Source organism: Panulirus ornatus, chromosome 22 (assembly GCF_036320965.1).
Source record: "Panulirus ornatus isolate Po-2019 chromosome 22, ASM3632096v1, whole genome shotgun sequence".
NCBI lineage: Eukaryota > Metazoa > Arthropoda > Malacostraca > Decapoda > Palinuridae > Panulirus > Panulirus ornatus.
In genome coordinates, this window is record NC_092245.1 from 2704272 (window position 1) to 2776360 (window position 72089).

Consider the following 72089-nt stretch of genomic DNA (forward strand, 5'->3'; position numbering starts at 1 on the left):
TATATATATATATATATATATATATATATATATATATATGGCAAATGTTATGGCAAGACTGTCCAATGATAAATCAAGATTGCTCAATGAATTACCTAGAATAGTAATGACATGGTTGGAAAGACCCAAGTTCTCCAGAACATGAGGAAGGTTGACGTTAAGATCTCTCCTATAAAGGTTCTCGAGCGATAAGATGAACACAATCTCAGGTCGAAATTCAAGCTGATAACAAACACTCTGTAACTAGAGTCTCCTCTTGCCACACTCGTTCATCTGATGCCAACATGCGCCCCACATTATGAGATAGCAGGGAAGGCCGTCCCTCCCACATTACATTCTTTTTCGTAATGAAAAAGACAACAGATTTTTCATCTTCAAAAGAGCAGATTTGATTGTTCTTTGGGCTTTAATCCTATCAGATGCCAGGGTCATTAAGGCCGTCAACGTCAAGCGCTACTTCCAAGGACCCAAAAAAAGCTAGATCCAACAACCGAAAAATCTTTACCGCCTTCTTCATGTGTTAAGGATACTTCTAAGACCACAAATACTCTCACTCTGTATATGATCCTTGTCTTTGCAAAGTGCAAACAGTAGACGACTTATTGCACTGAATAGTTTAGAACAGGTCATTTGGACCCAGCTGTAGCAACGTCCCTGTGTGTGAAGCAAAGATGGTACAGAGAACCACAAGGCTCATTTGTGATCGAACATTTTCCTCAAGTCGACTCTCATCTTTCATTATCTTTGACCAATAAATTGGTAAATAAGCATCATTATTCCCTTTGCAAGCAAGGGTTTGGCAGCTGGCTTGTGGGAGAAAATGTGAAGGTCATTTTGCAGGCGATGCTTATTGCTTCTTTGAGAAATGTTTTCAAGAAGTTTTGGATTTTTTTTCTTGAGTTTGGTGGCTGAAATGCCGGGTTGTTTCAATACTTCCCGTCTTAGGAGGCTATGACTAGATTTAGAAGTCTTTCTTGAGCGACCCGGGTTTTAGTAGTGGGATGACTTTGTCAGGGAGGCCACAAACTCTTGGAGCAGCCACCTGATCGTGCGTTCTGAACCCCTAGTGCGGCAAAAAATCTCACGTGTGCCCACGTTTTCTTGCTTCCAGGCGAAGGTAAAAGCCATATATAAAAGAAATACATCACACTGAAGAGAAATCCTCAAAATGAAGTGGCATCCATGAGTCAAGAGAGAATATCCTTCCCTAAAGATAGCCTGAGGCAAATTAAGGCGAATTGCTGGTGCTCCAACCGTTTGAAACACAATGCTCAGCGACCAGATGCACGAATGATTTCACCCTGAGAGCGTCATATGCTTTTACCCACAATAAACCTTATCCATGTATCGCCTTTGAATACATATAGGGGCGGACAAGGCTGTTTGCGCATGCATATTATTAGTACGATATTATGTGGAAGGTTCCACGGTTATGAGAAAAAATAAGAACAATATAAAGATGTCGACATTTTATTCAAATAACTCGTCGTGCACAAGAAAAGAACATAAAGACAGCTTAGAGAAAAGAAACAACAAATGCGTATTGAGGGCTGATCGTCTTCGCCAGCCTGCCAGGCACATCCTGATATATACAGAACACATGCACACATAAGTATTATACAACGTAGTCTATTGCTATGCCACTGTTGCGGCAATGTTCAGGGCCGCGGGATGCGAGGCAGTACGTCCTTGGTGGTTCTTTCAACATCTGTAGGTGAACGCCCAGGACTTCCTCCATCTATCTCACAACCTTAATCAATGACGTGTGGAAATTCTGGGTATATCACTTGTCATCTTTGAGGAGCACTCACAAGTATCCAGTGTCGGCGCTAAAGTGCTCCAGCGCGCAGCTGGGTTTTGATGGAGTAAGGCTAGATACAGTTGAGGTTCGGGAGACTCATCGTGAGGTTGGAGGTGTTTGCTGTCATTCATACCCAAAGGCACCGCGAGACTTTGCTCTAGCCTGCCTCTGGAACTACTTTGAAATTCCATGGAACATGGTTGGAGAAGGATAGGACGCAATGGAAGAGAGAACATCATTCCTCAAGCTTGCAAGGAATTAGCACTGTATAAGAACAAAATAATGCTTGCCTCAGTGGCTCTCGTCAGTATGAGTGGCTTTTCCCTAAACACCGCTTCTTTGTCTTTGCTGCAACCGACCAGTTCTGTCCCTGGAGCGGGCGTTACACCACAAAGCTACGTAGAAACAAAGGCCACACAGACCCCCAGGGTCCAAGCAATTACGATGGGAGGAGAGAGAGAGAGAGAGAGAGAGAGAGAGAGAGAGAGACCAAAGGCATATCCACTTCACCCTTTCACTGCGACCTTTAGCCGTATCCAAACAGATCATTTTTCCCACTTGTTTACAACAATTGGGTTCACCCCATATTTGTCCTGTGCATTTCAAAACACCGTTTCCCGTTAGTGTGAGATTATCCGACACCATTATAGAAAGCAATCGGGAGTCACTTGCTTTTATTTTGTCTCACAACCTTTTATGCGTTGCATATGCAGGAAAACTTTGGTGCAATGGAAACTGATTCTGTTAAGAAGATACTATATAACTTTCTTTTCTATAAAGAAGATAAATTCATGCTGTATTGTGTGTGATTTCAAAGTCTTTCTATTACCATGTGAGTAAACATTATAAAGTTAGTAAACAGAAATATATAACAGGAAGGAACTTTCCTTTTCAGCTACTGATTGGCTATTTGAAATGCCTCTCTCCTCTCCATCCAAAAATAGAAAACGAATTACGTATGGTCAACCGAGTTAAGTACATTGAATGGTCGACACATGATCACGGGCGAGTGGCTGACTAGCGAGCAAATATGGGAGGATCATGCGGGGAGGTGGTTGGCCTGCCTCCATCAAAGGCTTGGATTTTAATTACAGCCATGCCAGCCTCATGGACTGGAGTTGTACAATTGTTCCTGAAGTCTGTGTTACAAGGGTGTACGTGTACATTGTTTGTTGACATGATCGTGACTCATCCCTGGGAAGTTGTTTATATATAACTTCCCATCAGGGATGCCACAAGAGAGAAATAAAAGTCAGTTGATATACATCGAAGAGACGAAGCTAGGACGCCATTTGGTAAACATGTGATTGGACATGTGATATATATATATATTTTTTTTTTTTTTTTGCTTTGTCGCTGTCTCCCGCGGGTGCGAGGTAGCGCAAGGAAACAGACGAAAGAAATGGCCCAACCCACCCCCATACACATGTATATACATACGTCCACACACGCAAATATACATACCTACACAGCTTTCCATGGTTTACCCCAGACGCTTCACATGCCTTGATTCAATCCACTGACAGCACGTCGACCCCGGGATACCACATCGCTCCAATTCACTCTATTCCTTGCACTCCTTTCACCCTCCTGCATGTTCAGGCCCCGATCACACAAAATCTTTTTCACTCCATCTTTCCACCTCCAATTTGGTCTCCCTCTTCTCGTTCCCTCCACCTCCGACACATATATCCTCTTGGTCAATCTTTCCTCACTCATTCTCTCCATGTGCCCAAACCATTTCAAAACACCCTCTTCTGCTCTCTCAACCACGCTCTTTTTATTTCCACACATCTCTCTTACCCTTACGTTACTTACTCGATCAAACCACCTCACACCACACATTGTCCTCAAACATCTCATTTCCAGCACATCCATCCTCCTGCGCACAACTCTATCCATAGCCCACGCCTCGCAACCATACAACATTGTTGGAACCACTATTCCTTCAAACATACCCATTTTTATCGAGGATGTAAGGCATGTGTACGTGTAGGAAGAGAGGAAAGTGATTGGTTCCCAGTGAATGTAGGTTTGCGGCAGGGGTGTGATGTCTCCATGGTTGTTTAATTTGTTTATGGATGGGGTTGTTAGGGAGGTAATTGCAAGAGTTTTGGAAAGAGGGGCAAGTATGAAGTCTGTTGGGGATGAGAGAGCTTGGGAAGTGAGTCAGTTGTTGTTCGCTGATGATACAGCGCTGGTGGCTGATTCATGTGAGAAACTGCAGAAGCTGGTGACTGAGTTTGGTAAAGTGTGTGGAAGAAGAAAGTTAAGAGTAAATGTGAATAAGAGCAAGGTTATTAGGTACAGTAGGGTTGAGGGTCAAGTCAATTGGGAGGTGAGTTTGAATGGAGAAAAACTGGAGGAAGTGAAGTGTTTTAGATATCTGGGAGTGGATCTGGCAGCGGATGGAACCATGGAAGCAGAAGTGGATCATAGGGTGGGGGAGGGGGCGAAAATTCTGGGGGCCTTGAAGAATGTGTGGAAGTCGAGAACATTATCTCGGAAAGCAAAAATGGGTATGTTTGAAGGAATAGTGGTTCCAACAATGTTGTATGGTTGCGAGGCGTGGGCTATGGATAGAGTTGTGCGCAGGAGGATGGATGTGCTGGAAATGAGATGTTTGAGGACAATGTGTGGTGTGAGGTGGTTTGATCGAGTGAGTAACGTAAGGGTAAGAGAGATGTGTGGAAATAAAAAGAGCGTGGTTGAGAGAGCAGAAGAGGGTGTTTTGAAGTGGTTTGGGCACATGGAGAGGATGAGTGAGGAAAGATTGACCAAGAGGATATATGTGTCGGAGGTGGAGGGAGCAAGGAGAAGAGGGAGACCAAATTGGAGGTGGAAAGATGGAGTGAAAAAGATTTTGTGTGATCGGGGCCTGAACATGCAGGAGGGTGAAAGGAGGGCAAGGAATAGAGTGAATTGGAGCGATGTGGTATACCAGGGTTGACGTGCTGTCAGTGGATTGAATCAAGGCATGTGAAGCGTCTGGGGTAAACCATGGAAAGCTGTGTAGGTATGTATATTTGCGTGTGTGGACGTATGTATATACATGTGTATGGGGGGGGTTGGGCCATTTCTTTCGTCTGTTTCCTTGCGCTACCTCGCAAACGCGGGAGACAGCGAAAAAAAAAAAAAAAAAAATATATATATATATATATATATATATGCCCTCTTTTTCACCTCTTGCACCTTTCTCTTGACCTCCTGTCTCTTTCTTTTATACATCTCCCACTCATTTGCATTTTTTCCCTGCAAAAATCGTCCAAATGCCTCTCTCTTCTCTTTCACTAATAATCTTACTTCTTCATCCCACCACTCACTACCCTTTCTAATCAACCCACCTCCCACGCTTCCCATGCCACAAGCATCTTTTGCGCAAGCCATCACTGCTTCCCTAAATACATCCCATTCCTCCCCCACTCCCCTTACCTCCTTTGTTCTCACCTTTTTCCATTCTGTACCCAGTCTCTCCTGGTACTTCCTCACACAAGTCTCCTTCCCAAGCTCACTTACTCTCACCACCCTCTTCACCCCAAAATTCTCCCTTCTTTTCTGAAAAACCATACAAATCTTCACCTTCGCCTCCACAAGATAATGATCAGACATCCCTCCAGTTGCACCTCTCATTAAATCTAAGGGAGAATAAAAAGATGTTCTGGAAGGAGGTAAATAAACTGCGTAAGACAAGAGAGCAAATGGGAACTTCAGTGAAGGGGTCTAATGGGGAGGTGATAACAAGTAGTGGTGATGTGAGAAGGAGATGGAGTGAGTATTTTGAAGGTTTTTTGATGTGTTTGATGATAGAGTGGCAGATATAGGGTGTTTTGGTCGAGGTGGTGTGCAAAGTGAGAGGGTTAGGGAAAATGATTTGGTAAACAGAGAAGAGGTAGTAAAAGCTTTGCGGAAGATGAAAGCCGGCAAGGCAGCAGGTTTGGATGGTATTGCAGTGGAATTTATTGAAAAAGGGGGTGACTGTATTATTTACTGGTTGGTAAGGTTATTTAATGTATGTATGATTCATGGTGAGGTGCCTGAGGATTGGCGGAATGCTTGCATAGTGCCATTGTACAAAGGCAAAGGGGATAAGAGTGAGTGCTCAAATCACAGAGGTATAAGTTTGTTGAGTATTCCTGGGAAATCATATGGGAGGGTGTTGATTGAGAGGGTGAAGGCATGTACAGAGCAACAGATTGGGGAAGAGCAGTGTGGTTTCAGAAGTGGTAGAGGATGTGTGGATCAGATGTTTGCTTTGAAGAATGTATGTGAGAAATACTTAGAAAAGCAAATGGATTTGTATGTAGCATTTATGGATCTGGAGAAGGCATATGATAGAGTTGATAGAGATGCTCTGTGGAAGGTTCTAAGAATATATGGTGTGAGAGGCAAGTTGTTAGAAGCAGTGAAAAGTTTTTATCGAGGATGTAAGGCATGTGTACGTGCAGGAAGAGAGGAAGGTGATTGGTTCTCAGTGAATGTAGGTTTGCGGCAGGGGTGTGTGATGTCTCCATGATTGTTTAATTTGTTTATGGATGGGGTTGTTAGGGAGGTGACTACAAGAGTTTGGAAAGAGGGGCAAGTATGCAGTCTGTTGGGGATGAGAGAGCTTGGGAAGTGAGTCAGTTGTTCGCTGATGATACAGCGCTGGTGGCTGATGCATGTGAGAAACTGTAGAAGCTGGTGACTGAGTTTGGTAAAGTGTGTGAAAGAAGAAAGTTAAGAGTAAATGTGAATAAGAGCAAGGTTATTAGGTACAGTAGGGTTGGGGGTCAAGTCAATTGGGAGGTAAGTTTGAATGTAGAAAAACTGGAGGAAGTAAAGTCTTTTAGATATCTGGGAGTGGATCTGGCAGCGGATGGAACCATGGAAGCGGAAGTGAATCATAAGGAGGGGGAGGGGGCGATAATCCTGGGAGCCTTGAAGAATGTGTGGAAGTCGAGAACATTATCTCGGAAAGCAAAAATGGGTACGTTTGAAGGAATAGTGGTTCCAACAATGTTGTATGGTTGCGAGGCGTGGGCTATGGATAGAGTTGTACGCAGGAGGGTGGATGTGCTGGAAATGAGATGTTTGAGGATAATATATGGTGTGAGGTGGTTTCATTTGTAATTAATGTAAGGGTAAGAGAGATGTTTGGAAATAAAAAGAGCGTGGTTGAGAGAGCAGAAAGGGGTGTTTTGAAATGGTTTGGTCACATGGAGAGAATGAGTAAGGAAAGATTGACCAAGAGGATATATGTGTCGGAGGTGGAGGGAACGAGGAGAAATGGGAGACCAAATTGGAGGTGGAAAGATGGAGTGAAAAAGATTTTGAGTCATCGGGGCCTGAACATGCAGGAGGGTGAAAGGCGGGCAAGGAATAGAGTGAATTGGATCGATGTGGTATACCGGGGTTGACGTGCTGTCAATGGATTGAATCAGGGCATGTGAAGCGTCTGGGATAAACCATGGAAAGTTCTGTGGGGCCTGGATGTGGAAAGGGAGCTGTGGTTTCGGGCATTATTGCATGACAGCTGGAGACTGAGTGTGAGGGAATGGGGCCTTTGTTGTCTTTTCCTGGCGCTGCCTCGCGCACATGAGGGGGGAGGGGGATGTTATTCTGTGGGTGGCGGGGTGGCGATGGGGGTGAGTAGGGGCAGACAGTGTGAATTGTGTGCATGTGTGTATATGTGTGTGTCTGACTGTGTATATTTGTGTGTACGTTGGGATGTGTTGGTGTGTATGTTTCCGTGTGTGGACGTGTGTGTGTGTGTGCATGTGTGTGGGGGTGTGCTGGGCCATTTCTTTCGTCTGTTTCCTTGCGCTACCTCGCAGGCGCGGGAGACAGCGATAAAGCAAAATAAATAATAAAAAATAATATATATATATCATAGAACATACAAACCTCCGACAGCCAGGATCGAACCCGGGACCCCTGTGCAAGAGGCATGCATGCTAACCGCTAGGCTATGGGCCTGGCTAATAGGAAACAACTATTCGAATACTAAGTACTCGAATACCCTTCGTCTCACAATGGTGAGCAACGGGGTCTATACCGGTTATTTCCCAACAGGCGCACATAGCCAGCTGATAGCGTTTTACCGAACCTAACTGTACAACGGGAAGGTATATGAATACGAATAAAGTGCATATGAACACGCACCTTCATAGAACATACAAACCTCCGACAACCAGGATCGAACCCGGAACCTCTGTGCAAGAGGCAGGCATCCTAACCGCTAGGCTAGGATAGGGAGAATAAAAAGATGTTCTGGAAGGAGGTAAATAAAGTGCGTAAGACAAGGGAGCAAATGGGAACTTCAGTGAAGGGCGCAAATGGGGAGGTTATAGCAAGTAGTGGTGATGTGAGAAGGAGATGGAGTGAGTATTTTGAAGGTTTGTTGAAGGTGTTTGATGATAGAGTGGCAGATATAGGGAGTTTTGGTCGAGGTGGTGTTCAAAGTGACAGGGTTAGGGAAAATGATTTGGTAAACAGAGAAGAGGTAGTAAAAGCTTTGCGGAAGATGAAAGCCGGCAAGGCAGCGGGTTTGGATGGTATTGCAGTGGAATTTATTAAAAAAGGGGGTGACTGTGTTATTGACTGGTTGGTAAGGTTATTTAATGTATGTATGTCTCATGGTGAGGTGCCTGAGGATTGGCGGAATGCGTGCATAGTGCCATTGTACAAAGGCAAAGGGGATAAGAGTGAGTGCTCAAATTACAGAGGTATAAGTTTGTTGAGTATTCCTGGTAAATTATATGGGAGGGTATTGATTGAGAGGGTGAAGGCATGTACAGAGCATCAGATTGGGGAAGAGCAGTGTGGTTTCAGAAGTGGTAGAGGATGTGTGGATCAGGTGTTTGCTTTGAAGAATGTATGTGAGAAATACTTAGAAAAGCAAATGGATTTGTATGTAGCATTTATGGATCTGGAGAAGGCATATGATAGAGTTGATAGAGATGCTCTGTGGAAGGTATTAAGAATATATGGTGTGGGAGGCAAGTTGTTAGAAGCAGTGAAAAGTTTTTATCGAGGATGTAAGGCATGTGTACGTGTAGGAAGAGAGGAAATTGATTGGTTCTCAGTGAAGGTAGGTTTGCGACAGGGGTGTGTGATGTCTCCATGGTTGTTTAATTTGTTTATGGATAGGGTTGTTAGGGAGGTAAATGCAAGAGTTTTGGAAAGAGGGGCAAGTATGAAGTCTGTTGGGGTTGAGAGAGCTTGGGAAGTGAGTCAGTTGTTGTTCGCTGATGATACAGCGCTGGTGGCTGATTCATGTGAGAAACTGCAGAAGCTGGTGACTGAGTTTGGTAAAGTGTGTGAAAGAAGAAAGTTAAGAGTAAATGTGAATAAGAGCAAGGTTATTAGGTACAGTAGGGTTGAGGGTCAAGTCAATTGGGAGGTAAGTTTGAATGGAGAGAAACTGGAGGAAGTAAAGTCTTTTAGATATCTGGGAGTGGATCTGGCAGCGGATGGAACCATGGAAGCGGAAGTGGATCATAGGGTGGGGGAGGGGGCAAAAATCCTGGGAGCCTTGAAGAATGTGTGGAAGTCCAGAACATTATCTCGGAAAGCAAAAATGGGTATGTTTGAAGGAATAGTTATTCCAACAATGTTGTATGGTTGCGAGGCGTGGGCTATGGATGGAGTTGTGCGCAGGAGGATGGATGTGCTGGAAATGAGATGTTTGAGGACAATGTGTGGTGTGGGGTGGTTTGATCGAGTAAGTAACGTAAGGGTAAGAGAGATGTGTGGAAATAAAAAGAGCGTGGTTGAGAGAGTAGAAGAGGGTGTTTTGAAATGGTTTGGGCACATGGAGAGAATGAGTGAGGAAAGATTGACCAAGAGGATATATGTTTCGGAGGTGGAGGGAACGAGGAGAAGTGGGAGACCAAATTGGAGGTGAAAAGATGGAGTGAAAAAGATTTTGTGTGATCGGGGCCTGAACATGCAGGAGGGTGAAAGGAGGGCAAGGAATAGAGTGAATTGGATCGATGTTGTATACCGAGGTAGACGTGCTGTCAGTGGATTGAATCAGGGCATGTGAAGCGTCTGGGGTAAACCATGGAATGCTGTGTAGGTATGTATATTTGCGTGTGTGGACGTATGTATATACATGTGTATCTGGGTGGGTTGGGCCATTTCGTTTGTCTGTTTCCTTGCGCTACCTCGCAAACGCGGGAGACAGCGACAAAGCAAAAGAAAAAAAATATATATATATATACATATACAAGAGGTTATAATGCCATGAACGTGAACTTTCATAGAACACATGATGCTCTTCGACAGCGAGGATTCGAACTGCTATTTGTGTGGGAGCTGGCGGCATAGCTACTCAGCTAGGCTAATGTGCTGCATATCCTAGTCGTTATCTACCAGCTCCCACACAATTGGTAGCGGTTGTTATCCTTGCTACAGGAACGCATTATGTGATATATATATATATATATATATATATATATATATATATATATATATATATATATATATATATATATATATATATACATATATATATATATATATATATATATATATATATATATATATATATATATATATATATATATATATATATTATCCCTGGGGATAGGGGATTAAGAATACTTCCCACGTATTCCCTGCGTGTCGTAGAAGGCGACTAAAAGGGGAGGGAGCGGGGGGCTGGAAATCCTCCCCTCTCGGTTTTTTTTTAATTTTCCAAAAGAAGGAACAGAGAATTGGGCCAGGTGAGGGTATTCCCTCAAAGGCCCAGTCCTCTGTTCTTAACACTACCTCGCTAATGCGGGAAATGGCGAATAGTTTGAAAGTAAGAAAAGATATATATATATATATATATATATATATATATATATATATATATATATATATATATATATATATATATATATACATATATATATGTATATATATATATATATATATATATATATATATATATATATATATATATATATATATATATATATATATATTATATCTTTTTTATTATACTTTGTTGCTGTCTCCCGCGTTAGTGAGGTAGCGCAAGAAAACAGATGAAAGAATGGCCCAACTCACCCACATACACATGTATATACATACACATCCACACAGACACATATACATACCTATTCATCTCAACGTATATATATATATATATATATATATATATATATATATATATATATATATATATATATATATATATATTTTTTTTTTTTTTTTTTTTGCTTTGTCGCTGTCTCCCGCGGGTGCGAGGTAGCGCAAGGAAACAGACGAAAGAAATGGCCCAATCCACCCCCATACACATATATATACATACGTCCACACACGCAAATATACATACCTACACAGCTTTCCATGGTTTACCCCAGACGCTTCACAAGCCCTGATTCAATCCACTGACAGCACGTCAACCCCGGTATACAACATCGATCCAATTCACTCTATTCCTTGCCCTCCTTTCACCCTCCTGCATGTTCAGGCCCCGATCACACAAAATCTTTTTCACTCCATCTTTTCACCTCCAATTTGGTCTCCCACTTCTCGTTCCCTCCACCTCTGACACATACATCCTCTTGGTCAATCTTTCCTCACTCATTCTCTCCATGTGCCCAAACCATTTCAAAACACCCTCTTCTGCTCTCTCAACCACGCTCTTTTTATTTCCACACATCTCTCTTACCCTTACGTTACTTACTCGATCAAACCACCTCACACCACACATTGTCCTCAAACATCTCATTTCCAGCACATCCATCCTCCTGCGCACAACTCTATCCATAGCCCACGCCTCGCAACCATACAACATTGTTGGAAGCACTATTCCTTCAAACATACCCATTTTTGCTTTCCGAGATAATGTTCTCGACTTCCACACATTCTTCAAGGCTCCCAGAATTTTCGCCCCCTCCCCCACCCTATGATCCACTTCCGCTTCCATGGTTCCATCCGCTGCCAGATCCACTCCCAGATATCTAAAACACTTTACTTCCTCCAGTTTTTCTACCTTCAAACTTACCTCCCAATTGACTTGACCCTCAACCCTACTTTACCTAATAACCTTGCTCTTATTCACATTTACTCTTAACTTTCTTCTTTCACACACTTTACCAAACTCAGTCACCAGCTTCTGCAGTTTCTCACATGAATCAGCCACCAGCGCTGTATCATCAGCGAACAACAACTGACTCACTTCCCAAGCTCTCTCATCCCCAACAGACTGCATACTTGCCCCTCTTTCCAAAACTCTTGCATTCACCTCCCTAACAACCCCATCCATAAACAAATTAAACAACCATGGAGACATCACACACCCCTGCCGCAAACCTACATTCACTGAGAACCAATCACTTTCCTCTCTTCCTACACGTGCACATGCCTTACATCCTCGATAAAAACTTTTCACTGCTTCTAACAACTTGCCTCCCACACCATATATTCTTAATACCTTCCACAGAGCATCTCTATCAACTCTATCATATGCCTTCTCCAGATCCATAAATGCTACATACAAATCCATTTGCTTTTCTAAGTATTTCTCACATACATTCTTCAAAGTAAACACCTGATCCACACATCCTCTACCACTTCTGAAACCATATATATATATATATATATATATATATATATATATATATATATATATATATATATATATATATATATATATTTCTCCCTGGGGATAGGGGATTAAGAATACTTCCCACGTATTCCCTGCGTGTCGTAGAAGGCGACTAAAAGGGAAGGGAGCGGGGGGCTGGAAATCCTCCCCTCTCTTTTTTTTTTTAATTTTCCAAAAGAAGGAACAGAGGGGGCCAGGTGAGGATATTCCAAAAAAGGCCCAGTCCTCTGTTCTTAACGCTACCTCGCTAACGCGGGAAATGGCGAATAGTTTGATAGTTTGATATATATATATATATATATATATATATTTCATACTATTCGCCATTTCTTGCGTTAGCAGGGTAGCGTTAAGAACAGAGGACTGAGCTTTTAAGGGAATATTCTCACTTGGCCCCCTCCTCTGTTCCTTCTTTGAGAAAAGTAAAAACGAAAGGGGAGGATTTCCAGCACCCCCCCCCCCCCCCCCCCCCTCGCTCTCATCCCTTTTAGTCGCCTTCTACGACACGCAGGGAATACGTGGGAAGTATTTTTTGTCCCCCTAACCCCAGGGATAATTTTTTTTCATACTATTCTCCATTTCCCGCGTTAGCGAGGTAGCGTTAAGAACATAGGACTGAGCCTTTGAGGGAATATCCTCACTTGGCCCCCTCCTCTGTTCCTTCATTAGGAAAACTGAAAACGAGAGAGGAGGATTTCCAGCCCTCCGCTCCCTTCCCTTTTAGTCGCCTTCTACGACACGCATGGAATATGTGGGAAGTATTCTTTCTCCCCTATCCCCAGGGAGCAGGGGGCCAAGTGAGGATTTCCTTCAAAGGCTCAGACCTCTGTTCTTAACGCTACCTCACTAACGTGGGAAATGGCGAACAGTATGAAAAAAGTATATATATATATATATATATATATGATATAGCATACAAACCTCCAACATCCAGAATCGAACCCGGGACCCCTGTGCAACAGGCGGAAGCGTTACCACTGTGCTATGATCGCGATCATAACCTAGCGGTAACGCTCCTGCCTGCTGCACAGGAGTCCCGGGTTTGATCCTGGCTGTTGGAGGTTTGTATGTTCTATGAAGGTGCGCGTTCATATGCACTTTGTGCGTATGTATATATATATATGTATATATATTTTCTTTTTCTTTCAAACTATTCGCCATTTCCCGCATTAGCGAGGTAGCGTTAAGAACAGAGGACTGGGCCTTTGAGGGAATACCCTCACCTGGCCCAATTCTCTGTTCCTTCTTTTGGAAAATTGAAAAAAGAAAAAAAAAATATATAATATATAACACTATATATATATATATATATATATATATATATATATATATATATATATATATATATTCTTTTCTTTTAAACTATTCGCCATTTCCCGCGTTAGCGAGGTAGCGTTAAGAACAGAGGACTGGGCCTTTGTGGAATATCCTCACCTGGCCCCCCCTCTGTTCCTTCTTTTGGAAAATTAAAAAAAAAACGAGAGGGGAGGATTTCCAGCCTCCCGCTCCCTCCCCTTTTAGTCGCCTTCTACGACACGCAGGGAATACGTGGGAAGTATTCTTAATCCCCTACCCCCAGGGATATATATATATATATTTTTTTTTTTTTTTTATACTTTGTCGCTGTCTCCCGCGTTTGCGAGGTAGCGCAAGGAAACAGACGAAAGAAATGGCCCAACCCCCCCCCCATACACATGTATATACATACGCCCACACACGCAAATATACATACCTACACAGCTTTCCATGGTTTACCCCAGACGCTTCACATGCCTTGATTCAATCCACTGACAGCACGTCAACCCCGGTATACCACATCGCTCCAATTCACTCTATTCCTTGCCCTCCTTTCACCCTCCTGCATGTTCAGGCCCCGATCACACAAAATCTTTTTCACTCCATCTTTCCACCTCCAATTTGGTCTCCCTCTTCTCCTTGCTCCCTCCACCTCCGACACATATATCCTCTTGGTCAATCTTTCCTCACTCATCCTCTCCATGTGCCCAAACCACTTCAAAACACCCTCTTCTGCTCTCTCAACCACGCTCTTTTTATTTCCACACATCTCTCTTACCCTTACGTTACTCACTCGATCAAACCACCTCACACCACACATTGTCCTCAAACATCTCATTTCCAGCACATCCATCCTCCTGCGCACAACTCTATCCATAGCCCACGCCTCGCAACCATACAACATTGTTGGAACCACTATTCCTTCAAACATACCCATTTCTGCTTTCCGAGATAATGTTCTCGACTTCCACACATTCTTCAAGGCCCCCAGAATTCTCGCCCCCTCCCCCACCCTATGATCCACTTCCGCTTCCATGGTTCCATCCGCTGCCAGATCCACTCCCAGATATCTAAAACACTTCACTTCCTCCAGTTTTTCTCCATTCAAACTCACCTCCCAATTGACTTGACCCTCAACCCTACTGTACCTAATAACCTTGCTCTTATTCACATTTACTCTTAACTTTCTTCTTCCACACACTTTACCAAACTCAGTCACCAGCTTCTGCAGTTTCTCACATGAATCAGCCACCAGCGCTGTATCATCAGCGAACAACAACTGACTCACTTCCCAAGCTCTCTCATCCCCAACAGACTTCATACTTGCCCCTCTTTCCAAAACTCTTGCATTTACCTCCCTAACAACCCCATCCATAAACAAATTAAACAACCATGGAGACATCACACACCCCTGCCGCAAACCTACATTCACTGAGAACCAATCACTTTCCTCTCTTCCTACACGTACACATGCCTTACATCCTCGATAAAAACTTTTCACTGCTTCTAACAACTTTCCTCCCACACCATATATTCTTAATACCTTCCACAGAGCATCTCTATCAACTCTATCATATGCCTTCTCCAGATCCATAAATGCTACATACAAATCCATTTGCTTTTCTAATTATTTCTCACATACATTCTTCAAAGCAAACACCTGATCCACACATCCTCTACCACTTCTGAAACCACACTGCTCTTCCCCAATCTGATGCTCTGTACATGCCTTCACCCTCTCAATCAATACCCTCCCATATAATTTACCAGGAATACTCAACAAACTTATACCTCTGTAATTTGAGCACTCACTCTTATCCCCTTTGCCTTTGTACAATGGCACTATGCACGCATTCCGCCAATCCTCAGGCACCTCACCATGAGTCATACATACATTAAATAACCTTACCAACCAGTCAACAATACAGTCACCCCCTTTTTTTAATAAATTCCACTGCAATACCATCCAAACCTGCTGCCTTGCCGGCTTTCATCTTCCGCAAAGCTTTCACTACCTCTTCTCTGTTTATATATATATATATATATATATATATATATATATATATATATATATATATATATATATATATACATAATCTTTCATAGTCATTTGCCATTCCCTGCGTTAGCAAAGTAGCACCAGGAACAGAGAAAAGGCCTCATTTGTTCACATACATTCTCTAGTTGTCATGCATAATGCACTGAAACTCCAACCCCCTATCTACAACCAAGCCCCACGAAAGTTTTCCTGATTTCCCTTGGACGCTTTTAATGCCTTACTTCAGTCCACTACAAGACTCTGCCTACCTAAGGTTACACCCCAAGAGAGAAGGCATCTTTGGCAAGGCTGTATAAGTTATCTCACTTTAAAGGAATCCACCCTGTCCCTGGTCCTGAGTGCAGCACAGCCTCGAAACTGCAGAATCCTTTACGTGGGAGGTTCTGAAGTAGCAAAATCACTACACATGCATGTATGTATATAAAGGTGAAATATATACAGGTTTATAGCTGTCACTAAACTCCAGCTTCTAGTTACACCATGAAGAAAAAACATTTGCAAAGCTGTATCACCTCAGTCTTGTCAAGGAATGTCTCTCCAAAGGAGCTCAGAATTTCCCTGTTTCTGATTGTTGCACAGCCTTGAAGCCACACACACACACACACACACACACACACACACACACACACACACACACACACACACACACACACACACTAATTGCTGCAAAATCATGGTTAAGGTTTATAAGAAGTAAAAACAAATACTTGTATGCTAGTAAAATCATACATAAACTTGTAGTGACAACTACAAGCAGATGAATTTAGCCCAACAAATTATTCTTTCCTTTCAAGAGAACTTTGTACCATATATTCCTATATTTTCCTTGGAAGTAATCCTAAAACACAGTAATTGACTACCTTTCGAATGACTTACATGTATTGAAGTATGTATCCTTGTACCTGAGAAGCAGCATGTTATTAGAGTTATGAAGAATGGTATTAATCTCGAGGAACACCAACAAAAACTTTTACAAAATTATATCAATAAATCAATGAGCAATAATTCTGACTTTAGACCATTTTTACTGAGTGAAGCTTTAAAAATTTTGCTTAAAATTTAGCCAGATACATAAATGTGAGATCAATACATACCAAGATGGTCCTCAAAATCATGTTCTCTATATTTACATTGTCTAGACAGTTTCATTTTTGCACTGTTTATAATTTCCTAATTCCCCCTTGCCCCACTGTGGAACACTACCCACTCAAGGGAACAGAGATGCCTATTTTTTACATGACTAAGATCCTTGACAGCAAATTATCTACTTCACAGAGGTATTATCACTGCCTGTTCTACAGGAAGTTACACCTGAAACACTTATACACAAAAATCCAACAAGTTATATGTGAGCTGTGATACGAAGAATAAGAACTCTCTGAGTTTTGAAATACTTTAAGAGATCTTTTTTTGTTATTCTAGATCCCTATAATATATTACTGTTTGTGTTTATATTTCAAGCAGATTTATGACTGCTTCTATTTGCATATGAATATCAATATACATGCATGTCAGACAGTTATGTTTTGATATCGTATTTTGTATTACTTCATGCATGTGTGTATGCATGTACATCAGTCTATCATAAGGTGAAAAAGCAATATGTTCTGATACATATTCATCGATATTGTACTGCACCAAATAACCGTCACACGATCATTTGTTTCCTTTTATCACAATATTTAAGAATGAGGTGAAATGTAAGAGTATTAGAGAAATCTAAATCACGATAAATTACTAGCACAAACCAAAGAGAGGATCAGGATATATATATATATATATATAATCAACAATCGATGTCAGCACTAGCAAAGAAAAAAAAGATATATGGTTCTTGAACCATGGAGAAAATTTTGTGTAATTCAACTAAACGTCAGTTTATATTAAGTTTTATCATTGCTAAAGCAAAACATAACATTTATACTGCAAAAAGTAGAATAAAGATGGCATTACTGCAAGCATCACAAAAATTAGTATGTCAGCGTCTTAAATTGCGCTTGTTTGTTTATGTTTCTCACTGAGCACGGCCGCCATTTGTAGTCTTCCCAGTCGCGCACCAGCTACTGACGTGTGCGGAGCTGCTGTCGTCTTTCAGAGCTAGGTTGTAGCTATTTCCCCCTGCGTTGTCGCTACCCTAACTTTGTTTTGAAGGTAATTTTTCTAAAGCTATTGTTCATCAATATCTTTATAAGGTTTTCTGTGCAAAATTGATATTTTATTGACGAGTGTCCGTAAAACCGCCTGGCCTTGTGCAACCACCTCAACCCCGAAAATTTTTCTGCATAGAACAATAGCCTGATTTTTTTTTTTTGAGGGGGGTAGCTAGTTTTTTTTCCCACTTTGGGGTTAGGTCCCTAGGATGGACCCGGGTAAGCCATCCACTGCCCCCCTAGGGGGTAGTGGGGTCGGACCTTCGATCAAAAATAAAAACGCTGATTATATTTTGGCTCATGCGACCGGAGCAACGACCCTCGCCTCCCTCAGTCCCTTCCAAATCAGGAAGATCATTGATGGATGGTCTGGGCCTGTTGGAACGGTAAGGAAACTGGCTAGTGGTAATTTATTGGTAAAAGTGAAATCAACGAATCAGGTGGCGGAACTACTTAAGTTGACCAAATTCCATACTCATGATGTTGTGGTCTCTATACCCGTTTCCATGACTTCATGCAGGGGAGTCATCTACTGCACTGATGTCATGGATATGTCAGAGGACGACATTGTGAAGGAACTGGCAAACGAGGACGTTATCGCTGCCAGGTTCATCACTAAATTCATCAATGGCGAACGACGTAGAACTCCCCTGATAACCCTAACTTTCGGAAAATCTCGTTTACCTGAAAATATCTCTATTGGTTACATGCGTTGCCAAGTTCGTCCATATATTCCAAATCCCCTACGTTGCTATAGATGCCAGAAATTTGGTCACCCTTCAAAGTCTTGCACTCTTTCTGCAAGGTGCGGGAAGTGTGCTGAGGAGGGTCATACTGCGGAGATTGTACGAGTAACAGGATGTTGTGTGTCAACTGTAATGGCAACCACCCAAGCTCGGACCAGGCCTGTCCCCGGTTCCAGTTTGAGAAAGAAGTGTGCACAACTAAGACTCAGAACAACATTTCATATGGCGAGGCTAGGAGGAAGGTTAAGGAGTCTCATGAGACTCCTAAACCTAATGAATCCTGCGCGTCGGCTCTGAAATGTAAGCCGGTTATGCGTACGATCTCTACGCAAACTCCTTGTGACACACCGACCACCACTGCCAAGAACCCAGTTCCACCTAATCCTATACCAATTTCTCCATCCAAAGGCCACAAAAAATCCTATGCCAACACCACATCCTCATCCAACCATAAAGATAAGAAAGAGAACAAGACAAATGTATCCCTAAACTTAACTAACTAGAAAAAACTACGTGGCACGTCATCGTACCAGTACCTCCACCAAAGAGGTCTGTGATTCACAAGTTCTCTTCGTTGGAGGACATAGAAGTGATGGAAGCCAGAACATCCACTTCCAGGGACCGATCATGTTCTCCTAGGGACTCACCCAAGTCCCGACATAAACGGGCTAAGAATACTGGTCGGTTACATAACTCTTAAACTAACACGTTCAACATCATCCAGTGGAATTGTAGAGGCCTTAGGCATAAGCAAGCATAATTACAACTGTTGCTTGCACTGTATAGGCCAGCCGTGATATGTCTACAGGAGACCCTTCTAAACGACACAGTCGAAGACTGTTCCGCTTTAGATAGCTATCACTCGTATAGAAGAGACGAGGATCGTGGGGTAGCTATCTATGTACACCAAAATTTACCTCACACAGGAGTGACTTTAAATTCTACTCTAGACGCTGTCGCACGTAGAGTGAAATTTAATAACACATACCTGGTCATTTGCTCAATATATTGCTTCCAATGCACTTCATAAAAAAAATGATGAGTTAAACTTGCTTGTTAACCAGTTGCCCCACCGTAAAGTAGTTTTAGGAGACTTCAATGCTCATCATTATCAGTGTGGAAGCATCAACGCAGACACCAGGGGAGAACAAATGGCTGATTTTATGATAAACGCCAACCTTGCTCTTCTAAACGATGGTAGTGGAAGTCGTGTAGATGATCGAACTGGCAACATCTCTGCAATTGATTTATCCTTTTCATCGCCGGATATACTGAACGACATCACTTGGAGTATTTATGACGACTCCCTAGGAAGTGACCATTTCCCGATCTGTCTTTCTTATTCATGCGACATTATTACCAACTCGTCTCCAACTTGATTTTAACTATAAGAAAGCAGACTGGGTGTCATTTACAAGGCAAGCCGTCCTTGATATATCCGGTGGTGACATTGATGCAAAAGTCCTCAAGGTTACCTCCACCATACTGAGGGCTGCTGAGAACTCTATACCTAAGGTTTCTACAATTTCCACAAATCATAGAGTTCCTCGGTGGACACCAGATTGCCGAAATGCACTGCGTGAACGCAATAGGAGATACAGGATGGTCGACAACGAGCCTTCAGATAATAACTTTGTTGCATACAAACGTGCGAGGGCTCAGGCGAGAAGAACTATCAAACAAACCATAAGAGACTCCTGGCGCGGCTTTGTCTCTACCGTGAACAAGGGACACACCAGTAAGTCAGGTTTGGCCCACAATTGATAAGATAAAGAGAAAATGCAAGCCACCACTTCCTCCTCAAATCCTCCACCAAGATCGAATAATCGACGACCCGGTGGTGGACATTGCCAACACACTCACCAGGAGATTCTCAGAAACAAGCAGCTCAGCCAGTTACGACCCGCGCTTCCTACACCACAAGCGACAGGCCGAGCGACAGTTACCAGACTTTGCCACAGAAGATACTTTTGATTACAACCAAACGTTCACCATGACAGAATTGCTTCTTGCCCTGAAATCGTGTAAAGGTTCGAGCCCGGGACCCAGCGGGATCACTTACGGGATGATCCAGCACCTTAGTCAGGCTAACCTGACTAAGTTGTCAGCATTGTACAATGAGATTTGGACGTCTCGAACGTTTCCAAACTCATGGCACTTTGCGCACGTCATCCCCATCCCAAAAGGTTCCGGACGCCTTACGAATACAAATTCGTTTCGACCTATTGCGCTCACGGGCTGCATTTGTAAGGTCATGGAGAGAATGGTCAACAGAAGGCTACTCTTTTTGTTAGAATCAAAGGGTTTATTAAATGATCAACAGTGTGCTTTCCGTCGTAACAGAGGCACATTGGATCATTTAATACACCTAGAACATTCTATCCTAGAGTCAATCAGTAAAGTGCGTTTTTTGGTTGCCGTATTTTTAGATTTAGAAAAAGCCTTTCGACATGACATGGCGAAACGGAATTTTGAGCAAACTTTATGCTTTAGGTTTAAGAGGTTATTTACCCATATTTATTAAAACTTTTTATACAATAGAACTTTTGCTGTGAAACTTGCAGCACTCGGTGTCACTTCGGACACATTTGTCCAAGAGAATGGGGAGCCGCAAGGCAGCGTTCTTAGCCCAACATTATTTGATATTATGATTAATGATATTCTGTCTCCAACTTCCGTCCCGCGAGATCTTAAATACTCGCTTTATGCTGATGATTGTGCGCTATGGCACATCTTCGCTTAGTGCACAATTTTCGGCTGAGCGGGTTCAAGTTGCACTTGAGTCCGTTCATCGTTGGGCGCTACACTGGGGATTTAAGTTCTCACCCAACAAAAGTATCGCGGTTGTCTTCACCGAAAAATTGATATCCCGAATTTGCATTTAACTTTAGACAACAACCCGATCCCATTTCGAAATACAGCTAAATTCCTCGGCTTAAATTTTGATAAAAGGCTAAATTGGAAAAGTCATGTCGACTATCTAGTAACAAATTGCAGTGAAAGACTAAATGTTCTTAAATGCCCTTCGGGTTCCTTCTGGGGAGCCGGCAGAAAATCTTTATTAATGATTTATAAGTCCTTAATTAGATCTAAATTAGACTATGGCTCTCAGGTGTATGCTTCGGCGAGCGAGTATACCCTGAGGAGGTTGGATGTGATACAGAATAAATTTTTGCGAATGTGCCTCGGAGCCCTAACCTGTACCAGAGTTCCACGATTGGAAGTTGAGGCCCATGTACCTCCTCTCCGACTACGACGTGAGATCCTGTCGTGGCAAAGCGGTATTCTGATGGCCAGAAGGAACAACACAACTGCTTGTCGCCTCATTCTGGAATGTTATCAGCTCGTCAACAGAGGCGTCAGGCCCCTGGCCGTCAGAATACACTTCCTCAGAGAGAACTCCGGTATTAAAGTGAATGAAGTGGACTCGCTGCTTAAGAATTCCCTACCCCCTTGGATGGGTTCCAAAATTAACATCAAGACGAGCTGGCTACCAACCAAAAAAGCAAACACATCGGAGGGCGAGGTACACCAGCGTTTTCGTCAGGTCATCACTGATCACTCATCGTATGTTTACTTCTACACTGATGGCTCCAAGACGGATGAATGTGTGGGTGCAAGTGTATGGTCGATGGAGTGTGCACTCAGATACCGCTTGCCGAACCATACATCTGTATTTTGCGCTGAATTGTTTGCCATTGATCGAGCCATAGACTATATAATTAATTCAAATTATAGTAAAGCCGTAATTTTTTCTGATTCTCTTTCCACTCTTAAAGCAATAGGCTGTGAATATACAGAGTCCTGTGAATTACAAGGCAATATCATTAATAAACTAAATTCATGTAAAAAAAGATATCATCTTGATCTGGCCCAGTGCCTGGCTGGTCATTGCAATATATACGGCAATGAGCAGGCAGACAGCTTGGCTAAGTCGACCTCAGAACTCGAGGAGATCGTTCGGATCCCTCGGAAGCTGGGGTCCTGCCTTTCCTTGGGGAAGAGATCAATCCATCTTCTGTGGCAGAGTCAGTGGACCAACTTGACCATCAACAAGAAATACAAGCAAGAAGTGGCGGACTGGCCCACCTCGTACCGCAAGAACAGAAGAGAAGAGGTCGTACTGGCCCACCTCAGAATGAACTGTACCTACACCACCCACCTGCAGCCATACACTACCAGAAGTTTTCCATCCGTGTGCCAACAGTGTAAACAAAACCTCTACAATAGAACACCTACTGCTAAAATGCAAGAAACGTGAACTACATAGAAGGAAATTTTTTCGCTATCACTCCAACCAAAACACTTCCTTCAACATCACTAATGTACTCGGGGATAACCCGAGTACTATTGACAAATTGATGGTCTTCCTCAGAGAAACAGAATTAATCAAGATGATGTAAGGTGGTTCGCGGAGTCTCCTCTGTGGCGGAGTCGGCTTGGTGTGCGGCTCCTCCTACCTGGGCTGGTCGCATGGTGGGTGGACATGTCCATTCATTAGGCGGTCGGCCTCGGAGGGAGGTGGTCATCCTCCGGGTCGGCTGCGCCATGGTGTTGAGTCGGCGGACCTCCGATTACCTATCTGTGTGCATGTCATGGTGGAAGCCTGTCCCTAACCTGTCGTATCTTCTCGCATTCTTGGGTAAAGTGCAACCGTGGATACTGTGCCGACTGGGTAAGGTATTTGCCGCCACGTCGGCCCAATACCCACAAATCTTTTATTTCCACTACTTGTGTTTATTATTATTTATATTTATTATCATTACACCAAAATTACACTTTTTTTCTTTCTTTTTTAATAGGTATTTAAGAATGATGACCTCAGTCATACACTAAATAGGGTTGCAGGTCCTGATGACCTTCCTCATAGGTCGATGGCCGTAAAACCCAACAAACAAGTCTTCTCTGTGTCGCCTCCCAAGACGTATGTGCTCTTACTCTCTGTATTTCAAGTCTGTGTTGCCTGATGTCGTAGTGTCTACTCGTCTTTTTGGTAAGTCAGACTTTGCTTAGCACTATGGCAATGTTTCTGCATTTTCCTTGACAAGTGGGGCTTCCTCGAGGTTTTATTCCGCGTATCAATACGTAGGAAGGATTGCACTGCTCCTAGCTAGGATACCAGTTTGGTTTCGTTTAGAATGCCACGATCAACTCTCTTCTTTCAGCTTTCCTATCTTCCGTTAGCCTTCCTTGCTTTCTTTGGATTATTTACTTATATTCAAATTTGGTGTCGTGTGTCTATTAAACATATGTGAAGTGCTGCGTCTGGTAGACTTGCATGTTTATTGTCTTTTAAGTATGGAGCAGAGCTTATATGGGCGTTTTTCACTCAGTAAAGTGTCTGCAAGGAAGTGTTTTTTAAACTTAGTGCAATGCGTTATGTTTTTGTGTGCTCAGGGCTGGGATCAAAGTAAAGTGTATTACCTTCGGTGGTTCACTCTGAATATTGTTAGTGAGACTAGCCCCGCAGCAGTAGCACAGAAGCGGACACCGTTGCATCGTTGCCAGCGAACTTCATTGGTTCGTGGGTTCGGAACCTTAGTTCTACCGTTCTGATTTGCCTTTCGAAGGGGCCAAAGTTGGCAGCCAGCCACTTGAGAGCCCGAACCACAAGCTCTTTTCATGTTGTGGGCCAGTAACCAGTGTTAAGCGGCAGTGTTTCCTCTAGTGCGTCTGCCTAGTTCATAGTTTAGACAAAGCTAAATGAGATTCGCTGACCCTTGCGTTCTGCTTGGCTTTCAAGCCTTAGAATTCGGTTTCGCAAATTCTGGTAAATGTTGGGTCCTTTGCTGTTCTATGATTTGCCAATTTTAGGTGCTTGGAGGCCTTAGTTGTGTAAAACGCTTCAGTTCTCTAAGACTTTTTCAAAACGGCAAGTTTTGAACATTATTAAGGCCAATAAAACATCGTTATATTCGTCTCTGATATAACCTTGCATATATGGAGTTTAGCTAAAAGAAAATAAGAATTCCGAAGAATCAACATGCTCAAAGACGTCAGTTAGGCAAGCCCTCATTGCTCCTAGCGGTGATAGCCATAACTACATGCGCAGCGACATTGCGCAGGGCATTGTGCAGTCGTTGCTGTCCGACACAGTCGCGTGTCAGCTACTGACATGTTCGGGGCTGTTGCCATTCTTTCAGAGCTAGTTGTTACTGCTCCTCCTTGCGTTGTCGTCACCCTTGCTTTGTTTTGAAGGGTTTTTGAAAGTTATTGTTCTTCAATATATTTCATAAGGTTGTTTTATGCAGAATAGATCTTTTATTGACGGGTGTCCGCAGGAGAACTCCGCCTGGCCTTCGTGCGACCGGTTCCACCCTGAAAACTTTCTGTATAAAACAATTGCCTCGTCCTTTTTTGGGGGAGGTAGTTAGTTTTCCCCCATTATCTTGGGTGGTTTGCCACTCGAGATTTTGAGGCTAGACCCCTATAGGATGGACCCGGGTAAGCCATCCACTGACCCTGTAGGTGGTAGTGGTGACGGATCATCCATAAAAAGTAGCAAAGCTGATTTTGTTTTGGCCCATGCGACCGGAGCAACGACTCTTGCTTCCCTCAGTCCCTTCCTAATCAGGAAGGTCTTTGATGGTTGGTCTGGGCCTCTTGAAACTGAAAGAAAACTGGTTAGTGGCGATTTGCTGATAAATGTGAAGTCGACGAAACAGGTGGCGGAAGTATTAAAGTTGACGAAGTTCCATATTCATGAAGTCGTGGTCTCGATACCCATTGCCATGTATTTCATGCAGGGAGTCATCCACTGCACTGATGTCATGGATATGTCAGAGGACGACAATGCCAAGCAACTAGCAAACGAGGACGTTATCACTGCCAGGCTCATCACCATATTTGTCAATGGCGAACGGCGTAGAACTCCCCTGTTTAACCTAACCTTCGGGAAAGCTCGGCTACCGGACAGTATTGGTTACACGCGATGTAAAGTTCATCCCTACATTCCGAATCCCTTACGTTGTTTTAAATGCCAGAAATTAAGCCACTCCTTAAAGTCTTGCACTCTTTCTTCTGAATGGGGGAGGGAAGTGTGCTGCGGAGGGTCATACGACTGAGGTCTGTACGGGTAATAGGATGTTGTGTGTTAACTCCGATGGCAGCCACCCAAACTCAGATCGGGCCAGTCCACAGTTCCAGTTTGAGAAGCAAGTCTGTGCAGTCAAGACACAAAATAACATCTCATATAGCGAAGCTAGGAGGAGGGTGAAGGAGTCTCATGAGATCCCTAAACCTAATGAATCCTACGCGTCGCCTTTGAAATGTAAGTCGGTTATGCGAACAATCTCGACACAGCCTCCTTATGACACGCCGACCGTCAGTTCCAAACACCCAGCTCCAGCCAACCCTACACCTACACCTAATCCTCCTACCACAGCCCATAACAAATCTTATGCCAATACCACATCCTCTGTCCGACCTATAGAAAGAGAACAAAACTAATGTATCTTTACACTTGATTGAACTTGAAAAAATTACGTCGCACTTCATTGTTTTAGTACCTCCGACAAGGAGGCCTGCGGTTTACAGGTCCTTTTCGTTGGAGAACATAGAATTGATGAATGCGAGACAATGCACATCCAGGGACCGTTCATATTCCCCATGGGGACTCTCCCAAGGCACGACATAAACGCACTAAGAAAGCTGGTCGGTTAAATAACTCTTAAACCAGCACGTTCAATATTATTCTGGGGACTTGTAGAGGTCATAGGCATCAGCAAGCACGACAAATGTTGCTTGCACTGTATAGGCCAGCCGAGATCTGTTTACAAGAGACCCTTCTATATGGCACAGTCGAAGACTGTTCCGTTGTAGATAACTATCACTCGTATAGAGGAGACGAGAATCATGAAGTTGCTAGCTATGTGCACCAAAGTATACCTCATACACTAGTGACTAAATTCTACTCTAGACGCTGTCGCACGTAGAGTAGAATTTAATATCGCATACCTGACCATCTGTTTGATGTAATGCTCCGGTTCCAATGCACTTGATAATGAGTTAGATCTGTTTGTTGATTATCTCACGTAAAATACTTTTGGGAGACTTCAATGTTCATCAGTATCAGTTGGGAAGTATCCGGGCAGACGCCAGAGGGGAACAAATGGTTAATATTATGATCAATGCTAACCTCACTCTTCCGAACGATGGTAGTGGAAATCGTGTAGATGACCAGACTGGCAATATCTCGGCAATTGATTTATCCTTGCCATCATCGGATATACTTAATATAGTATTACAAGAAAAACATGTTTTAACATTGTCAATGTACTCTGGGACAACTCGAGTACTATTGACAAATTGATGGTCTTCCTCAGAGAAACAATTAATGAAGATGATGTAAGGTGGTTCGTGGGTTGTTCTCTGTGGAGGGGTTGACTTCGGTGTGAGGCTCCTCCTACTTGGGCTAGTCGCATGGTGGGTGGATATGTTCACTCAGGCGGTCGGCCTTGAGGGGAGGTGGTGATCCTCCGGGGCAGCTGCGCCATGAGGTTGAGCCGGTGGACTTCCGAATGAATTATCATCTATGTGCATGACGTGGTGGAGGACTATCTCTAGTTTATCTTCTCGCACATCTTGGGTAAACTGCAACTGTGGCTGCTGTACTGACTGGACGGCGTTTTCCGCCACGGTGGCTCAATATCCCCAAAATCTTTTCTTTCCATTATTTTTGAATGATAATTTATATCATAGTAGAATTCTACCATTTCTAGTTTTTCTGTGTTTTCTATTTTTTATTAGAATAGGTATTTAGGGATGATTTCAATCACATTGAATCTAACGATGTATGCTAATAGAAAAATATGCCTCACTGTATTCAAATTGAAATAGAAATTAAACACCGTTCATCTACACAGTTCCAGTCAAACAACGGGTTGGATATCATGACCTTCCGTCCACCGTCGAGGATCACGTCACCCTCAGTCGCCTGTTGACGTCAGAAGAGGGAGGGAGGAAGCCGTCATGAGATCACTCAAATGTCTTGCGTCAAGGAAAGTGGTAACTCCTTCACGTGTAAGTTTGATAAAGGACATAAACCTTTGTCGAGTCAAGGAGGGTAAACCTTCGTGGAGTCGAGGCGTGAACCACCGACATAAGGAAGTGATTCACATGACGGTATGTGGCAGACTGGGACCCTCTTTCCGTCTTGTGTCAGTGTATTGAGCGTTGGTTCCTCACGGAGCGCTATGCTCTCAGGGCATTAGCCAGGAGGCTATAGTTTCTCATCAGGAAGAGAGTTGCCGTAGCATCCCAGGGAGGGAGAAGGGAGTAAACCCAACGCGTGGCAGTGAGTAAGACACTGTTGTGTGTCAGGGAATGAATGGCTTGGATGTGTCAGGCGTCTTCGTCTGTCTTGCAGTGACCTGCCGTATTTCATCAAGAAGGGATGTGCCAGTGCGCCAGGATGTGAGGTGCAGACGCATATCAGTTGATGAGACGGTCGTTTGAAAGTGAGCAGCTTTCATGTTAGGACGAGTCGGGCGTTGTTTATCAGGATTGGGGAGAACCTCTCGTGTGCCAGAGAACAGCCGCCATAGCATACTATCGCACATCGGGGCATAAGCCCAGGACGTGTGGTCGAAGCAATGCCACTTATGTTTATTAGGGAGAAAGAAGCGTTTTTTCGCCGTCAGACAGGAAGCCGCCCTCGTGTGCCAGGGAGTTAGTGGGAATAGTGTGCCCTAGAGTGAGGTGCTGACGTGTGCTAGAGACAGTGTGTTAGGAAGTGAGCAGCGGTTTTCTGTCGCCAACGTAGTAGTGTCAGACAGGAAGCCAGTCTTGTGTATCAGGAAGTTTGTCATGTATTGTGTCATGGTGTGAACTACCGATGCATGTTACAGACGAAGCCACCGACGTTCATGTAGGGAATAATCACCGTGTTTTGCCTCTGAAGTGTGTGGGGCAGGTAATCATCGTTACGGAGTTAGGCAATGTAGTGTATCTTGGAGTGAGCTACCGATGTGTATCAGACACGAAGCCACCGACGTCTGTCAGGGAGTGAGCCGTGTTTTTAGTGTGTTAGGTAGGAAGCCACCGTTATGTCTCAGAGATAATCGAATTTGTTTGCCATGAAGTGAGCTACCGACACGTATCTTACAGACGAAGCCATCGATGACTGTTGGAGTGAGCAGAGTTTTCTTTTTGAGTTCGTCGAAGTAATGTATGGTGAAGTAAGCTACCAACATGTATCAGAGACTGAGCCAACGACGCCTGTCGAGAGTGAGTAACGCTTTCTTTTCACATTTGTATTGTGTAGGGCAGGAAGCCGCAATGTACGTATAAACGAATTAGGCGAAATATATTGTCGAGGAATGAACCAACGACACCAAACTAAAGCGTCCCTTTAGGACATTTGTACTAGATGATGCCATACGATTATTTTCCACTTGCATGGTTTATGGGTCGTTAAAGTAAAGCTTTATATTCAGTCTTTTATTTAGGCTAATGGTAGACGGTTTTATAAAGGTTTTGTGGGACACATATGTGGGTTGTCGAATTAAAGTTTTACTTTAGGTATTTTCCTCTGGCTAACACTTGTGCGTGCTACATGGGTCATCAAAGAAAAGCTGCACGTTGGTGACTGTACTCTGGCTTCGCCAGACGATTTCATTTTGCTGTTGAGGGCACCACAGATAATCAAAGTCAAGCCTTACTGTGAGTTTATGCTGAACAATGCCAAACGATATTTTGCAGCTCTATCGAGCTCCACAGGTCAAAATGAGCTTCACTTTGGGAATTATATATCTTTGGTCCATGACTGGCGATTATGTTCAGCTCTTAGGGAGTGATATGAGCTTAAGGTATTAGCCGGGAGGTTGTGTGTTAGGGAGCGAGTTGCCGTAGTCTCCCAGGGTGAGAGCCACTGCAGGGAGTAAAGCACCGTCGCGTGGTGGTGGCTGACACACACTGCTGTCAGGGAGTGAATCGCCGGCATGTGTCGGGCTTCATTGTCAGTCTTGGAGTGCGCTGACGTCCTGTGTCAGCAGGAAACGGACCAGCACGCGCCAGGCTGTGAGGTGCTGACGTATGTCAGCTGGTGAGACATCATCGGAAAAAGCGGCTCTGATGCTACAGTTGTTCTTGTTTGACAAGGAGAGAATACTTTACGTTTCTCAGAGAACAAGCCGTCGTAGTGCACTGTCGTACGTCAAGACGCACGTATCTATATATATATATATATATATATATATATATATATATATATATATATTTTTTTTTTTTTTTTTTTTTTTTTTTATACTTTGTCGCTGTCTCCCGCGTTTGCGAGGTAGCGCAAGGAAACAGACGAAAGAAATGGCCCAACCCCCCCATACACATGTACATACACACGTCCACACACACAAATATACATACCTACACAGCTTTCCATGCCTTGATTCAATCCACTGACAGCACGTCAACCCCTGTATACCACATCTCTCCAATTCACTCTATTCCTTGCCCTCCTTTCACCCTCCTGCATGTTCAGGCCCCGATCACACAAAATCTTTTTCACTCCATCTTTCCACCTCCAATTTGGTCTCCCTCTTCTCCTCGTTCCCTCCACCTCCGACACATATATCCTCTTGGTCAATCTTTCCTCACTCATTCTCTCCATGTGCCCAAACCATTTTAAAACACCCTCTTCTGCTCTCTCAACCACGCTCTTTTTATTTCCACACATCTCTCTTACCCTTACGTTACTTACTCGATCAAACCACCTCACACCACACATTGTCCTCAAACATCTCATTTCCAGCACATCCATCCTCCTGCGCACAACTCTATCCATAGCCCACGCCTCGCAACCATACAACATTGTTGGAACTACTATTCCTTCAAACATACCCATTTTTGCTTTCCGGGATAATGTTCTCGACTTCCACACATTTTTCAAGGCTCCCAAAATTTTCGCCCCCTCCCCCACCCTATGATCCACTTCCGCTTCCATGGTTCCATCCGCTGACAGATCCACTCCCAGATATCTAAAACACTTCACTTCCTCCAGTTTTTCACCATTCAAACTCACCTCCCAATTGACTTGACCCTCAACCCTACTGTACCTAATAACCTTGCTCTTATTCACATTTACTCTTAACTTTCTTCTTCCACACACTTTACCAAACTCCGTCACCAGCTTCTGCAGTTTCTCACATGAATCCGCCACCAGCGCTGTATCATCAGCGAACAACAACTGACTCACTTCCCAAGCTCTCTCATCCCCAACAGACTTCATACTTGCCCCTCTTTCCAAGACTCTTGCATTTACCTCCCTAACAACCCCATCCATAAACAAATTAAACAACCATGGAGACATCACACACCCCTGCCGCAAACCTACATTCACTGAGAACCAATCACTTTCCTCTCTTCCTACACGTACACATGCCTTACATCCTCGATAAAAACTTTTCACTGCTTCTAACAACTTGCCTCCCACACCATATATCCTTAATACCTTCCACAGAGCATCTCTATCAACTCTATCATATGCCTTCTCCAGATCCATAAATGCTACATACAAATCCATTTGCTTTTCTAAGTATTTCTCACATACATTCTTCAAAGCAAACACCTGATCCACACATCCTCTACCACTTCTGAAACCACACTGCTCTTCCCCAATCTGATGCTCTGTACATGCCTTCACCCTCTCAATCAATACCCTTCCATATAATTTACCAGGAATACTCAACAAACTTATACCTCTGTAATTTGAGCACTCACTCTTATCCCCTTTGCCTTTGTACAATGGCACTATGCACGCATTCCGCCAATCCTCAGGCACCTCACCATGAGTCATACATACATTAAATAACCTTACCAACCAGTCAACAATACAGTCACCCCCTTTTTTAATAAATTCCACAGCAATACCATCCAAACCTGCTGCCTTGCCGGCTTTCATCTTCCGCAAAGCTTTTACTACCTCTTCTCTGTTTACCAAATCATTTTCCCTAACCCTCTCACTTTGCACACCACCTCGACCCAAACACCCTATATCTGCCACTCTGTCATCAGACACATTCAACAAACCTTCAAAATACTCATTCCATCTCCTTCTCACATCACCACTACTTGTTATCACCTCCCCATTTGCGCCCTTCACTGAAGTTCCCATTTGCTCCCTTGTCTTACGCACCCTATTTACCTCCTTCCAGAACATCTTTTTATTCTCCCTAAAATTTACTGATAGTCTCTCACCCCAACTCTCATTTGCCCTTTTTTTCACCTCTTGCACCTTTCTCTTGACCTCCTGTCTCTTTCTTTTATACTTCTCCCACTCAATTGCATTTTTTCCCTGCAAAAATCGTCCAAATGCCTCTCTCTTCTCTTTCACTAATACTCTTACTTCTTCATCCCACCACTCACTACCCTTTCTAAACAGCCCACCTCCCACTCTTCTCATGCCACAAGCATCTTTTGCGCAATCCATCACTGATTCCCTAAATACATCCCATTCCTCCCCCACTCCCCTTACTTATATATATATATATATATATATATATATATATATATATATATATATATATATATATATATATATATATATATATATACTCGTTTACAAGATGCATTGATTAGGGCATTCAGGTGCCCCTGCTGCTTCGGACACCGTAGAAAAAGTAAATTGCTCACAACAGTTCGTATACGTGTCTTAGAAATTCCCGTCGACAAAGGTTGTTTTGTGAAATACCACATTAAAAGCAGGACGAGCATATTCCTCATGTTTTAGTCTGGTCTGTTGACACTCTTCTGTGATTCTCTGTCCACTTATCATTACACGTTAGGGAAGTACTATAAATACATATGGTGTCATTGAAAACCATCGGCGAAATTCCATTTTCTATGGTGAGTGTGGTAAATGGTGATATAGGTTGGTAGAGGTGATAGAGTTGATAGAGATGCTCTGTGGAAGGTATTAAGAATATATGGTGTGGGAGGCAAGTTGTTAGAAGCAGTGAAAAGTTTATATCGAGGATGTAAGGCATGTGTACGTGTAGGAAGAGAGGAAAGTGATTGGTTCTCAGTGAATGTAGATTTGCGGCAGGGGTGTGCGGTGTCTCCATGGTTGTTAAATTTGTTTATGGATGGGGTTGTTAGTGAGGTGAATGCAAGAGTTTTGGAAAGAGGGGCAAGTATGCAGTCTGTTGTGGATGAAAGAGCTTGGGAAGTGAGTCAATTGTTGTTCGCTGATGATACAGCGCTGGTAGGTGATGCATATGAGAAACTGCAGAAGCTAGTGACTGAGTTTGGTAAAGTGTGTGAAAGAAGAAAGCTGAGAGTAAATGTGAATAAGAGCAAGGTTATTAGGTACAGTAAGGTTGAGGGTCAAGTCAATTGGGAGGTAAGTTTGAATGGAGAAAAACTGGAGGCAGTGAGTTGTTTTAGATATCTGAGAGTGGATTTGGCAGCGGATGGAACCATGGAAGCGGAAGTGAATCATAGGGTGGGGGAGGGGGCGAAAATTCTGAGAGCATTGAAGAATGTGTGGAAGTCGAGAACATTATCTCGGAAATCAAAAATGGGTATGTTTGAAGGAATAGTGGTTCCAACAATGTTATATGGCTGCGAGGCGTAGGCTATGGATAGAGTTGTACGCAGGAGGGTGGATGTGCTGGAAATGAGATGCTTGAGGACAATATGTGGTGTGAGGTGGTTTGATCGAGTAAGTAATAACAGGGTCAGAGAAATGTGTGGTAATAAAAAGAGTGTGGTTGAGAGAGCAGAGGAGGGTGTTTTGAAATGGTTTGGTCACATGGAGAGAATGAGTGAGGAAAGATTGACCAAGAGGATATATGTGTCGGAGGTGGAGGGAACGAGGAGAAGTGGGAGACCAAATTGGAGGTGGAAAGATGGAGTGAAAAAGATCTTGAGTGATCGGGGCCTGAACATGCAGGAGGGTGAAAGGCGTGCAAGGAATAGAGTGAATTGGAACGATGTGGTATACCGGGGTCGACGTGCTGTCAATGGCTTGAACCAGGGCATGTGAAGCGTCTAGGGTAAACCATGGAAAGTTTTATGGGGCCTTGATGTGGAAAGGGAGGTGTGGTTTCGGTGCATTATTACATGATAGCTAGAGACTGAGTGTGAACGAATGTGGCCTTTGTTGTCTTTTCCTAGTGCTACCTCGCACACATGAGGAGGGAGGGGGTTGTTATTTCATGTGTGGCGAGATAGCGATGGGAATGAATAAAGACAGACAGTATGAAATATGTACATGTGTATATATGTATTTGTCTGTGTATATATATATGTATACGTTGAGATGCATAGTTATGTATACTTGCGTGTGTGGACGTGTATGTGTATATACATGTGTATGTGGGTGGGTGGGCCATTCTTTCGTCTGTTTCCTTGCGCTTCCTCGCTAACGCGGGAGACAGCGACAAAGAAAAATAAATAAAAAATAAATAGGTTGGTAGTCCTGGCTACGGCCGTCCTCGGAGATGTACTATCTATAATCGCGATAAGAATGTATTTCCATCGTCGAGGACAAAATGTATTCTTAATTTCACATTTTGTCTCAGTCGTGGTTTATCGTAAAAAGACAAACAAGTAAAACGTTGTTTAGAAATTGACTGACGTCAGAAGAGTCGGAATACATTATAAACGTGGACGACGTCTGAATCCGAATTGTTACATTGATTCTGACTTGAACGGACTCACTTTCAAAATATATACTTTATTACAGAACAAAAGTAATTTTCCTACATAACCTTTTAGTAACATACGCATGTAGCACAAGTAGATGGAATATTAGTCTGTATATAGTCAAAAACGAATGTTACGAAACGATAAAAGGCCATGCAAGTCATTTCACTGGATTGAGACAGCGCCTTGCCATACAAAAAGCCCCGCTTCTGCTTCGAGATGACAGACGAGCGCAGTCATTCCAAAACCGAAGACTACTATGTTTCTGGTTCATACGTTCATTTCCTGGGTTGTTGTGTTGAGTGACAGAATCGCGTTAAGGGTTCCGGGAAGTGCAGTAGTGGAGGAGGCTTCAGGGGACTAGAGAAGAGGTAAGGTACTGGTCACTGAGATACTCGGGGTAAAACCCAATTTGCTGACAAAAGTCTTGTGGTGATGGAAAGGTTAAGATATGTGGCCACAGATGACAGGTCGCCGGCTCGATAACTGCCAGCTAGCTGGCTTCGTGCTCCCGGCTCGGAGTTGAATGATGTTTGCATAAACAAAGGCCTTATTTCTAGCCAGGTATGAGTAACATTTGGAGATTAATGGTTTTAACCAATGTAGAGTGAGTTGTGAACTATAGTTAGGTGTACTTAATATAATTACACAGAAAATGTAGAAAACCTATGAACTCGGTAGACTGACACTTCGAAGTATATTATTATTCACTCAGATGACAGCTTATGATTATTCGTCCTGTAATGTGTAACCCGCCATTCACGTTATTACAGTTAACATGGTTTTGTTAAATTGGTGGTTTAGCTCATTTGAAAAACTTTTTTTTTCTTTATTTTTTTTTAGATTTCCAACATACAAACAGTAACAGACCACCGGGTCCGTTTGAAGCTTCATGTTTCCAGTGAAAGAAATTAGAAATTGCTGTAAGAGTTCGCCCCACTGCCAAATATCCCTTATACGTGGCTACTTCATGCGTTCTCACACCAGCAAACCACAAAAATAATGGTACATTTTCATTATAATCATGTACTTCTGAGAATGTTAGGTAAGATTTTCATAAGCTACGGTCGGCTGGGCGGGGAGCTACTGCACTGGGTCGCAGTGAGGTGGGCGGGTGAGTGGTGGCTTCTGTACTGGATCATGGTCACGTTGGGTAGGTTCCGTCAGCCGCGAAGCGGTGGCTACCATACTGGATCACGGTGAGGTGGCCCAGAAATGGGCGATGAGAGTTGTTGCTACTGTACTGAGTTATGGTGAGGTAGGCTAGGGTCGGCTGGCCGGGGAGTGGCAGCTCGTCTACTGGTTCGCGTTGAGGTAGGCTAGGGTCGGCTGGCCAGGGAGCGGCAGCTTGTCTACTGGATCGCGGTGAGGTAGGCTAGGGTGAATGTTTTCTCCATCCGGGGCATCGCACATGAAGTTGCCCTGTCCTCAAATACTGTGGAGTGGAATAGAAGATGGGTGGAGAGCGGTAACCTTAACGACTGAATGTAAGTTATAAGTGTGTGTGAAAAGGAGTGGGACATGGCAGCAATAATGAAGGATGCATAGAGAATGAGATATCTGCATCAGAGTTTATTAGCAGCGTCTCTGTTCGCGGGTGACTATATAAGGGTATGGCTAAGTTCTGACAACATTGAAGTAGGTAATATATCTGGAAATATAATAATCATTATTGTAACCACATTTTCATATTAAAGATATGTATATTATGTAAAAGCCATGAAATTAGGATTATAACTCTAAATTTGATAATTGAAATTGAAATTTTCAGTTTAGGCAATCGAGAGTGTCCATTCCTTGTGAACATGGGTATGTTTCATTGTTGGCAGAGAGAACATGAGCGACAGAGGCAAACCCCCTCCAGCGAACGTGATGGGCATAAGACGTCTCCCCGTTTAGCGGCAAGCGAATTTTGCACAAGGGAACACACCATCCTCATCCTCGCCTGGGCCGCCAGCGTCGCCGTGTTCCTGCTGGAACTGCCCAGACATCGCTGCTCTCGTCGCTAAGAGCCAGGCACTGTTGGAGCCGTTCAGGCACCGCTGCTCTCGCCGCTAAGAGCCAGGCACTGCTGGAGATTCTCAGACACCGCTGCTCTCGCCGCTAAGAGCCAGGCACTGCTGGAGCTGTTCAGGCACCGCAGCTCTCGCCGCTAAGAACCAGGCACAGCTGGAGCTGCTACGGCATAGTTGTGTTGATGCTAAGAGCCAGACACTGGTAGTGTTGCTCAGGCATCACTGTTCTTACCGTAAGAAGGCAGGCACTACTGTACCAGCACCAGTGCTGATAGGATCCCCACATTATTAAAACTGTTTAGGTCATTTTTCTCTCATCGCCAGGTGGGGTTGCTCAGGTACCAGTGCTCTTGCCTTTGCCACCAGCGAGAGGGAGGGCTTAGGTAGTAGTGTAATGGCCCCTCCCATGACCCCCTGCAGATTGAAGGCACACTACCCTGTCTATATTTCATTATGTGACTCTGCCACCAGTGAGAGGGAGAGCTTAGGTGGTAGTGTATTGGCCCCTCCCAGTACCCCAGCTGACTCAAGAATTATCCCGTTGAGACATTCGCATTTCTCTGATATCTAAGACACTATTACACTCATATACCAAGCACTATTCATTGCTTACACACCATTGCTTTTATGCTTGGCGTGTCAAACATTGTTCCTCCACAGACCACCGGGAAATATAGGACTCTGGTGGTAGGTCACATATCCTGGACTTAGTAATAATCAATAATCAGCACAAAACGCTCGTATGTCGGTCCACAAGTGTGTTACAACGTCCTGGTCCTTTCTTTAAGTCAGGATTTCCATACTGTTACATTCCAGCACGAGTTACAACTTTCAGCAGTCAGTATAATAAACAACTGCAGATTATAATCTTGAGAAAATATATGTGAATCAACGACAGCACATTTTGCAGTCTAATCTTATAGAATTAGGCTTACAGTGGTTATACTTGAATATTCTTGTGTTCTATATTTCAATGTTTAAGTCAACTATGTATATGCTTGAGAAGGTTTTAATAGAATCAGTATGACCATGAAAATTTAACTAAGGTTGGTGTGTAGGATATCATAATAGCAGACACAGAGATGTACTGGAATACCACTGTAATGTTCAGAAGCTGTGATGAATGGTGGGTGGGCAGACCAAGCCAAAGAAATGAGGAACTTGGCTAGTACACTAACATGGGTTTGTTCCCCTATACACTGATTAAGGTGAGCTGGTCAGTAAACAAAGAGTAGTGGGTCACCCTCTGCACAGGTAAGGGTGGGCTGGTCAGTACACTAAGAGCAGTGAGCCATCCTCTACACAGGTGAGGATAGGCTGGTCAGTAAACAAGCCTGAATGGATTAACCACAACACAGAAAGTGACTTCCCTTGACCACTCCGACTGTCACTAAGTGAAGGCCACTTTGTTCAATTCACTTTAGTTTAATGTAAAGCACATTATTCTCCTGTTGGGAGAAATATTGTCATAATACACTGTGGTGATTGTACTTTAGATAAATATCAGCACTTATTTCTAGGTAAATAAACAGGTAAATCAGTAAGTCAGGATGTACTCGTCTCTGTAAGAACATTTTGTTTTTCTGTAGATTATCCAAGGGCCTAATATCCTGAGCGGCTCAGATAATGAGATGATCCGACTTTCCTTGAATTGTATTTCCTTTATGATTTCATGGTTGTCATTCATACTAGGTATTTGAAAGTGTTCAAAGCTTGTGTAGTTACATTGAAAAATAAATACTGTGTATATAAAACATAGTTTCTTTGTATCCTTCAAAGAACCCAAGAAAGGTGGGAACAAGAATATTTTGGCCTCGGGCTCCTACAATCCTTAATACGCCACTGATTACAGGAAGCTGTTGCAAGCAAAGGATTGTACACTTATTGTATGACATTGCTTGCATGAATAAGAGAAAATCATTCACAGTTTTGCAGCTACGAACAGGAAGGTGAGTTGTTAGTGGAAGATAAGGTGTATTGAGGAAAATGTAATCACAACTCGGCCACAATCAGCACGAGGCCAATTTCACTATTTTACACCATCGTTTATTCTCTGACTGTAGAACTGGACCAGGAAAAGGCTTTGCATTAAGCTGACAATACCAGCGTCGGTGTACTGACTGACGTGAGCATTGTTGAGGGAAATGATAACACTGCAATATGTCAAATGGTTGCAAAGTTGCAATAGGCATATCCAGAGGACCTGGAGGACTGCTTCACTGATGAATTCCTTCATTATGTCCAGTGCACAAAGGGTAAGTCACAAGTGATGACAAGACCCTCTGAATGCACTTCGTGAACTAGATACCTCACAGCTGGATATACTTTACCAAATAGATGAGTTGCTTTGAAACTTTGTGACTATTATGGCGTCAAATGCTGCATAGGATCGAGGTATAAGATATCTAAAAACATAGATTGTTAACCCAGCATGCTATCGAGTGCGTGATCAGTTTGTATAAGATGTGTGTGTACAGTGTTATGATTTCATACTTATTTTCAAGTGTGAGGAATTGATGGCTTTGATATAGTGCCTGGGGACCCAAGGTAGCTTAACTCTCACAGGGTTGTCATAAGTTACGTAAAAATATGTATGATGTGTATAAGTTCAATTCTGGTTTCATTTTGTGTCTGGCTTTCATACGTGTTCTTTGCTTTGCTCGTGATCTTTGATCCCACTGCTGGCACATGAGCCCGACCAAGGAAGATATATTTGAGAAATTCTACTCTCCCAGACTGATGTGGTGCCAATCTAGCGTGAATGCGATATGTAATACTGTATCTATTTTAGCTACTACCTCAGCGGCCAGATAGTGTCACAATACTAAGATGTTGTGTGCCTGTCGTCTGATCTGCTGTCATTTTGTTTTAATAGTCTCGGCGAAGAAGGTGGTGGCACATACCATGATATAGGCTTACGTGGATGGAGGAGCGGCTCTGCATGCAGAGAGAGTAGAACTGTGCACAAAGTAACAAGTTCCACCGAATATAGAAAGATTCCAAAAGTCTTGTGTTAATGATCATAATAGCGCACAAAAATTGTATCTATATCTGCACGGTGATCAGATTAAAAGCCTTGATTATCAGGATAAGATAGTTTTCTCTGACCACATTTTATCTAGTGTCACCCGCGAGAAACTTTAGTTTACCCTAACCATTCTATACACGTCTTCTTCGTAAGTTGCTGGCTTACCCATAAGATGGCGTTAGCGGCAGTATTTGACGACTTCATAAAATCATTGGTAATCTTAGGAAGTTATTCTTCTTAAATACATTCTCCGAGGTTGAATTTTGTGAAGTCAGATATTTATGTCAGTTAACCCGGAGCACTGGCGGCTTAAGGATGTAGCCAGTGTGTCTGTGTTTGTACAATGGTTTTAAGCCCGTTTTTAGACAGTGTTACGGTGTGAAAACTGTTGACATACCAGTGGATATAAGAACAATGGCTAATGATCTTAAAGCATCTCCATGTGGTGTACAGACGTTCAGAGAGTGTAAACATTCAGTTGTCGATGCCATGAAGATCACGAGCGTTCGTCACAAGAGGCAGCAACTTGAGGCCAAGTATCATACTGCTATACATTTGGAGAGAGAAGTCATGTTGCATGACCTTGACGAGGTAAGCAAGTTTGCGTTGAAATCTTAGACATGTTTGACGCTAGCGGTGAATCACTAAACGAAACCCAGGACGCAAGTGGGTAGAGTTGTTTCCGTGTAATTGATCGTCAAATCCTTATTGCTTTACTTCTGGTGAAATTTATCGACTATATGAGTGAATAGTTATATATAGACTATGTACAAGGTATACATTTTACACATGAATGTTAATAATATAATTATCACGTATTCCTTATCACTAGTTAAGCTTTTCACGGTAATTTTGGTGAAAAAATAGATGATCTTATCTCAGATAGATTGAATATTATCTGAAAAGATGTAAACATGTTTGTTAGTAGCGTGAAGCACATGGAGACTCGAAGACCTGAGCGGGTGGGAGTCACTCGGCCTAAGATTTAAGAGTGTTAAAACACCTCTGGATTCCAGCCAAAGTTTTCACGTCAACTTTTATACGTTTTATTTATATTTATGTGACGTCTCCTGGTGTTGTTACGTTCCTGTTCCAAGATAGGTCTCCCATTTGACGCGTAATTCAAAATGGTTTGATGTAAGCGTAGAAATGTACGAAGATTTGACCATTTTACAGTTTACTCTAAGTAATGTATTCCTCTGGATGCCGCCACGCTATCATGACTGCCTTTGCCGCTGCCAAAGGGGCTTGAATTAAACATTCAATTTGCCTTTATGGTTCTGGATGCGGCTACGCAACTCTAATGGCCTTTGGCGCCGACAAAGGGGCTTTTAAGTAAACCTTCAAGATGGCACTTTCCCTCTACACGCCGCCACGCTTCTCTAACTGCCTTTGGCGCCGCCAAAGGGGCTTTAAATTAAACATTTACTTTGCCTCTTTGGTTCTGGATGAAGCCTCGCCACTCTAATGGCCTTTGGTGCCGATAAAGGGGCTTTAAAGTAAACCTTCAACTTGGCACTTTCGCTCAGGATGCCGCCACGCTACTCTAACTACATTTGGCGCCGCCAAAGGGGCTTTAAACCTTCAATTTTCCTCTTTGGTTCTGGGTGCCGCCATGCCACTCTATTGGCCTTTGGTGCCGCCAAAGAGGCTTTGAATTAATTCTACAATTTGCTTCTTTGGTTCTGGATGCCACCACGCCACTCTAATAGCCTTTGGCGCCAACAGAAGGGCTTCAAAATAAATCATCAATTTGCCTCTTTGGTTCTGAATGACGCCACGCCACTCCAATGGAATTTTGGCGCCGACGAAGGGGATTTGAATTAAACCTTCAATTTGGCGCTTTCCCTCTGGATGCCACAACGTTACTCTAATGGCCTTTCGCACCGCTAAAGGGGCTTCAGATTAAACATTCAATTGCTCTTTTGGCTCTGGATGCCGCCACACCACTCTATTGGCCTTTGGCGATGCGAAAGGGGCTTTGAATTAAACCTCCAATTTCCCTCTTTGGTTCTGGATGCCGCCACGCCACTCTAATGGAATTTGGCTCCGGCAAAGGGGCCGTAAACTTAACCTTTAATTTGTCTCTCGTTTTAGATGCTACCACGCCCTTCTAGTAAAGCTTCAATTTGTCTCTTCCCCGGTGGATGCCACCATGCCCCTTTAATGGCGTTTAACGCCGGCAAAGGGGCTTTAAATTAAACCTTCAATTTGCCTTTCATATCTGGATGCGGCCATTGTACTCTAATAGCCTTTGGTGCCGCCAAAGGAGCTTTAAAGTAAACCTTAAATTTGTTTCTTTCCCGCTGCATACCGCCATGCCAATGAAATGGCGTTTAACCCCGGCAAAGGGGCTTTAAATTAAACCTTCAATTTGCCTCATTATTTTTTAATGCCGCCATGTCACTCTAACTGCCTTTGGCGCAACCATAGGGGCTTTGAATTAAACCTTCAATTTGCTTCATTATTTCTGGATGCCGCTATGCCACTAATGGCCTTTGGTACCGCCAAAGGGGCTTTAAAGTAAACCTTCAATTTTTCTCTTTCCTGATGGATGCCGCCATGGCCCTGTAATGGCCTTTGCCGTCGGGAAAGAGACTTTGAATTAAACCTTCAATTTGTCTTTTTAATTCAGGATGCAGCCATTCCACTTTAACTGCCTTTGGCGCCTCAAAGGAGGCTTTGAATCAAACCTTCAATTTGCCTCATTAATTCTGGATGCCGCCATGCCACTCTAATGGCCTTTCTTGCCACCAGAGAAGTTTTAAAGTAAACCTTCAGTTTTTCTTTCCCGCTGAATGCCACCATAGCCCTGTAATGGCCTTTGGCGCAGGCAAAGGGGCTTTAGATTAAACCCTCAATTTTTCTCTTTTCCGCTGGATGCGGTCATGCCCATATAATGGCCTTTGGCACCGGCAAAGGGGCTAGAATTAATTCTTTGATTTACCTTTTATTTCTGGATACCGCCATACCACTCTGTCTTTGGCGCCTCCAAAGGGGCTTTAAAGAAAACCTATAATTTGTCTCATTATTTCTGGATGCCGCCATGCCACTTTAACCACCTTTGGTGCCGCCAAAGGGGCTTTAAATCAATCCTTCAATTTGTCTCTTTCCCGGTGGATGCCGACATGCCCCTGTCATGGCCTTTAGCGCCAGCAAAGTGGCATTAAATTAAACCTTCAATTTGCCTCTTTATTTCTGGATGCCGCCTTGCTACTCTAATGGACTTTGGCGCAACCAAAGGGGCTTTAGAATAAACCTTAGATTTTTTTTCGTTATTTCTGGACAACGCCACGACCCTCTAACTAACTTTGGCGCCGACAAAGGGGCATTGAATTAATCCTTCAATTTGCCTTATTATATCTGGATGCCGCCCTGCCACTCTGTCTGGCTTTTTACGTATCCATGGGAGCTTTAAACTGCAGCTTCAATTTGCCATTTTATTTCAGGATGCCGCCTTGCCTCTCTAATGGCCTTTGGTGCCGCCAAAGGGGCTTTAAAGTATGCCTTTAATTTGTCTCTTTCCTGCTGGATACAACCTTGGACCTGTAATGGCCTTTGCCTCCGACAAATGGGCTTTGAATTAATCCTTCAATCTTGCTTCACTGTTTCTGGATGCCGCCAAGCCACTTTGCCTTTGGCACCTAAAAAGGGGATTTGAATTAAACCTTCAATTTACTTCATTAATTCTGGATGCCGCCATGCCACTCTAATGCCCTTTGGTGCCGCCAAAGGGGCTTTAAAATAAGCCTTCAATTTGTCTCTTTCCCGCTGTATGGTGGAAGGATGGAGTGAAACAGATTTTGAGCGATCGGGGCCTGGACATACAGGAGGGTGAAAGGCGTGCAAGAAATAGAGTTAATTGGAACGATGTGGTATACCGGGGTCGACGTGCTGTCAATAGATTGAACCAGGGCATGTGAAGCGTCTGGGGTAAACCGTTGAAAGTTTTGTGGGGCCTGGATGTGGAAAGGGAGCTGTGGTTCCTATGAGTCCATGGGGAGGATGAAACACGATAAGTTCCCAAGTGCACTTTCGTGTAATAATCATATATGGAATTCTTTGAAACAAAATTTCTGAATTATATCTTACTTTCTGATGTAATTTGGTTTAGGTATGTAGATGATGTTCTTTGTGTTTGGCCAACAAATGAAAATTTACAAACATTTCTCCCCTTACTTTACAATTCAGTACCTTCCATCAATTCTACTGTAGAAAGTGAAAATAATGGTACGTTACCATTTTTAGATTGCATGATCCATAGGCAAGGAAACAAGTTTAAGTTTAGCATATACAGAAAACCTACCAATGTATGCTCATATATCCATTATTACTCATCTCAACATGACAGAGTTAAATTATCATTTCAATCTATGTTCCTTAACGCATTACGTATTTCCAGTCCAGAGTTTATTGATGATGAGTTTGAGAAGATATATTCTATTGGATCTAAGTTAAGGTATCCTAGATCTTTCATTGATAAATCCCTTAAGTTAGCAAAGAAATCATTTTATAGAAATAAACACAAACCTCCCATTGACACCAAGAATCTTTTAGTTCTCCCTTTTAATAATAATTCTACTTTACTTCCCATGTTGCTTAAATCCTTTAATGTAAATGCTGCCTTCAGCAACAATAATACTATAAGGAATATCTTAATCAAGAACTCGCCAGAAAATTCTCCTTGACGCATCTAAAAAGTGCCATGTAGAAATTGAGTTAAGGTTTATGTTAGGTCTATGTTACGCTCGTTGTCTGTCTTGGACAATCATTTGTTTACCAAATGGCGTCCTAGCCACGTCTCTTCGTTGTATATCAACTGATTTATATTTCTTGTATCTCCCCTGATGATGTAATTATTACACGAAAGTGCACTTAGGAACTTATCGTGTTTCCTCGTGGAATCATAAGAACATACTATTTATTGTACCTGTCGCTGTCTTCCGCGTTAGCGAGGTAGCGCAAGGAAACAGACGAAAGAATGGCCCAACCCACCCACATACACAAGTATATACATACACGTCCACACACGCACATATACATACCTATACATCTCAACGTATACATATGTATACACACACAGACATATACATATATACACATGTACATAATTCATACTGTCTGCCCTTAGTCATGCCCGTCCACCCCGCCACACATGAAATGACAGCCCCCTCCCCCCGCATGTGCGCGAGGTAGCGCCAGGAAAAGACAACAAAGGCCACATTCCTTCACACTCAGTCTCTGGGTGTCATGTATAATGCACCGAAACCACAGCTCCCTTTCCACATCCAGGCCCAACAGAACTTTCCATGGTTTACCCCAGACGCTTCCCATACCCTTTTTCAATCCATTGACAGCACGTCGACCCCGTTATACCACATCGTTCCAATTCACTCTATTCCCTGCACGCCTTTCACCCTCCTGCATGTTCAGGCCCCGATCACTCAAAATCTTTTTCACTCCATCTTTCCACCTTCAATTTGGTCTCCCACTTCTCGTTCCCTCCACCTCTGACACATATATCCTCATTGTCAATCTTTCCTCACTCATTCTCTCCATGTGATCAAACCATTTCAAAACACCCACTTCTGCTCTCTCAACCACACTCTTTTTATTACCACACATCTCTCTGACCCTATTATTACTTACTCGATCAAACCACCTCACACCACATATTGTCCTCAAACATCTCATTTCCAGCACATCCGCCCTCCTCCGCACAACTCTATGTATAGCCCACGCCTCGCAACCATATAACATTGTTGAAACCACTATTCCTTCAAACATACCCATTTTTGCTTTCCAAGATAACGTTCTCGCGTTCCATACATTTTCAACGCTCCCAGAACTTTCAACTCCTCCCCCACCCGATGGTTCGATCCGCTGCCAAATCTACTCCAAGATATCTAAAACACTTCACTTCCTCCAGTTTGTCTGCATTCAAACTTACCTCCCAATTGACTTGACCCTCAACCCTACTGTACCTAATAACCTTGCTCTTATTCACATTTCCTCGTAGCTTTCTTCTTTCACACACTTTACCAAACTCAGTCACCAGCTTCTGCAGTTTCTCACCCGAATCAACCACCAGCGCTGAATCATCAGCGAACAACAAATGACACTTCCCAAGCTCTCTCATCCACAACAAACTGGATACGCGCCCCTCTTTCAAAAATTCTTGCGTTCACCTCCCTAACAACCCCATCCATAAACAAATTAAACAACCATGGAGACATCACGCACCCCTGCCGGAAACCGACACTCAATGATAACCAATCACTTTCCTCTCTTCCTACTCGTACACATGTCTTACATCCTCGATAAAAACTTTTCACTGTTCCTAACAACTTGCCTCCCACACCATATATTCTTAATACCTTCCACAGAGCATCTCTATCAACTCTATCATATGCCTTCTCCAGATCCATAAATGCTACATACAAATCCGTTTGCTTTTCTAAGTATTTCTCACATACATTCTTCAAAGCAAGCACCTGATCCACACATCCTCTACCACTTCTGAAACCACACTGCTCTTCCCCAATCTGATGCTCTGTACATGCCTTCACCCTCTCAATCAATGCCTTCCCATATAATTTCCCAGGAATACTCAACAGACTTATACCTTTGTAATTTGAGCACTCACATTTATCCCCTTTGCCTTTGTACAATGGCACTATGCACGCATTCCGCCAATCCTCAGGCACCTCACCATGAGTCATACATACACTGAATAACCTTACCAACCAGTCAACACCACAGTCACCCCCTTTTTTTGATAAATTCCACTGCTAACCATCCAAACCTGCTGCCTTGCCGGCTTTCATCTTTCGCAAAGCTTTTACTACCTCTTCTCTGTTTACCAAATCATTCTCCCTAACCCTCTCACTTTGCACACCACCTCGACCAAAACACCCTATATCTGCCACTCTATCATCAAACACATTCTACAAACCTTCAAAATACTCCTTCCTCTCCTTCTCACATCACCACTACTTGTTATCACCTTCCCATTAGCCCCCTTCACTGATGTTCCCATTTGTTCCCTTATATTACGCACTATATTTACCTCCTTCCAAAACATCTTTTTATTCTCCCTAAAATTTAATGATACTCTCTCACCCCAACTCTCATTTGCCCTTTTTCACCTCTTGCACCTTTCTCTTGACCTCCTGCCTCTTTCTTTTATACATCTCACAGTCATTTGCATTTTTTCCCTGCAAAAATCGTCCAAATGCCTCTCTCTTCTCTTTCATTAATAATCTTACTTCATCCCACAACTTATTACCCTTTCTAATCTGCCCACCTCCCACGCTTCTCATGCCACAAGCATCTTAAGCGCAAGCCATTACTGCTTTTCTAAATGCATCCCATTCTTCCTCCACTCCCCTTACGTCCTTTGTTCTCACCTTTCATATATATATATATATATATATATATATATATATATATATATATATATATATATATATATATATACATTCATATATATGTATATATCTTTTTTTATTTTCTATTATTCTTTGTCGCTGTCTCCCGCGTTGGCGAGGTAGCGCAAGAAAACAGACGAAAGAATGGCCCAACCCACCCACATACACATGTATATATATATATATATATATATATATATATATATATATATATATATATATATATATATATATATATATATATATATAGATAGATAGATAGATAGATAGATAGATAGATAGATAGATAGATAGATAGGTAGATAGATAGATAGATAGATGGATAGATAATAACCAGATAATGCAAAACAGATTTCCTTCAAGCCACCACTCTCTTTGGCAACTCACCCTTTAAGGAAGTGCATACGAGGGAAAATGATACACAACAGAAAAAAAATATATACTAAAACGGGAACTCTATACGAAAGGTTTGGATGAACAATACATTCTGATCTAACTGCAGACACTTTCGGCTTAGGAAGTTAGGAAGTTAGGAAGAGAAAAACTTGAATTCGTGGATACTATATCACCATTATGAAACAAGCTTATCACAGACTATATATAGTCTTGTTAGTCATCGGTAATTATAATTAATATCTTTCATATATTTGTTTAGCCCGTGTTACTAACGTACTGATAATCTAGACTTTAGTCTCAATCATAGTCATTGACTAAAGAGGTTTTAGCCTCAGGATGGGGCACCAAAGCTGCTAAAGATAATTTTGGCAATTCAAAATGGACATCTCAATGGTTGAGGCTCCATTCGCTGATGTCACATCCCATATGTGATGTGACGCTTGGCAGACGTGCTTCCCAGCCCATGAAATCTCCTGGGGAATGTTCGTACACTTTTACGCTCATAGAGCGCAAGGGAGGGACGCAGTTTTTATATTTTCGTCCTCATCAATAGAGATGGTGGGCGAGGGACTCTCCTCCGCACGCCCGGTACCACCTGCCTCCCCTCTGAAATCCGCCCTGCTCGGCTCTGATATTATCTGGTGGTGTCTACCAGAATTCTGTTACTCTGATGATAAAGTATCTTTTGCCTACGTTTTTGTTACGTCTCCATGTCTTCTTCATATTCAACCTTATTGTTATTTCTGTTCAATATATATATATATATATATATATATATATATATATATATATATATATATATATATATATATTTTTTTTTTTTTTTTTTTTTTTTATACTTTGTCGCTGTCTCCCGCGTTTGCGAGGTAGCGCAAGGAAACAGACGAAAGAAATGGCCCAACCCCCCCCCCCCCCATACACATGTACATACACATGTCCACACACGCAAATATACATACCTACACAGCTTTCCATGGTTTACCCCAGACGCTTCACATGCCTTGATTCAATCCACTGACAGCACGTCAAACCCTGTATACCACATCGCTCCAATTCACTCTATTCCTTGCCCTCCTTTCACCCTCCTGCATGTTCAGGCCCCGATCACACAAAATCTTTTTCACTCCATCTTTCCACCTCCAATTTGGTCTCCCTCTTCTCCTCGTTCCCTCCACCTCCGACACATATATCCTCTTGGTCAATCTTTCCTCACTCATTCTCTCCATGTGCCCAAACCATTTCAAAACACCCTCTTCTGCTCTCTCAACCACGCTCTTTTTATTTCCACACATCTCTCTTACCCTTACGTTACTTACTCGATCAAACCACCTCACACCACACATTGTCCTCAAACATCTCATTTCCAGCACATCCATCCTCCTGCGCACAACTCTATCCATAGCCCACGCCTCGCAACCATACAACATTGTTGGAACCACTATTCCTTCAAACATACCCATTTTTGCTTTCCGAGATAATGTTCTCGACTTCCACACATTTTTCAAGGCTCCCAAAATTTATATATATATATATATATATATATATATATATATATATATATATATATATATATAATATATATATATATATATATATATATATATATATATATATATATATATATATATGTATATGTGTGTGTGTGTGTGTGTGTTGGAAAAGATCACAATTTTGTGCGTGATCAAGATATTCCTATGAGTCCACGGGTAAAATGAAACACGATAGCTTCCCTTTTTTTTTCAACCGTGGACTCATAGGAATATATGTGTGTGTGTGTGTGTGTGTGTGTGTGTGTGTGTGTGTGTGTGTGAATTCATGGCTGATCGCCGCTTCGCGAGTTGGCAATGTGGCGCCAGGAACAGTCGAATAAAGGCTGCATCCGCTCACATCCATTATCTAGCTGCCATGTGTAGTGCACCAAAACCACAGCTCCCTACCCATAACCAGGCCTTACAGATATTTCCATAGTTTACCATGGTCACTTCACATGTCCTGGTTCAGTCCGTAGACCCCTGTGTATCACATAATTCCAATTTACTCTATTCCGTGCACCCCTTTCACCCCCTTGCATTTTCAGGCCCCGATCGCTCAAAATCTTTTTCACTCTATCCTTCCATCTCTCATGTAGTCTCCCGGTTCTCCTTGTTCCCGATACTTCTGATACATATATCCTCTTTATCAACCTTTCCTTACTCATTTTCTCCATATGTCCAAACCATTTCAGCACACCCTCTTCAGCTTCCTTAACCACACTCTTTTTATAACCACATATCTCTCTTACCCTTACATTAGTTACTCGATCGTACCACCTCACACCACATATTCTCCTCAAACATTTCACTTCCAACACATCTACCCTCCTCTACACAGTCTTATGCATAGCCCCTGCCTCGCATCCATGTAAAAATACCCATTTTTACCCTCCCAGATAACGATTTCTCTAATCACACATTCTTCAGTACTCCCGGAGCCTTCGCCCCTTCATCCAACCTATGACTCACTTGCGCTTCCATGGTTCCATTTGCTGTCATGTCTACTTCCAGGTTTCAAACACGCTTCTCTTCCTTCAGCTTTTCTCCATTCAAACTTGCACCCCAACGAACCAGTCCCTCAACCTGCTAAACCTGATAACCTTGCTCTTATTCACATTTTGCTCTCAACTTTTTCCTTTCACTCACTCTTTCAGACTCAGTCACCAACTTCTGCAGTTTCATACTCGAATCAGCCACCAGTGGTGTATCACTAGCAAACATCTGACCCACTTCCCAGGCCGTCTCATCCCCAGCAGACTGCATATTCCCCTCTCTCTCCAAGACTTGCATTTATCCCCCCCTCACCACCCCATCCATAAGCAAACGAAACAACCATGGTGACATATCCCTTCATGTTTTGGAGGACTTTTCTTCTGAGCTTCTGCTTGATCGATTTTGATTTTTCTTTTTTTTTTCTTTACCTTTTTTGATGAAAATCAAAAACTTATCCTTCATCTTAGAAGAAGCATTAGTGCATTAGTGCAGCCTATCGCAAAGGAAGACGCCCGTTCCAATTCGTCCAACTATCGACATGAAGCTCTGACTTCCATTTGTCTACAAGCTTTTCGGATCTTTTCTCAACTCCCGTTTACTCCAGCATCTCAAATCTCACTGTCTTCTCTCTTATCATCAGTATGGCGTTCGCACAGAGAGATAAACCGTTGATAGCATTCGCTATCTTACTGATGTTTAGTCTTCCTCTCTGAGACATCCTAGGGAATCTTTAGTTGAAGCGCCTGATAAAATCGCAAGTATTTTAAAGTTATGTAGCATCGCGGGTGTCATATTCAAGCTCCCTCTCATTTGGCTTCCCTCCACTTACTCTTTATGTTCATATCTGGCTTCCTCTCTGGCCGCTCTATCCCTGTAATTCATGGTGGATCAACCTCTCCCTCTTTTCTAACCAACAGCGTTGTACCTCAGGGTTCTATCCTGCCTTCCACACTCTTCCACCTTTTCATCAGTTAACCAAATACGTCTACACGCTGACGACTCGACTTTTCTTTCATCAAATCCACTCCATCAAATTTTGCTCAGTCTACGTCTTGTTTCATAACAGCTCACTTTTATAAACCCAGATTTGAACAGGATGTCCCAGTGGGGCAAATCTCATCGTAGTTAATTTTGATGTTTCTAAAACCTATTTTCGTACGTATTTCTCCCTACATTGCCTCAAAACTTTGTCGACTGTAATTCAATCACTCAACACAATAAACATATGTAGTGCCACTATAACAGTTTATTTTTCTGGGAAACCTTACATCACACATGGCTAAGTCTACCTCTAAAGATTTGCCTGTTCTCTTCAAACGCCGAGAATTCGTCTCTACCATAGAGTAACTCTGATTATACAAAGACTCTCACATCTACAGAGGTTCTGAGTCGAATCTAAAGACATCCTACCCTTCAACTTTAGAAGCTGATCCACTTACCCATAGCCGCAATGTTGGTTCTCTTTCTCTCTTCAGTTATCACTTTGGTGTTTGCTCCCGGGATATGTCTGATTGTATTCCAGCTATTAGTTAGCCTACATAGTACTCAGTAGATTACCTTGTCATAGTCTTACTTTGCAGCCGTTAACAACTTAAAGGTAAGCCATTGCGTTATTTGTTACTTTTCTAAACTGCAAAATTCTGGTAAATTCTACTTTCTCATGTAAACCCTAACGTATGCGATCCGCTTGTTTTCATCGGGCCAGGTTTCCAACTCATGCAAAACATCGTTATTTTGACTCCTCCATTTCTATTCTTTACGTTTTTATTTTCTTTCTTTAGCGCTTTCCTATGTTTCATTTAACGGTTGGCCTCGAACAGGACTTTCGTCTGTAACCGGAGACTACAGCATAAAGGACACAGCATGTGGAGTGACAGAGCTAGTGAGTGTGTGGTGGGACATGACACGGAAGAGTGTGTTTATGGATGAGTAACGTAGGATGTGTAGTGGGTATAGGAAGGTACGGTGTGGGACAGATCAGGAAATGGTTTTTGGTGGAACAGGGATGGGCTTGTGGTGGGACGAAATAGGAGAAGGGATGTGATGAAGCAGGGAAGCTTCTGATGAGGGACGGGTCACGGAATGGTGCACTGTGAGGCAGAAGGAAGACTTGTGGTGAAGCAGCAGAAGGGTTGTGTGGTGAGGTGGAGCAGAGGGAGTTGTGTGGTGGCAAGGAAGATTATGTTGACGGACGGAGACGAGAAGGATAAAGCAGGAAAGGTACTGTAGCAATACAGAAAATGAAGAGAGATGCGTTAAAGCAGGAGAGAGCGTGTGATGGGACGGACCAGGAAAGGGTGTGTAGCGAATGAGAAGGAGGGTGTGTTATCGGACATAGTTAGGTTGGGTGAAGCGGGGAAAAGTGTGTTGGGGTTACAGAGCAGGAAAGGGTGCGTGGTGAAGCAGAGGAAGAAATATGGTAGGACGGAGCTGTACAAGAGTATCTGAAACGAAAGCTCGCACCTTACTCCACACTCAACAGCATTAACTTGGATGGTTGAAATGGAAGCCTGGCTCTGAGTCAGTAACTCGTATGAAATGTCTCTGTTTATGATTCAAGCCAGAAAACAAACTCGGATATAGTTATTACAGACTTCAAACGTAGCTGTAGTTAGCAGTCTTAATTCGTATAGCTCCCTCTTAGCGTTCTTAATTGGGTCTGGGAAAAACCGAGCGTTAAGCGAAACGTCGCTAAATGGGGACGACTTCCCTGTGAAAATAATATAGGTTTAATTTGTTGTTTATTTGTGCTATGAAGTGACATTATCTAACGAAACATAATGTAATTGGTTACAAAACAATACTACGCATTACATGAATTAATTATATTATGATTTATTCTGAGGAATTATTTTTCCAAGGACTTATGCTGGGTATGAAATAGGCTTTTAGGGAGTCTGGAGAAAAAATCCAAAGACAACTGCACTTTTTCTTCATCTCACTGTGCAGCTGCTTGTAAGAGCTACAGTCACTGTAAACAGCTCTAGCAACACTTATCTGCATTGTATGCCAGGATTATTTTCATGAGAGTAGACGAAAAAGACAATTCAGGCTGTTTCAAAGCTTCGCCATACCACATACTAGTTAAGGCCCTTGTTGCTTGAACATCTGCATCACCATCATTCCCCTCCTCGTGTACTCTCTCTTGTCTCATGTCAGTAAGGTCCCCACTGGCCACTTCCTCTTGAAAGTCTTGCGGGTTCTAACTCATCAAAGCCACTGAGGTCAGTAATACTCCTCTGGATTGCTGTCGCTGGTGCTTGAGACCCTTGAAGATCCTTGAATACGTTCTGCCCAAAAGCATCTTTCGTACACCATTCATAGCTTGAGAAAGGACAGCGTCCCAGGCACTTCTAATGACGTCATTAGCTTTGAGGATGTTTGAAACCTTCCTGAAAAGCAGGATCACCGTGGCCTTCCCTTCAGTTCTGGCTGTCTGGGATGAATATCCCAGAAGGCAGGAACGATCCTGGTTCATTAGAGACAGGAAAACAGCTTTTATCTATCTGGCTCAGATCATCGAGGGTGATGGGATGGCCACAGTAGAAAGATTATTCAGAGCGTTTATATTTCTCTGCTGCTGGACGAAACTCTGGACTCAGCTGTGGAACGCTGATGTAGGTACCAACGCCATCTTATTTGACCTCCATGTGACAGGAAGATAACCTTAAACATACCCCGTAAGACCCCGAGATTAGTAGATTCAAAAACAATGGTTTCGTTTCAAAATTCCCGGCAGAATTACCACCAAACAATAAAGTAGATCGATCCTCGGAGACCATAACCAGACGTCGACTCTTACCCCCGTGAATTATAGGTCTTGGTGGGCATTATACCCACTGAATGCAGTTGGTATACTGTACTAAAATAGCCGTGTCTTATCGACACTGAACATATACGTATGTGTGTGTGTGTGTGTGTGTGTGTGTGTGTGTGTGTGTATGTGTGTGTGTGTGTGTGTATGTGTGTGTGTGTGTGTAGTGACTATCGCACTGACCAACGTTAAAAGTGGTGTTGAATGCAACTTCAAATGCAATATGTTGATCATTTATCCTAAACCATTCTCCATCTACGACGTGATAGACAGGCGATCTCCTCGTGTGCAGCTGAAATCTAATAGCTAAGTCACAAGCAGGTATCTCAAAGTAGTGCAATAGGGCGACACCAAGCAAGATTTTTGTAGGGAATGTATGTGGGGTAATCGTCCCACTCTAGTCCCGAGATAATCATTTCAGCGAGATTAATGATAGTGATACCTTTCATGTTAGGTGCAAAATACAAAGACCAGAAACTATGGTATGACGTTAGAGAAGAAAATGCTGAACAAACGAGAGTAATTTCTTTTTCAACAGTAGAATTAGACATGGTTTAGATGTAACTCTCTCCGGATATTGCCGAGGAGAAGACTAACCCTTTGATCACAAGAAGATAGATAATTAAATGGTACTGATGTGTAAGGTAGTCTGTTCAAAATTGATATTACTGTTTCCATCTATGTCAAATCTTTTCGAAACTATGGGCAAAAGGAGTTCTAGCAACTGAAATTAGGTCAAGATCTATTTCCCGTACCATTGCTGGACATGGTGTTCCTTCCTAGCTATTTAACTGCAGGCTTATATGCCGAAGGTGGCTAGGAGGCAGCTATCTGATTACCTATCCTGCTATGATATATCTATCTATCTATCTAACTATCTAGCTATATATATATGGTTTCAGAAGTGGTAGAGGATGTGTGGATCAGGTGTTTGCTTTGAAGAATGTATGTGAGAAATACTTAAAAAAGCAAATGGATTTGTATGTAGCATTTATGGATCTGGAGAAGGCATATGATAGAGTTGGTAGAGATGCTCTGTGGAAGGTATTAAGAATATATGGTGTGGGAGGCAAGTTGTTAGAAGCAGTGAAAAGTTTTTATCGAGGATGTAAGGCATGTGTACGTGTAGGAAGAGAGGAAAGTGATTGGTTCTCAGTGAATGTAGGTTTGCGGCAAGGGTGTGTGATGTCTCCATGGTAGTTTAATTTGTTTATGGATGGGGTTGTTAGGGAGGTAAATGCAAGAGTTTTGGAAAGAGGGGCAAGTATGAAGTCTGTTGGGGATGAGAGAGCTTGGGAAGTGAGTCAGTTGTTGTTCGCTGATGATACAGCGCTGGTGGCTGATTCATGTGAGAAACTGCAGAAGCTGGTGACTGAGTTTGGTAAAGTGTGTGAAGAAGAAAGTTAAGAGTAAATGTGAATAAGAGCAAGGTTATTAGGTACAGTAGGGTTGAGGGTCAAGTCAATTGGGAGGTGAGTTTGAATGGAGAAAAACTGGAGGAAGTGAAGTGTTTTAGATATCTGGGAGTGGATCTGGCAGCGGATGGAACCATGGAAGCGGAAGTGGATCATAGGGTGGGGGAGGGGGCGAAAATTCTGGGAGCCTTGAAGACTGTGTGGAAGTCGAGAACATTATCTCGGAAAGCAAAAATGGGTATGTTTGAAGGAATAGTGGTTCCAACAATGTTGTATGGTTGCGAGGCGTGGGCTATGGATAGAGTTGTGCGCAGGAGGATGGATGTGCTGGAAATGAGATGTTTGAGGACAATGTGTGGTGTGAGGTGGTTTGATCGAGTAAGTAACGTAAGGGTAAGAGAGATGTGTGGAAATAAAAAGAGCGTGGTTGAGAGAGCAGAAGAGGGTGTTTTGAAGTGGTTTGGGCACATGGAGAGAATGAGTGAGGAAAGATTGACCAAGAGGATATATGTGTCGGAGGTGGAGGGAACGAGGAGAAGAGGGAGACCAAATTGGAGGTGGAAAGATGGAGTGAAAAAGATTTTGTGTGATCGGGGCCTGAACATGCAGGAGGGTGAAAGGAGGGCAAGGAATAGAGTGAATTGGAGCGATGTGGTATACCGGGGTTGACGTGCTGTCAGTGGATTGAATCAAGGCATGTGAAGCGTCTGGGGTAAACCATGGAAAGCTGTGCAGGTATGTATGTTTGCGTGTGTGGACGTATGTATATACATGTGTATGGGGGTGGGTTGGGCCATTTCCTTCGTCTGTTTCCTTGCGCTACCTCGCAAACGCGGGAGACAGCGACGAAGCAAAAAAAAAAAAAAAAAAATATATATATATATAAGATAGATAGATAGATGACTATCAAAGTCCTGCAGCAGATGACCTCGTCACAGACCATCATTAATTTGTGTTATACGGCAGATCTGCTTTGCGTCCCATGCTTATTCTGTGAGCGGTAGCCCAGAGGGATCACAGCAGACAGAAAGGGTCTTGGTCAAGACCCCATTGTTAAGATGGTACATAATCTATTACAAAATGGCTCTACTACATAAGCTAACAGTCATTCATAATGTTTTCCTTTACCTGCCCTGCCCATGTATTGAACAAACTCAGCATGCATAACGCAAGGCTCTCTTCGAGAACAGATGCTGGAGGAAAACTGTAATAGGGAATATAAATCGCAGTTCTTCTCTTGAAAGCGTATGAAATCTAATAACCTGAGCTGATTTGTCAAGGTTCGGAAACACACAATGGACGCGTGCGTCCTTTACAAGGAAGGCTGGAGAGCGAAAGGACGGTTGGTGCAAAAGGAAATGTTTGGTGAAGCAGGTGAGGGTGTGTGGTGAAGCAGGTGAGGGTGTGTGGTGAAGCAGGTGAGGGTGTGTGGTGAAGCAGGTAAAGGTGTGTGGTGAAGCAGGTGAGGGTGTGTGGTGAAGCAGGTAAAGGTGTGTGGTGAAGCAGGTAAAGGTGTGTGGTGAAGCAGGTAAAGGTGTGTGGTGAAGCAGGTGAGGGTGTGTGGTGAAGCAGGTGAGGGTGTGTGGTGAAGCAGGTAAAGGTGTGTGGTGAAGCAGGTGAGGGTGTGTGGTGAAGCAGGTAAAGGTGTGTGGTGAAGCAGGTGAGGGTGTGTGGTGAAGCAGGTAAAGGTGTGTGGTGAAGCAGGTGAGGGTGTGTGGTGAAGCAGGTAAAGGTGTGTGGTGAAGCAGGTGAGGGTGTGTGGTGAAGCAGGTAAAGGTGTGTGGTGAAGCAGGTAAGGGTGTGTGGTGAAGCAGGTGAGGGTGTGTGGTGAAGCAGGTGAGGGTGTGTGGTGAAGCAGGTGAAGGTGTGTGGTGAAGCAGGTGAGGGTGTGTGGTGAAGCAGGTGAGGGTGTGTGGTGAAGCAGGGGAGGGTGTGTGGTGAAGCAGGTGAGGGTGTGTGGTGAAGCAGGTGAGGGTGTGTGGTGAAACGGGAAGGTGTGTGGTGAAGCAGAGAAAGGTGTGTGGTGAAGCAGGTGAGGGTGTGTGGTGAAGCAAGTGAGTGTGTGTGGTGAAGCAGGTGAGGGTGTGTGGTGAAGCAGGGGAGGGTGTGTGGTGAAGCAGGGGAGGGTGTGTGGTGAAGCAAGTGAGTGTGTGTGGTGAAGCAGGAGAGAGTGTGAGGTGAGGCAACGGAGGATGTGTGGTGGGTATAAGAGTTTGACGAAGCAGAGAAGCGTGTGTGATGAAGCATGGAGTGTCTGTGGAAGAAAAGGGGAGGGTTTGTGGAGACGGAGAGAAGTATGTCTAGTGAGACCAAGGAGGGTAGGTGGCAAAGCAAGAAAAGGGTGTGGTGGGGCAAGGCAGAGTGTGTGGTGAGGCAGGGGAGGGTAAGTGGTGAGGCAGAGAAGAGTTTGTGATGGGTTAGGATAGGGTAAGTGATGAAACAGAAGAGAGTGGTGATGAGGCGGGTATGGAGGAGTGATGAAGCAGGGAATTGTTTTTGATGAACGAGGCGTAGATATAGACTCAAGCCGCAAAGAATGTGTGGTGGAACAGGGGTGGTGTGTGGTAGAACAAGGGAAGCTGTGTCCACGGGCAGGTGCGGATGAATGATGAGGAAGGAGATGGAATGTGATGAAGCGGAAGAGGATGAGGTGAAGCAGGGAAGAGCCTTCGGTAAAGCAAGGGATGGTGTGTCTTGAGGCAGATGATGTGCAAGGGAAAGGTTTGTGGTGGTGTGGGGGAGGATGTTTGCTGACGCAGGGGAGGATGTGTGTTGAAGCAGGGGAAGTTATATGGTGATGCAGGAGATAATGTGTGGTAATGCAGGATATAATGTGGTGATGCAGGGGAGGTTGTGGTGATACAAGGGATAATGTGTGGTGATGCAGGGGAGGTTGTGGTGATACAAGGGATAATGTGTGGTGATGCAGGGAATTGCTTGGCGATGCAGAGGACGGTTTGTGGTGATGCAGGTGAGGAGTGTGTGGTGATGCAGTGTAGGGTGTATGGTGAAGCAGGGAAGGGTGTGTGGTGAAGCAGGAGAGGGTGTGTGGTGAAGCAGGTAAAGGTGTGTGGTGAAGCAGGTGAGGGTGTGTGGTGAAGCAGGTGAGGGTGTGTGGTTGAAGCAGGTGAGGGTGTTGGTGAAGCAGGTGAGGGTGTGTGGTGAAGCAGGTAAAGGTGTGTGGTGAAGCAGGTAAAGGTGTGTGGTGAAGCAGGTGAGGTGTTGGTGAAGCAGGTGAGGTGTGTGGTGAAGCAGTGAGGGTGTGTGGTGAAGCAAGTGAGTGTGTGTGGTGAAGCAGGTAAGGTGTGTGGTGAAGCAGGTAAAGGTGTGTGGTGAAGCAGGTAAAGGTGTGTGGTGAAGCAAGTGAGTGTGTGTGGTGAAGCAAGTGAGTGTGTGTGGTGAAGCAGGTAAAGGTGTGTGGTGAAGCAGGTGAGGGTTGTGTGGTGAAGCAGGTAAAGGTGTGTGGTGAAGCAAGTGAGTGTGTGTGGTGAAGCAAGTGAGTGTGTGTGGTGAAGCAGGTAAGGTGTGTGGTGAAGCAGGTAAAGGTGTGTGGTGAAGCAGGTGAGGGTTGTGTGGTGAAGCAGTGAGGGTGTGTGGTGAAGCAAGTGAGTGTGTGTGGTGAAGCAGGTGAGGTGTGTGGTGAAGCAAGTGAGTGTGTGTGGTGAAGCAGGTAAGGTGTGTGGTGAAGCAGGTAAAGGTGTGTGGTGAAGCAAGTGAGTGTGTGTGGTGAAGCAAGTGAGTGTGTGTGGTGAAGCAGGTAAAGGTGTGTGGTGAAGCAGGTAAGGTGTGTGGTGAAGCAGTGAGGGTGTGTGGTTGAAGCAGGTGAGGGTTGTGTGGTGAAGCAGGTAAAGGTGTGTGGTGAAGCAGGTAAGGTGTGTGGTGAAGCAAGTGAGTGTGTGTGGTGAAGCAAGTGAGTGTGTGTGGTGAAGCAGGTAAAGGTGTGTGGTGAAGCAAGTGAGTGTGTGTGGTGAAGCAAGTGAGTGTGTGTGGTGAAGCAGGTAAAGGTGTGTGGTGAAGCAGGTAAAGGTGTGTGGTGAAGCAGTGAGGGTGTGTGGTGAAGCAAGTGAGTGTGTGTGGTGAAGCAAGTGAGTGTGTGTGGTGAAGCAGGTAAAGGTGTGTGGTGAAGCAGGTAAAGGTGTGTGGTGAAGCAGGTGAGGTGTTGGTGAAGCAGGTGAGGTGTTGGTGAAGCAGGTGAGGTGTGTGGTGAAGCAAGTGAGTGTGTGTGGTGAAGCAGGTAAAGGTGTGTGGTGAAGCAGGTAAGGTGTGTGGTGAAGCAGGTGAGGTGTTGGTGAAGCAGGTGAGGTGTGTGGTGAAGCAAGTGAGTGTGTGTGGTGAAGCAAGTGAGTGTGTGTGGTGAAGCAAGTGAGTGTGTGTGGTGAAGCAGGTGAGGTGTGTGGTGAAGCAAGTGAGTGTGTGTGGTGAAGCAGGTAAAGGTGTGTGGTGAAGCAGGTAAAGGTGTGTGGTGAAGCAGGTAAGGTGTGTGGTGAAGCAAGTGAGTGTGTGTGGTGAAGCAGTGAGGGTGTGTGGTGAAGCAGGTAAAGGTGTGTGGTGAAGCAGTGAGGGTGTGTGGTGAAGCAGGTAAAGGTGTGTGGTGAGCAGGGGAGGGTGTGTGGTGGGGCAGGGGTGAGTTTGTCGTTGTGCAGGGATGGTGTGTGGTGGGGCATGGGTGGGTGTGTGGTGGGGCAGGGATGGTGTACAGTGGGGCAGGGGTGGGCGTGTGGTGGGGCAGGGGAAGGCCTGTGGCGGGACAGGGGATGGTGTGTGGTGGTGCAGGGATGGGCGTGTGGTGGGGCAGGGGATGGTGTGTGGTTGGGCGGGGGTGGGCGTGTGGTGGGTCGAGTGGTGGGCCTGTGATGGGGTAGGGGTAGGCGTATGGTGGGGCAGGGGTGGGCATATGGTGAGGCAGGGGTGGGCATGTGAGTGGGGCAAAGGTGAGCGTATGGTAAGGCAGGGGCTGGCGTATGGTGGGGCAAGGGTGGGCATGTAGCGTAGCAGGGATGGGCGTATGATTGGAGCAAGGGTGAGCGTATGGTGGGGCAGGGGTTGGCGTATGGTGGGGCAAGGGTGGGTGTGTGGAGAGGAAGGGGTGGGCGTGTGATTGGGGCAAGGGTGAGCGTATGGTCGGGCAGGGGTTGGTGTATGGTGGGGCAGGGGTGGGCATGTGGTGAAGCAGGGATGGGCGCGTGATTGGGGCAAAGGTGAGCATATGGTGGGGCAGGGGTTGGCGTGTGGTGGGGCAGGGGTTTGCGTATGGTGGGGCAGGGGTGGGCGTGTGGTGGGGCAGGGGTGGGCGTGTGTCTGGGTAACTGAATAATAATGTTCAGGAATGTGATGGGAATTTCTTATAAGTTGCCTCGCTGAATACTAATAGTCTTAGATCTCCAGAAATTCTTTAGAAAAAAAAAATTCTTTAACCCAAATGTTAAATATGAGAAAAATTTTTCTATTATGCCACGAAGCCTTTTCTTTTTAATGGTAGGCTTGAAAAACAGAATTATAAATGTAGATTACAAAAAAATGTTTCCTGCCTTTGCTGAATTATCTTTAGTGACAAATAAATGATATAGAAAATTAGAATGAAGGAAAACGCCTATAGAGCAAATGATTGTTAAAAGTCACCAATCAATTGATATATGAAGACAAAATTTTGTCAATTTCATTCCATCCTAGATTCTTAAATTCGAATTTATGTTCAGTGTATTTCTTTTAATCCTCAAACGATGTATTGTATATTCCGCAAAATTGTCAGAAAACATCGTATATAAAAAGTTTCAAGAAAAATCTAGCGAGCGAGTCACTTTTTTCTTCGTTCTAAATTGGTCGGTTGTAAAAAGAAAGAAAAAAAAATCCCGTTTTCTTTGGAGGATCTGGCGTAGTCTGACTATGGGACCCTGATGTATACACCACCGGGACGGTCTCCATCCTGAGACCATGTAAACAAAGCGTCCAGCAGTTCTATGGCAGACTCGTAAGGAAGACTGTGTCGGTGTGTCGCCAGTCAATCCGTCGCCTGTCCGTATGTCCGTCCGTTATCGGGAATCACATTCTGAATAGATTTTAGTCACACTTTAAAACCTTTAAAGAAAAAAAGATACTCATGAAACAGGATTCAATTGCTTCACAGCATCTAGACAATTGAATGACGTTAAGATCTATAAGTCTAGTTTCTGTTTTGCCTAAGTTATCCCACGTATTCTTAAGGTTCAGCCTATAACTTTACGCAACTCACAATTTGAAGAAAATTCATCCTCTGGCCAAAAGATTTTATTCGTTTGTTTCCCAGTATCTAAAGAGCTGGATAGCAAAAAGACTCATATATCTGGTTTGACCTCTGTGATGTTTATATAAAAGAAAAGGTTTTACCTGAATCTTAACCATGTTCATAATTTGAAGAGCATTCCATCGTTTATTTCCACCATCAAAAGTATTGCATGATGTCAGACCCATAACTCTATCTTAAATGCCTCCTGTGAAAATATTCAGCATGGATCTTCATCTAGCTCGTAACATGTTTTGATGAACAGCTTCATCTTAAATATCATCTCTTACTTCCCGAAACAGATTATTTTCTATCCATTATTATCATCATTTCACTCCCAGTTAACTTGGTTCCCTTCAGTCCACACAAGTGTTCCATAGAACACCCATTCAGTATTTCTTTAGTCCTTATCCAGACAGTTCATTAAGATGCTCATTCCTCACATAGCACAAAAATATCGCGAGTATATTTCAAGGGATCTCTATATGTGTTTCCAATGGAGACAATGAAAGATGGGTGAGACATATTGAGTTACTGATGCTACATGACACATGCAAAACATTCATTTCTCTCGGTTCCTTATTCCGTATTGTGCTGGGTTAACGTGAATGCATCGACTTGTGGACGGGGATAATCAAGTGATCTTGAATGCTGTCTGGAGAGTGTTTTGTGATCCCGCCATCATTTCGGAGCTTTCAAGAGCGTTGGGGTCACCACACAACATTGTGAGCCAATTTCACTGCACTTTCTGTAGGTTTGATGACGTTATTATTCTCTAGGTCAGTAGGTAGACAGAACAAGGAGGGGTATATATGGTGAAATGAATCTCACGAGTCCAGAGGTATGCCTGAAACCGTAGGTGGGAAGTACAGGAGCCTTAATGTCCCACTGAAATTTGTAATCCCCGTCTCAAGGCTTAACAGACTACCACAGTGTGGCAGTTAAGCGCCACATTCAGTCCGAGAGCTCAAAGAGAAATTTTCACAAGGACGGCCGGAGAAACCCTGTGGGCAAACTGTGTTGTGACGATGGATGGTGTGGTTTTGTTTCCCCACCTAAAAGCCTGGACCATAACTCTAGCGGGAAAGCTATATACCCGTCAGCTAAAGGGTCGTATGTTGCTCTGGCTGGAGACCCAAGATTGCCAGCGGCAGTGTTTACCGCGCAAAGAGGAATTATTCATTTCTCTAAACAATAGGACGGGGTCAACACATCTGCAAAGGCAACTCAAACTTGAAGAATATATATATATATATATATATATATATATATATATATATATATATATATATATATATATATACATTTTATTTTCTTTATTTTGCTTTGTCGCTGTCTCCCGCGTTTGCAAAGTAGCGCAAGGAAACGGACGAAAAAAATGGCCCAACCTACCCCCATACACATGTATATACATACACGTCCACACACGCAAATATACATACCCATACATCTCAATGTACACATATATATACACACACGAACATATACATATATACACATGCACACAATTCACACTGTCTGCCTTTATTCATTCCCATCGCCACCTCGCCACACAAATATAACATCCCCCTCCCCTCTCATGTGTGCGAGGTAGCCCTAGAAAAAGACAACAAAGGCCCCATTCGTTCACACTCAGTCTCTAGCTGTCATTCAATAATGCCCGAAACCACAGCTCCCTTTCCACATCCAGGCCCAACAGAACTTTCCATGATTTACCCCAGACGTTTCACATGCCCTGATTCAATCCATTGATAGCACGTCGACCGCGGTATACCACATCGATCCAATTCACTTGCCCGCCTTTCACCCTCCTGCATGTTCGGGCCCCGATCACTCAAAATCTTTTTCACTCCATCTTTCCACCTCCATTTTGGGCTCCCACTTCTCCTCGTTCCCTCCACCTCCGACACATATATCCTCTTTGTCAATCTTTCCTCACTCATTCTCTCCATGTGACCAAACCATTTCAAAACACCCTCTTCTGCTCTCTCAAACACACTCTTCTTATTTCCACACATCTCTCTTGCCCTTATATTACTTACTCGATCAAACCACATCACACCACATATTGTCCTCAAACATCTCATTTCCAGCACATCCATCCTCCTGCGCACAACTCTATCCATAGCCCACTCCTCGCAACCATACAACATTGTTGGAACCACTATTCCTTCAAACATACCCATTTTTGCTTTCCGAGATAATGTTCTCGACTTCCACACAGTCTTCAAGGCTCCCAGGATTTTCGCCCCCTCCCCCACCCTATGATTCACTTCTGCTTCCATGGTTCCATCCGCTGCCAGATCCACTCCAAGATATCTGAAACACTTTACTTCCTCCAGTTTTTCTCCATTCAAACTTACCTCCCAATTGACTTGACCTTCAACCCTACTGTACCTAATAACCTTGCTTTTATTCACATTTACTCTTAACTTTCTTCTTTCACACACTTTACCAAACTCAGTCACCAGCTTCTGCAGTTTCTCACATGAATCAGCCACCAGCGCTGTATCATCAGCGAACAACAACTGACTCACTTCCCAAGCTCTCTCATTCCCAACAGACTGCATACTTGCCCCTCTTTCCAAAACTCTTGCATTCACATCCCTAACAACCCCATCCATAAACAAATTAAACAACCATGGAGACATCACACACCCCTGCCGCAAACCTACATTCACTGAGAACCAATCACTTTCCTCTCTTCCTACACGTACACATGCCTTACATCCTCGATAAAAACTTTTCACTGCTTCTGACAACTTGCCTCCCACACCATATATTCTTAGTACCTTCCACAGAGCATCTCTATCAACTCAATCATATGCCTACTCCAGATCCATAAATGCTACATACAAATCCATTTGCTTTTCTAAGTATTTCTCACATACATTCTTCAAAACAAACACCTGATCCACACATCCTCTACCACTTCTGAAACCACACTGCTCTTCCCCAATCTGATGCTCTGTCCATGCCTTCACCCTCTCAATCAATACCCTCCCATATAATTTACCAGGAATACTCAACAAACTTATACCTCTGTAATTTAAGCACTTACTCTTATCCCCTTTGCCTTTATACAATGGCACTATGCACGCATTCCGCCAATCCTCAGGCACCTCACCATGAATCATGCATACATTAAATAACCTTACCAACCAGTCAACAATACAGTCACCCCCTTTTTTAATGAATTCCACTGCAATACCATCCAAACCTGCTGCCTTGCCGGCTTTCATCTTCCGCAAAGCTTTAACTACCTCTTCTCTGTTTACCAAATCATTTTTCCTAACCCTCTCACTTTGCACACCACCTCGACCAAAACACCCTATATCTGCCACCCTATCATCAAACACATTCAACAAACCTTCAAAATACTCACTCCATCTCCTCACGTCACCACTACTTGTTATCACCTTCCCATTAGCCCCCTTCACTGAAGTTCCCATTTGCTCCCTTGTCTTACGCACTTTATTTACCTCCTTCCAGAACATCTTTTTATTCTCCCTAAAATTTAATGATACTCTCTCACCCCAACTCTCATTTGCCCTCTTTTTCACCTCTTGCACCTTTCTCTTGACCTCCTGTCTTTTTGCTTTTATACATCTCCCAGTCATTTGCATTTTTTCCTTGCAAAAATCGTCCAAATGCCTCTCTCTTCTCTTTCACTAATACTCTTACTTCTTCATCCTACCACTCACTACCCTTTCTAATTTGCCCACCTCCCACGCTTCTCATGCCACAAGCATCTTTTGCGCAAGCCTTCACTGCTTCCCTAAATACATCCCATTCCTCCCATATATATATAAAGATAGATAGGTATGTATAGTATGTACGTCCAGTATGTATCATATGTTCAGCGTGCATCATGTGTCCATCATGTATCATGGGTCTAGTATGTATCATGGGTCTAGTATGTATCATGGGTCCAGTATGTATCATGTGCCCAGCAGCTAACACATGTGCAACATGTTCTATGGGCCCTGTATGTGTCATGGGCCATGTACGTATCATAAGTGTGGCATGTCTTATGTTTCCAGGACGTATAATATGACCAGCAAATATGTACGCAAAATGCATCATGTTATAGTATGTATCATATGTCCAGCACATCATCCATCTGGTATGTATCATCCGTGTCGTATGTATCATGTGCCCAGCATATCATCCGTTTAGTATGTATCATATGTCCAGCATATCATCCATCTAGTATGTATCATGTGTCCAGTATATCATCCATCTAGTACGTATCATCCATATAGTATCATGTGTCCAGCATATCATCCATCTAGTATGTATCATGTGTCAGTATATCATCCATCTAGTACGTATCATCCATATAGTATCATGTGTCCAGCATATCATCCATCTAGTATGTATCATGTGTTCATCATGTTATCATGCACTCAGTATGTATCCATCAAAATAGTGGAATTACATCTTTTTCAATTCCACTCACCATAGATCTGCACAGTTCTGCCGTGATGAGACAGATGGCGTTGGATGAATGTCTATGGAGGAGGCCAGTGTGTGTGTGTGTGTGTGTGTGTGTGTGTGTGTGTGTGTGTGAGGGGAAAGAAAAAAGATATTCCCTAGAATTTAAAGAGTAAACTAAAGGATTTTTCCTCGCCGCTGGAAGCGTTGAGGGACTTCCTTCCAACGGATCTGTCGACTCGCCAAGAGTTTGTTCCACATGGGATAGAAGAAACTGGAATCATTTCTTTTTCTCTCTCAAGTTTAACTAGAGTCAAGGAGAAAGTGACTGAAAGTTTGTATAGTTGAAGTGTCCAGTGAGTATTCCCTGTGTGTGTCTGGATATCACCTCACCCTCGTTCCAGGGTGGGTAAAAAGGTCTTATCAGGCTAAATACACCCCCAAGGCAGATCTTGTTTCCCTTGAATTTACGTAAGAAATGTCCCTCACTTGTGTAGATATCCTCGTCCCTCTACTACTGACGAGAGTAACCACGATGATTGCCCGGGTGGTTAATACTTTCCATCTCCTTAGACGAGCAGTTCTCACTCGCGGAGCCTCACTCACACACAATACATTGCCTGCAAGGCGGAGGCAAGGAATTCCAGTCAAGGACACACATCAGGCGCTTTACATACATCTCAGAAATTTGAGGACGAATCGATTATGTCAATTTTATGAGGTAATGATAAGCACAGTTGTCTTGCCAACCATAAGTCAAGCACGGAACTGGAAGTGATAACCTCATAAGAAAACCTTCACGTTTAATGAGTCCTTTTTTCTGTCTGTCCAACCAGAGGACTGAGCTTATCATGCAAGAGATCAGAGAGTACTACACAACACAGTCTTGTTTCCAGCGGACTGTAGGAGTGGGGGGAACCCTTCCTCCACCAGGCGGTACAACCAGTATGAAATTATAACTCGCATGAAGGATACAGGTTAAGAATTCTCCATCACGTTCCATCGCGGCATCTGCCTTAAAGGACCATCAGCTAAATAGTGCATCACCTATGTTCGTTAGGATGTGTGGCTCCTATATCACGTTCAACTTAGGATATGCAGTTCCTTTACCGTAGGATGTGTACTTCCCGTATAATTCTTACAGTAGGATGTGCAGCTCTTGTATTACCCTAATCGTAAGATAAACCGTTCTTGTATTATTCCTAACGCAGGATGTGCAGCTCTTGTATTATCCATACGATGCTATTTGTAGTTCATGTTTATCCATAAGGAATGATGTGCAGTTACTGTTTATCCTTTCCGTAGACTGTGCAGGTCTTGTATCATCATTACGGTAGGATGTGCAGCTCCTGTATCATCTTTACGGTTGGATGTGCGGTTCCTGTATCATCCTTACGATTGGATGTGCAGCTCCTGTATCATCCTTATGGTAGGATCTGCAGGTTCTTTACCATCCTTACAATAGGATGTGTAGTTCCTGTACATCCTCAAAGGAGGATGTGCAGGTTCCTGTATCATCCCTCCGGTGGAAACATTCCTGCTCATCAAGTGTCATCCTACACCACTGCCTCCAGGTCCCAGCCACCGACCGTTAACGATGTAGGTTCTCGGGACAAAACCCGTCCCTTTCATTTATTGCTGGATTTGATAGCCACCGACGACTAATTGGTAATTCAATATCAAATACAAAGTACTGAAAATGATTTAAATGAATATCTAAGAAAGGAAACCTGTACAGCATGAATCGTTTCTTATGAAATCTTATTGTAAAGTTCAGGGGGTTTAGAGGTGAAGCCATTGTGAGTGACTTTGAAATGGCGACTTCTATGAAATTGGTCAAGTACTTTTTGTCATTGTTGAGGAGGGTACTGTCAAGTAACATTTATGTAAGAATGTACCGGCGGACAGCGTCAAATATTTTGTTGATTTCTATTGTCACTAGTATTGTGCGGGACGGGGGCCGTAGTTGGTTGAAGGTTGGGTGTGTGAAGTCAGTGTGTGTCGCGTGGTAGTCGAAAATGACAGGATCTGAAGCTGTGTTGTGTCGGTGAGAGTATATATTTTGTATGATTCTGTGTTAGTTTTTCGGAGTTTGGATAGTGAAGACAGAAGTTAAATAAAGCGGTAGGAGGGAGGGGAATTTGGTAGATCGGAAGGCTTTAGAATTAGCGTTTTATTAGCAAGTTTCAAGATGTTAAGGATTTAGTTGCGTAGCCAGGAGGTGGTTGACGATATCTGGAAGACCTTGGATTGCAGTTGGGCCAAAATATTTTTTGTAAAAGTTTGATAAGTTGTCTGGGCTGTTTCCAGAGCTTGACTTTAAGCTTTGAACTATTTTGGAGACAAGAAAATGCCACTGTTTACATCCCTCCTTAACTTCTCTCTTAACCTGTCGAGGTTGGTCCTGTTAACTTGCTGGTGAACCCCATAAGGCAGTCATGAACGACTGATCCATGAACTAGACAAAGACGTTGTTATCCCCATGTGGCTTCTGCATAAGAGCCATTGCAGCAATGATAGCCGTAGATTTAAGTAGATGATTTTGTTTCAAAATATTCCATATAAAGTTTACTAAGTAATCTTTATATGGAATATTTTGAAACAAAATCGCTAGAGGATATCTTACCTTCTAATGCAATTTGGTTTAGGTATGTAGATGATGTTCTTTGTGTTTGGCCAACAAATGAAGATTTACAGATATATCCCCCCAACTTAACAATTTAGTATCTTCCATCAAATTTACTGTAGAAAATGAAAATATTGGTATGTTACCATTTTTAGATTGCATAATCCATACGCAAGGAAACAAGTTTAAGTTAAGCACATACAGAAAACCTACCAATGTATGCTCATATATCCATTATTACTCATCTCAACATGACAGCGTTGAATTATCATCATTTCAATCTATGTTCCTAAGGACATTACGTATTTGCAGTCCAGACTTTATTGATGATGAGTTTGAGAAGATGTATTCTATTCGATCTAAGCTAAAGTACCCTAGATCTTTCTTTGATAAATCCCTTAAGTTAGCAAAGAAATCAATTTATAGAGTTGAGTCCAAACCTCCCATTGACACCAAGAATCTTTTAGTTCTCCTTTTTAATAATAATTTCACTTTACTTCCCATGTTGTTTAAATCTTTAACGTAAATGTTGCCTTTAGCAACAATAATACTATAAAGAATATCTTAATCAGGAATTCACCAGAAAATCCTCTTGGATGCATCTATAAAGTGACATATGGAAATTGTGATAAATTTTATGTCGGTCAGACTGGTAAGGTTCTTTCCGTCAGATTTAAGGAACATAAATATAGTATAAGAACGGGACCAGAATCAAATGCCTTGTTTAATCACGTTAAAAACTATGACCATTGTATCGACTGGAGTAGTGCCATCTCAGTTATTAACTCTAACTCTACCATAACTAAAAATATCAATGAATCTTCTATCATTAAATACAAAAAGAATTATAATCTTAATATAAGTGATGGCCTTTACAAATTAGATAACTTTATTGTTGATAAGATTTGTAAAATGATAAGTTTATGAACACTCGTTATATGTCTTGGACAATCGCATGTTTACCAAATGACGCCCTAGCTTCGTCTCTTCGATGTATATCAACTGACCTATATTTCCCTCTTGTGTCTCCCTTGATGATGTGATTATTACACGAAAGTGCACTTGGGAACTTATCGTGTTTCATTTTCCTCGTGGACTCATAGGAATATCTTGATCACGCGCAAAATTGTGATGGGTGATTTGAATGTGGCAGTTGAGGGAATGATTGGTGTACATGGGGTGTTCAGAGTTGTAAATGGAAATGGTGAAGAGCTTGTAGATTTATGTACTGGAAAAGGACTGGTGATTGGGAATACCTGGTTTAAAAAGCGAGATATACATAAGTATACGTAGATAAGTAGGAGAGATGGCCAGAGAGCGTTATTGGATTACGTGTTAATTGATAGGCGCGCGAAAGAGAGACTTTTAGATGTTAATGTGCTGAGAGGTGCAACTGGAGGGATGTCTGATGATTATCTACTGTAGGAAAAAGTGAAGATTTGTTGAGGTTTTCGGAAAACAAGAGAGAATGTTGGATGAAGAGAGTAGTGAGAGTAAGTGAGCTTGGGAAGGAGACTTGTGTTAGGAAGTACCAGGAGAAACTGAGTACAGAATGGAAAAAAGTGAGAACAAAGGACGTAAGGGGAGTGGGGGAGGAATGGGATGTATTTGGGGAAGCAGTGATGGCTTGTGCAAAAGATGCTTGTGGCATGAGGAGCGTGGGAGGTGGGCTGATGAGAAAGGGTAGTGAGTGGTGGGATGAAGAAGTAAGATTATTAGTGAAAGAGAAGAGAGAGGCTTTGGACGAATTTTGCAGGGAAATAATACAAATGACTAGGAGGTGTATAAAAGAAAGAGGAAGGAGGTCAAGTGAAAGGTGTAAGAGGTGAAAAAGAGGGCAAATGAGAGATGGGGTGAGAACGTATCATTAAATTTTAGGGAGAATAAAAAGATGTTTTGGAAGGAGGTAAATAAGGTGCGTAAGATAAGGGAGCAAATGGGAACTTCAGTGAAGGGGGTTAATGGGGAGGTGATAACAAGTAGTAGTGATGTGAGGAGATGGAGTGAGTATTTTGAAGGTTTGTTGAATGTGTTTGATGATAGAGTGGCATATGTAGGGTATTTTGGTCGAGGTGGTATGCAAAGTGAGAGGGTTAGGAGAATGATTTGGTAAACAGAGAAGAGGTAGTAAAAGCTTTGCGGAAGATGAAAGCTGGCAAGGCAGCAGGTTTGGGTGGTATTGCAGTGGGTTTTATCAAAAAAGGGGGTGACTGTATTGTTGACTGGTTGGTAAGATTATTTAATGTATGTATGACTCATGGTGAGGTGCCTGAGGATTGGTGGAATGCTTGCCTAGTGTCATTGTACAAAGGCAAAGGGATAAAAGTGAGAGCTCAAATTACAGAGGTATAAGTTTGTTGAGTATTCCCGGGAAATCATATGAGAGGGTATTGATTGAGGGTATGAAGGCACGTACAGAGCATCAGATTGAGGAAGAGCAGTGTGGTTTCAGAAGTGGTAGAGGATGTGTGGATCAGTTGTTTGCCTTGAAGAATGTATGTGAGAAATTCTTAGAAAAGCAAATGAATTTGTTTGTAGCATTTATGGATCTGGAGAAGGCATATGATAGAATTGATAGAGATACTCTGTGGAAGGTATTAAGAATATATGGTGTGGGAGGCAAGTTGTTAGAAGCAGTGAAAAGTTTTTTTCGAGGATGAAAGGCATGTGTACGTGTAGGAAGAGAGGAAAGTGATTGGTTCTCAGTGAATGTAGGTTTGCGGCAGGGCTGCGTGATATCTCCATGGTTGTTTAATTTGTTTATGGATGTGGCTGTTAGGGAGGAGAATACAAGAGTTTTGGAAAGAGGGGCAAGTATGCAGTCTGTTGTGGATGAGAGAGCTTGGGAAGTGAGTCAGTTGTTGTTCGCTGAATATACAGCGCTGGTGGCTGATTCATGTGGGAAACTGCAGAAGCTGGTGACTGAGTTTGGTAAAGTGTGTGAAAGAAGAAAGTTAAGAGTAAATGTGAATAAGAGCAAGGTTATTAGGTACAGTAGGGTTGAGATGTCAAGTCAGTTGGGAGGTAAGAGTGAATGGAGAAAAACTGGAGGAAGTAAAATGTTTTAGATATCTGGGAGTGGATCTGGCAGCGGATGGAACCATGGAAGCGGAAGTGAATCATAGGGTGGGGGAGGGGGCGAAAATTCTGGGAGCCTTGAAGAATGTTTGGAAGTCTAGAACATTATCTCGGAAAGTAAAAATGGGTATGTTTGAAGAAATAGTGGTTCCAACAATGTTTTATGGTTGCGAGGCGTGGGCTATGGATAGAGTTGTGCGCAGGAGGGTGGATGTACAATACCATCCAAACCTGCTGCTTTGCCGGCTTTCATCTTTCGCAAAACTTTTACTACCTCTTCTCTGTTTTTCCAGAATCATTTTCCCTAACCCTCTCACTTTGCATACCACCTCGACCAAAACACCCTACATCTGCCACTCTATCATCAAGCACATTCAACAAACCTTCAAAATACTCACTCCATCTCCTCACATCACCACTACTTGTTATCACCTCCCCATTAGTCAGAAAAGAAGAGAGAATGTTGGGGTGAACAGAGTGGTGAGAGTAAGTGAGCTTAGAAAGGAGACTTGTGTGAGAAAGTACCAGGAGAGATTGAGTGCAGAATGGAAAAAGGTGAGAGCAAATGACGTAAGGGGAGTGGGGGAGGAATGGGATGCATTTAGGGAAACAGTGATATCTTGCGCAAAAGATGCCTGGGGCATGAGAAAGGTGGGAGGTGGGCATATTAGAAAGGGTACTAAGTGGTGGAATGAAGAAGTGAAAGAGAAGAGAGAGGCATTTAGACGAGTTTTGCAGGGAAATAGTGCAAATAACCGGGAGATGTATAAAAGAAAGAGGCAAGAGG

General features: G+C 43.2%; 1 long non-coding RNA gene across 1 annotated transcript; it reads left to right on the forward strand.

Annotated features, from left to right (window-relative positions):
• The first annotated feature begins 17798 nt into the window (after nt 1-17798).
• Nucleotides 17799-38030, forward strand: LOC139756469 (uncharacterized). Its single transcript, XR_011714351.1, has 3 exons — nt 17799-17892; nt 27502-27658; nt 36109-38030. It is a non-coding gene; the product is annotated as an uncharacterized lncRNA (long non-coding RNA).
• The last annotated feature ends 34059 nt before the right edge of the window (nt 38031-72089 follow it).